This window comes from Dendropsophus ebraccatus, chromosome 2 (assembly GCF_027789765.1).
Source record: "Dendropsophus ebraccatus isolate aDenEbr1 chromosome 2, aDenEbr1.pat, whole genome shotgun sequence".
Taxonomy (NCBI): domain Eukaryota; kingdom Metazoa; phylum Chordata; class Amphibia; order Anura; family Hylidae; genus Dendropsophus; species Dendropsophus ebraccatus.
The window spans coordinates 195,335,218-195,407,306 of NC_091455.1; the positions used below are offsets into that span (position 1 = coordinate 195,335,218).

General features: G+C 44.2%; 1 protein-coding gene across 1 annotated transcript; it reads left to right on the forward strand.

The window, feature by feature from the left end:
* Positions 1–11,145: 11,145 nt before the first annotated feature.
* Positions 11,146–38,005, forward strand: MAP3K8 (mitogen-activated protein kinase kinase kinase 8). Its single transcript, XM_069960520.1, has 8 exons — positions 11,146–11,475; positions 21,641–22,002; positions 26,124–26,291; positions 27,918–28,179; positions 29,223–29,329; positions 31,434–31,586; positions 33,278–33,521; positions 35,566–38,005. Exons 1-8 carry the CDS (start codon positions 11,451–11,453, stop codon positions 35,697–35,699), a joined length of 1,455 nt encoding a protein of 484 aa, XP_069816621.1. The 5' UTR covers positions 11,146–11,450; the 3' UTR covers positions 35,700–38,005.
* Positions 38,006–72,089: the final 34,084 nt, after the last annotated feature.

Sequence of the window (72,089 nt, forward strand, 5' to 3'; positions counted from 1 at the left end):
CAGTCACCCCCAGCTGCCTCCCTTCCCCAGTCCCCCCCCAGCTGCCTTCCTTCCTCAGCCCCCCCAGCTGCCTCCCTTCCCCAGTCACCCCCAGCTGCCTCCCTTCCTCAGCCCCCCCCAGCTGCCTCCCTTCCTCAGCCCCCCCCAGCTGCCTCCCTTCCCCTGTCACCCCCAGCTGCCTCCCTTCCTCAGCCCCCCCAGCTGCCTCCCTTCCTCAGCCCCCCCCCCCAGCTGCCTCCCTTCCTCAGCCCCCCCCCAGCTGCCTCCCTTCCCCAGCCCCCCTCAGCTGCCTCCCTTCCCCAGTCACCCCCAGCTGCCTCCCTTTCCCAGTCACCCCCAGCTGCCTCCCTTCCTCAGCCCCCCCAGCTGCCTCCCTTCCCCAGTCACCCCCAGCTGCCTCCCTTCCCCAGTCACCCCCAGCTGCCTCCCTTCCCCAGTCACCCCCAGCTGCCTCCCTTCCCCAGTCACCCCCAGCTGCCTCCCTTACCCAGTCACCCCCAGCTGCCTCCCTTCCACAGTCACCCCCAGCTGCCTCCCTTCCCCAGTCACCCCCAGCTGCCTCCCTTCCCCTGTCACCCCCAGCTGCCTCCCTTCCCCAGTCCCCCCCAGCTGCCTCCCTTCCCCTGTCACCCCCAGCTGCCTCCCTTCCCCAGTCACCCCCAGCTGCCTCCCTTCCCCAGTCACCCCCAGCTGCCTCCCTTCCCCAGTCCCCCCCAGCTGCCTCCCTTCCCCAGTCACCCCCAGCTGCCTCCCTTCCCCAGTCACCCCCAGCTGCCTCCCTTCCCCAGTCACCCCAGCTGCCTCCCTTCCCCAGTCACCCCCAGCTGCCCGCCTGCAGATGAGTTGTGGTCAGAGAAGTCTTCATGATGGTTGCGCCAGATGGAGAAGAAAGCAAAAAGTGAGCAACGGCAATGGGAGAAGACGTCACCTGTGAGTCATTAGTAACTGCACTGTAAACACTTCTATAGTGTGCAGAGCCTGTGTACCATTGGGGTCTAAATGGGTCAGTGAAAGGTTTGCGGTAGTGTACTGACACAGCCCCGCGTACACTACAGTACACTAGCACAAACTTTTAAACTAGAATCAAACTACAACAGCTGCAGGCACTACAACTCCCAGCATATGCTGAGGGCTGCAGACTGCTGGGAGTTGTAGTGCCTGCAGCTGTTGTAGTTGGGCCCTAGGTGGCATATAAGAATATATAGATCAGTGGGGGCTCAGTGCAGGGAAGTGACCCCAGAACATCACTAATAGGGGATAGGGGGAGATGTTTTTGTTCTATCCCCTATTAGTGATGTTCTGGGGTCACTTCCCTGCACTGAGCCCCCACTGATCTATATATTCTTATATGCCACCTAGGGCCCAACTACAACAGCTGTAGGCACTACAACTCCCAGCATGTACCGACAGTCTGCAGCCCTCAGCAAATGCTGGGAGTTGTAGTGCCTGCAGCTGTTGTAGTTGGGTCCTATACACTGGATGCTTTGTGGCATATAAGAATACATAGATCTGTGGGGGTTCAGTGCAGGGAAGTGACCCCAGAACATCACTAATAGGGGATAGAACAAAAACATCTCCCCCTACCATATTAGTGATATTCTGGGGTCACTTCCCTGCACTGAGCCCCCACAGATCTCTGTATTCTGATCTCCCACAAAGCATCCAGTGTATGATGCACCTAGGACCCAACTACAACAGCTACAGGAACTAGAACTCCCAGCATGTACTGACAGTCTGCAGCCCTCAGGATATGCTGGGAGTTGTAGTACAGCGTAGACAGATGTATTGCTGGACCTTCAGGGCTGATGGTTGTCACCCACAGATTGCAGCCTCCAGGAGTCTCAGCACACAGTGATTTATTACAGGGTTGTCCTCTCAGAGACTACAACTCCCAGCATAGCCGGAGAGCTGTATAAATGTAGGGATTTGTCACAAATACAGATGAATTCAGGAAAGGAGCGGGTCAGCATGTCGGGTCTCACTGGTTCTATATTGGTGGGCCCCAGGTGCCCCAGTCCCACACTGGATAGAAGCGGCCCCCGAACTAAGACGTCCCCGGCCTCCTTCCTTCCTCCATCACGTCTGTTTGATGAGAATAGCGGGCATCAAGCAGAGCGGCACCCAAGTGCCAGGGTATATACCATGCATGTAACCAGCCGGGGGGGGGGGGGGGGGGCGCCTCAGCACGCAAGGTGCCTAGGGCAGCATGAACTCTAAATACAGGCCTGCCCCCAATACTGCTCTACTACTACCCCCAATACTGCTCTACTACCATTGCTATTATTACCTCCACTCCTGATACTACTACTACTCCCAAAACTGCTACTCCCCTTATCTACTACTACACCCCTCATCTTATATGCTTCTACTATTGCTACACCCCTTATCCACTATGCCTATACTACTACACCCATCAAAAAATAAATTAAAAAAATCGAGAAAAGAAAAAACGAGATTTTATTTTTTGCCCACATCACCCCAGCCCTAGGAGATGCTATGTGCTGGGGCGGGGGGGGGGGGGGGCATTTAACTATCAGTGGAGATGCTATCTGCTGAGGGGGCAACTATCAGTGGAGATGCTATGTGCTGGGGGGGGGGGGGGGGCGGGAACAGGGGAGATGCTATGTGCTGGGGGGGGGTAACTATCAGGGGAGCTGCTATCTGCTGAGGGGGCAACTATCAGGGGGCTAGCTAACAGGTGTAAAACCTACAGTGAGATGCCTCCTATATTGGTGGATACTACATACTGGGTGGTGGAGGTAACTACCAGAAGAATTACCTACAGAGGGATACCGACTATATGTACTATGGAGGCACAGAGGGACCTATCTACTATATAGGGCACAGAGGGGTCTTATTTAAGGTCACAGAAGATCACCCCACCTCGAGCAGCGCGCCAACCGCTGACAAAAAAGTATCGGGACCTTAAATTGCTGCTACAATGTTTTAGCATTTGGGGCCCCACCTTCAACTTTGCCCAGGGCCACATTTTGTCTAAAACCGGCCCTGCTCTCCACCCCCCCCCCCCCCCCCCCCCCGGAAACTCACCCTGCATGCTCCGCACGTCCGACCGCTGCCGCTGTTCTCTGCACTGCACTCTGCCCGGACCTCAACCTCGCTGCCCCGACAGAGCAGGATCCAGGACAGGTGAGATTACCCCTTTAGGTCTACTACTCCCACCATGCTCTGCTGGCAGGCCATGATGGGAGTTGTAGTTCTGCAGCCTTTGGCCATCCAGGTTGCAGAAGTACAACTCCCATCATGGTTCTGCTGACAGGCCATGATGGGAGTTGTAGTTCTGCAGCCTTTGGCCATCCAGGTTGCAGAAGTACAACTCCCATCATGGTTCTGCTGACAGGCCATGATGGGAGTTGTAGTTCTGCAGCCTGTGGCCATCCAGGTTGCAGAAGTACAACTCCCATCATGGCTCTGCTGACAGGCCATGATGGGAGTTGTAGTTCTGCAGCCTGTGGCCATCCAGGTACACTAGGGGCTGTGTGGGTACCTGTGATTTATGTTGGCATACTAGACCATCTCATCAGGAAATCCTAAAGGTTTTTCCTGATGGTAAAAACGGATTACTGTCAGGAAATCCTGATACTTTCCTGATGACATTTGAGGTCTCCTGATCAGGATTTCCTGACAGTAAAACGGACGTGTGAACGGGGCCTAAGAGGTTACAGTCCCCCCCATCCGTGATCTGCCATGATCTCAAGAAGAGGGACCCTGAAATCCCCACAGCATGCACGTTACCCACCGCTCCATTTATTCTCTATGGAGATGGCTAAGATAGTTGGATGCAGCTTTAGGCTATGTTCACAGTACATAAAATAACGGCCGTTGTCCGCGCCGCAAAACTATGGCCGTTGTTTCCTATAATGACTAATGCAATGTAACTACGACCGTTGAATTCACACTACATATCAGATTAAGGCAGTTGTTTATAGGGCCCCGTGAAAAATTAACATGTCCATTATTTCCGGCCGTTAATACTGCAACAACGGCCGTGGATTTCAATGCAGCCGCGAACGTAAAACTTATATCTGCCGAATTAAACTTGATTTTGATGTAAAAAATTTTCTGAGTGGTTTCTCTTGCTGGGCGCAGTATTTAAAGTAAATGACCTGTTTCATCCCGTTTATAAACATGCTAGGAATCAAAATTAAACAACGGCCGTAGTTTCACGACTAGCCCATACGTTCGTAATTCTACGGCCGTTGTTTTTGCCTCAAAACAACGGCCATTAAAAATAAAAGCCGTTATTTTACGTAGTTTGAACATAGCCTTAGACTTTTTTTCGGTGGCTCCATATCCAATAAATGGGGAAGTGGCGCACATGTAGCCCGCTGCTCGGATTTCAGGGTCCCTGTTCTCCAGATTGCAGGGGGGACCAGCATTCAGATCCCTTTCAAGTGATTCCCCATCCAGTGGATACTGTGGATAAACATAACCAGTCAATTTGGGAAAATCCCTTTAAGAAGATGGATGTAGGATAAACAATTCCTGAGGCCGTTAGTTATCTAATCCTCTCTTGTCTGTAATTATGTAATCCCTGTACACAGTCCAAACACCATGTAACCTATGGGATATTTTTACGCGGTATGATTCATGATGCAGTGTGTAGCACTATGAAGAATGCGCAGCTTTATCTCCTTCATCACCGTGGTGACCTTAAAGGGTTTACTCCATTTTGAGTCACTTTGTGTTTACAGCTTTATCGGTAGCCGCCCCACCTTTCTTCATAAAACTCTACACTTCTGCTTTTTCAGGATTTTTCAGCCGTGACTTCGGCGTTATAACAATGTCTAATCATGTGTCACCGCTTCATTTGCATTATTTTACACTTTTATCAATAACATCATCATTACCACAGAAACCCAATGCGGTGTTATTGTTAGTTGTTTTTTTAACTCTTTGTCCTCTTACTTCTGCCAGGTCTTGGTCTCGATGGCATCTATAGAAGTGATGAGGCAAAATCATGGGATCCCACACTGACCGTGATTTGTTTCATTGGTCAGTGAAATCCTTACATCATCTGTTTGTATAGCTTGTATTCCATTTAATTATTTAAGCCAAATCAACTGGCTTCAGAAAGTTATAGAGATTTGTAATTTGCTTCTATTTAAAAATCTCCAGTCTTCCAGTACTTATCAGCTGCTGTATGTCCTGCAGGAAGTGGTGTATTCTTTCCAGTCTGACACAGTGCTCTCTGCTGCCATCTCTGTCCATGTCAGGAAGTGTCCAGAGCAGTAGCAAATCCCCATAGAAAGCCTCTCCTGCTCTGGACAGTTCCTGACAGGGACAGAGGTGACAGCAGAGAGCACTGTGTCAGACTGGAAACACCCACCACTTTCTACAGGACATACAGCAGCTGATAAGTACTGGAAGACTGCAGATTTTAAAATGGAAGCAAATTACAAATCTATATAATGTTCTGAAACCAGTTGATTTGAAAGAAAGTTTTTTTTGCTGAAGTTTTGAGGTTAAAATTACATTATACTATATGGAAGGGACAGGGAACCTTTGGTCCACCAGCTGTTGCAAAACTACAATTCCCATCATGCCTGAACAGCCGAAGCTAAAGGAGGGCTGAGGGTTCCCCAACCCTGAATGGGACTTGAATGGGACAACACTGCAGTACCTTTATCATTACAAATAGTAATATCTTAAGAAGAGGCTATTGACTTTATGAGGCTGGATAATCCCTTTAAGGGTGGGTTCACACTGAGGAATTCTCGAGAATAAACTCTGCGTAAACTCGCCTGTATGTGCGCACGGCCGCGACGCGTCAATTCTTTCGTTGGAATGCGGAATCAGACGGCCCATAGAATGGTGTCTATGGAGCCGGCGGAAAGGCGCGGCTGTGAGCGTGTTCTAGCGGCGTGGTTTTTGCTACAGAAAGTAATTTGTCACAGAAATACCATAAAGGTCCCCATATATCTTATACTTGCACTGCATAGGGTTCGGACGTCAGCGTAAGGTGTATGGGGGTTTCCTGGATGTCCACTGAGAGATTATGTCAGTGGAGGTAAGGGTTGGGCATTATTACCCGACCACTTATTTTCTGGAAGAGATAAGCCGCAGCCAGAGCTGTATGGCTGTTTTCTTAACCCTTCCCATAGAGAACACATTCCCGCATGCAAGGAGGATGGGAAGGGAGACCAGAGATAACTAAAACCCCTATTACACAGGGCGACACAGAGGAACAAACGAGCACTGTCATCGTTCGTTTGCTCCTCTTTGCCCTCTCACTGTCGCCGCTATTCCAATCGGTGGCAGCGAGCGGATGTATACGGGGGGAAGGGGGGCGGGGAGGCTGCCCAGGTGATCACTTGATCGTCCGGGCAGCCCATAGCAGATGGCAGCAGTTTGCTGCCGGCACTCCTATTCCACTGAGTGGCGGCAGCAGATCACTGCTATCATAGTCGTTTGTCTTTCAACATGTTGAAAGACAAACGACAGCAACGATCAGCCGACATCGTTCATGTTGGCTGATCATTGCCTTCTATTATGCTGCGTTTACACGAAAGGATCATCGTGCGAATTTGCGCGATAACGGTCAAATTCGAACGATAATCGTACGTATAAACGCTGCGAACGATCGATAAATCGGCTGATTCATTACAGCGCGGCGCTTATGAATACAGTCTACCCCGCTCCCAGCATCGGGCGCGGGGGGACTCCGGTACATGCATTTCACGTCCGTGATCCGTCAGGATCATGGAACGTGGGAATGCAGCCTTAGGGTGGTATTACACGGGCCAATGGGGGCCCGATAATACCTGTAAACGAGCGCCGATCTGTTAGATCGGCGCTCGTTTACTGGGCCTATTACACGGCCCGATAATCGTTTAACAAGGGCTGCATGGACATCGTTACCGATGTCCTTGCAGCCTTTGTTTAAACTGTATACATACCTATCCATGGTCCAGGGCTCCTCTTCCTCTGAGCTTCTCCCTGGGTCCGCGCGCTCCAGCTTCACAGCGGCTTGTCTCAGCTCGGCCAATTGTTGTTGTTTTTTTTTTTTTGGAGTATCCCTTTATCACTTTGGACTATTTTACTTATAAACAACTTGACAACTCCTTTCGTACAGTCAATTCCGTCTTTTAGTGATCAACTAAGTGGGTGATCACTGATTTCCTATGAAATCCTGGGAAATGATTTACGTGGCACCCGTACTGCTTGTCTTTACTCTGCAGGATTTCCAGGTAGGAATCCCCTCCTTCTCTATTCATTTCAGCAGCTTTATTTATAATACTCTTTGGCCGCCCTTTCCACATACAACGAAATCAGATTGTCAGCAGTCGCCTCCATGTAAACAAATCCGCCATATATAACCATATACCAGTGGATTCTAAACTGAGTGACCGGAAATGCTGGGAATTGTAGTGTATAGAAATGTCTGTGAACCACAAGTGTCCCTCCAAAAAGTTGGGAGGTACAGAGGAAGGGCTGACTGCAAAGCATTATGGGGAAGCTTGATGTCATGTGTTTTCAGTCATCATTATCATAAGATTTTACAGCAATGGAGCTTTATCAACCTGCCAGAGACAAAACACAATCTGATTCGCCTAGAGCAACCAATCACAGATCACCTTTCATATATTAACAAGCTCTTATAAAATTAAAGCTGAGCTCTGATTAGTTGCTATGGGCAAGTCAGACTGTCCAAGTTGCGCATGGCAACCAATCACAGTTCAGCTTTTATTTTGCCAGAGTAATTTGAGAAATGAAAGCTGAGCTGTGATTGGTTGCTATGGGCCACATCAAACCATATTATTTACTGTTCTTAGTGCGGCCTAACCATAAGCTGTTTGCTTGATCACAAGTGTGTTTAGTGACCTCTGCAGTAAAGCACATCGCCAGTCATTAATGGGTTAAAGCTTCAGATGTGTTTACCTGCAGTAACCATGGCAACCGTGCACTGTGATGACAAGCGCTTATGTCATAAAGAAGGTTCCATAAAGCAATGCACCGCGCCCTGATCAGTGCCATCTTGGATGTGCCAGAGGACCTTGAGCTTGACTTTACTGCCCCCTACCTGTGATGTAATTTGGAGGTTCTAGCAGGGAAAAAGGGGTTGTCTGCTTTAGACTACCCCTTCATCGAGTCTACACCTAGAAGAGATACCTCCGCCTGCCTAGCCATCAATAAGCCATCAATGACATATTTCAGCCAGATCTCTCTCAGATCCAGTATATTATATTTATAGTATGGTATTACCCTCTAAGCCCAGGGGAGGGGCAACTCTCCAGCCATGGCTCCTTCGAGGTTTCCCCCACAGGGGTTTTTTCCTCGCCTGAGTGCTGGAGGGTGACTCTTCGTGAGTTGGGGGTCTGCCATTTTCAGTGTCATGTGATTTTAAATAAAATTGGGACCCTTTGACATCTTATTACTATGTGTTGTGTCTTTATTTTGTGTTTTTTTGGTTGAACTTCTTATTCTTGGGAGTTGGGGATCCGTCACATATTGCAAAGTGATAGAGCTGGACACCTGCCTGCTACACGATCTATCACCTGCACAATAAGCGCAAGTAGTATGGAGCATGTATGTGCGTATCCCTGGATTAAAAGGGCAGTCAAATCTTGATGAAAAAACATGCATCGCATTGATTGGCTGAGCGGGACGTGAAGACACCAGGAGCCCTGAAGCAAGCCAGAGCGGGGACCAGGTGACGTATACGCTCCATACCCTTAAGGAAAGTAGGTCTGTCTGTTTTTCTAATTCAGGATAACTCCTTTATTGAAGGAGATTTTTTAGGATTAGAAAACATTGTATAGCGACACCCTTGTCTTTAGTTTGTTTGTGGTATTGCAGCCCAGTTTAATACAGCCAGACTGTAATGCCTCAGACCTGTAGACAGGATGTATACAGAATGAAGCAGCCATGTTTTTCTTATCCTGGATAACTCCTTTAAACTTCTTACATGTAACTCAATGTACCTATACCCTGATGCAAAATGGGAAATTTATAGTAGTATCATTATATGGCAGAGCCTTAAAGGGATATTCCACTCAAATATAACTTTTGATATGTTGCTGCCCATAGTGAGACTGACAATTCATCCCATACTTGTTTTTATCTATTCAGTCTCCTTCCCCCAGTTCTCAGCTGCTACTTACTGCTGGAAACACAAAAATCTCTGTGTGAGCTTTTCTCTCTGTCTCCCCCTCCTCCCCCCTCCCTTCTCAGACAGCTGATGTAAACAAGTCCTTGGCAGGCCTGATCTGCAACATTGTAGCTTCTTTGTAATGCTGGGAGGGTTATTCTGAGGTTAAGTTGCTTATGAACTCCATCACTACAAAGAAGCTACAATGTTGCAGATACAGCCTCCCAGGGACTTAGCCGTCTCAGAAGGGAGGAGAGGGAGACAGAGAGAAAAGCTCACACACAGATTTGTATGTTTTCATCAGAAAGCAGCATGGACGGACTTGTTAGACCCACCATGGGCAGCAACATATCAAAAGTTCTGTTTGAGGGGAATACCCCTTTAACCCCTTAACGACGCATGATGAGTATATTCTCTGCAGCGTGCAGCACCCGGCTGTTATGTACAGCCATGGACCACACACAATTAGGCGATTGCTGCGGCCGGCTAATTAACTAATTAGATGCAGCTGTCAAAGCTGACAGCTGCATCTAAATAGAGTTACAGCCCCATCCCTGGTGTCTAGTGGGGGAGATCCCTTCTGCTAACCGGGTCGGTCCTCAGCGTCTGTATGATGCTGATCCCAGCTCGGCAATAGATTGCTTCTGGCTGCAGCAGCCCTTAGCAATCTATCACTGATCTTATTGATCAGTTTATTGTAAGTACACTGCAGTGATCTGTGAAAAGTTAAAGTTAAAAAAATGTAAAAAAGTTTTTTTCATCAACAAAAAAATCCCCTCCCCTAATAAAAGTGAATCGCCCCCCTTTTCCTATTTTATAAAAATAAGTAAATGAATAAACAGACATGTTTGGTATCCCCGCGTGCCTTATTGCCCGAACTATTAAATTATCACATTCCTGATCTCCCACAGTAAATGGCGTAAGCGCAAAAAACCTGTCAAAGTGCAATATTGATGATTTTTGTCAACATCAAATCCACAAGAATTGTAATAAAAAACGATCAAAAAGTCCCATATATACAATCAAGGTACCGATAGAAAGTACTAATCATGGCGCAAAAAATGACACCTCACACAGCCCCATAGAACAAAAACTAAAAGTGTTATAAGCCTGGGATTAGAGCGATTTGAAGAACTTTTTTTTTTTTTTTAAGATTTAAATTTTTTTAAAAGCCATCAAATAAAACAAAAGTCGTACAAGTTACATATCGTTGTAATCGTACCGATTTAAGGAACATAAATAACATGTTAGTTTTACCAGGGGGCGAACGGTGTCGACACAAAACAAAAAATTGTCCTTTTTTTTTTAATTTCACTGCACAAACATTTTTTTTTCAGGTTGTGCAGAAAATTTTATGGAAAAATGAAGTCGGTCAATGCAAAGTACAATTAGTTTCACAAAAATTAAGGGCTCATGTGGGTCTGTAGGTGAAATAATGGTTTTTTAAACACAAGGAGGAGAAAATGAGAGCGCAAAAGCGAAAATTGGCCCCGTCCTTAAAGGGTTAAACACCATGGCCCAGGGGTGACTGCAACCGTTGCACCCTATACAGCACAAGTGTCATACCACAAACAACCTGAGCACAGGAGTGGCGCTGTTTATGGAAGAAAGCAGATATGTTTTTGTTTTTTTTCTAAACCTTTAACTTCCTTACATGCCCCCCCCCCCCCCTCCGTCCCCTTCGCTGTTTTGCAGTTTTCATTATGAAATACCTAAAAATCCTGGAAATGACGCAAGAGCCCGTTATCTCCCGTAAACTGCGTTAACCATTCGTCGACTCGATTCAAGATAAAAGTTGAAATATTATACAACTACATTATGTTACATTACATAAAAAAAAATTGGGTCAGGTCGACTAATGCCAGGTCACGGCTCCGTTACACATATATGATATCACGCGCTCATTGGAAACGAAAAAAAAATATTTTCCTCTGAAAGAAGTTTCCTTTCATCATGGCATTCCTCATATGCAAATGCAGCAGTGTGAGTGCTCCTCCCCCCCAGGGTGTCTGTCTAGATGGGGATTTCCTCTGGGTGGCCCCAATGCCTGAGATCACTTTGTACTCTGCCACCGCTCAGTGAAGAGCTCTGTGTGTGTGTCTCCTCTAGGTCTGTACACTCAAGGTGCTGTAAGGGTTAAAATCTTCTTCTGTTTCGCTCTCATCATTTCCTGAAAGGGCTCTGCCTGCTTCTTGTGAAAAACTTCCTGCCTGGACTTTCCAGCATTGAGCTGCAGCTTAGGCGAAGGGAGAAACATTTACTATATGCCGAACATGGGAACCATCAGCCTGGTCAGTCCTGGACTAATGGACAGCTAGGGACTTCTTCTTGTCCTATAGCCATGCTGGCACATATGGAGTGTAAAGGTAAGCGGAGGTGATTAGGTGGAGTATATACTGTATACTATGTACACTTTGTATCTATATGTACATTGCAATTAATTAGAATGTAAGCTCTGTGGGTCAAGGATCCACTGGTTGTCAATTATTGTCTATTTAACGCATTGTTCCCCAACCTGGGGCTCTCCAGCTGTTGCAGAACTACAACTCCCAGTGTGCCCAGACAGCCGAAGGCTGTCTGGGCACACTGGGAGTTGTAGTTTTGCAACAGCTGCAGGTTGGGGAACACTAGTTTATTGCTTCCCATATAAGACTGGGGATAGTATACGTATACCACTGTAGTAGCACAGTTCTGTTGCATTAGGTTATTGGAGCTTGCTGAGAGTTGTAGTTCTGCAACAGCTGCAGGTTAGGGAACACTTGTCTATTGCTTTCTATAAGGCTGGGGATAGTAAACCACTCTAGTATCATAATGCAATTGCATTCATCTATCAGAGCACACTGGGAGTTGTAGTTCTGCAACAGCTGCAGACTGGAGAGCACTAGTCTATTGCTTTCAATATAAGACTGAGGATAGTCAAACGTCATAGCAGCACAATTCAGTTGCATTAGGTTATTGGAGGAGGCTGAGAGTTGTAGTTCTGCAACAGTTGCAAACTGGGGAACACTAGTCTATTGCTTCCTATAAGGCTGGGGATGGTCAACCGTTCTAGTAGGACAATACAATTGCATTCATCTCTCAGAGCACACTGGGAGTTGTAGTTCTGCAACAGCTGCAGGTTGGAGAGCACTACCTTGTTGGAGCACACTGGGAGTTATAGTTCTGCAACAGCTGCAGACAGGAGAACACTAGTTTATTGCTTTCTATATAAAGATGGGGATAGTCGACCGTTCTAGTAGGACAATGCAATTGAATTCATCTATCTTAGCACGCTGGGAGTTGTAGTTTTGCAACAGCCGCAGGCTGGGGAACACAAGTGTATTGCTTCCTATGTAATGCTGGGGTTCAGTAACCCATTGTATTTATCTGGGAGTCTATTGCTTCCTATATAGTCAGTCACTCCAGTAACTTTTATTAGATTGGATACAATTGCATTTTGTTTGCTATAGTTGCAGAACTTGCTCTTCTGTTTTTCCCCCAGTTGCATTTAGTCTCCCAGTGTGAATAGTGCATAAGGTTGCCATATGACCGCCATGTATGCAGCTGCACAGCCTGCACCAGCCTTTGTCTGGTGCTGCACAGAAATACATAAGAAATATATACAATATAATAGTTTTTTTTTTCTATGTGATCCATATGGCATCCTATAAAACATGGACGGGGAACCTTCGGCCCTCCAGCTGTTGTACAACTACAATTCTCATCATGCCTGGACAGCCACCACTTTAGCATGATGGGAATTGTAGTTTTGCAACAGCTGGAGGGCCAAAGTTTCCCCATACCTGCTATAAAAAAAAACAACTTCTTATAAGATCTTAGGTAAGTATTGCAAAGTAGATGTGTTACATGTCAGTGTGCATATTATATTACATTCACATGCATCTGACTGTGTGTATATGAGATCTACTTGCATCTGTATTATGCCCAGGGCTGATAGCTGTCAGTTCAGGTCATCAGACAGGTGGTTGTACCCATGTGAACCTGGCCTTATCCATGTAACCCAGGCTAGGAGCCTTGTACAATACACTACTGCTACTGTATACAAATATAGGAGGTCACTAGTAAGTGTGTACAAAGGTGACGGCAGGCATCTGTGGGTGCGGATGACATCACGAGTGCAGCTACTTAGAGGGGTTTTCCATGACTTTTATACTGATGGTCTATCCTTAAAACAAGCCAGCAATATCAGATGGTTAGGGGTCTGACTCCCACACCCAAACAGATTAATATACCCCCACTAATCTGATATCGGTAGCTTGTTCTAGGAATAGGCCGTCAATATGAAAGTTCCGGAAACCCCATTATCTTAGATTCACATGTGATTCATGAGTGGCATTCATCTCATTTTTTTTTTTTTTTTTGGTTGTATAGCAGCTCAAATTTCTGCATTTTTGTGCATTTTTTTTTCTTTCAATTTTTTATGAGAAATCCTTGAATCACGTGATCAGTAAGTCATGGGAGGAAAAATAAAGCGAAACAAAACACAATGAAAGGAAAGGGCAACAAATGCTGTGGAGATGATAAGCATCCCTCAAATTCGAGTGCGTGCTGAGCCTTGTAGTTCCACAATCTAGAATCACTATATATATATATATTTATTTTAACCATGAAAAAGCTATTCTTACCATAGACATTCTGTAAATTGTCCTCAAAATGTAGCAGAGCTAACTGTGTATAGCTATACCATAACAGTAGCAAAGTTAAAAAGATTGTGGTTGGCCAGGTGCATAATATAACTCTAAGGCTACATTCACACATCCCTTTTTTTTTTTTTTTTTTGCGGACGGTATATGACGTCCGCAATTTTTAGACCACAATCCGCAAAAATGCATCTATAATGCATCCGTATCCGTATGTAATATTTGCAGATCCAAAAATGTGGGAAAAAAGGAGGAATGGTAAAAATGACGTCACTTGCCAGAATTATGAATCTGTATTTTGCGGACTTTACGTACATTACCTCCATAACGTCCGCAACTTACGGACAATCCCATAGACTTCTATTGGTGAGTCTGTGCCAAATCACGGTTCTGCAATTAGAATACAGATGTGCGAATGAGGCCTAGGGGTTGCAGAGGTTGCTTTAACAGCAGGGCCCTAGTGCTGGAAGGGGCCCTAAGGCAACTCTGCCCCATAAGAAGACACCAGTAATTCTAAGGACCCTATTACATGGAGCAACAATTGGCCGATTATCGCTCCATGTAATAGAGACAATGATCAGCCGATGACCCTAAGGGTACAAACACACACACCGTATACGCAGCAGATACGCAGCAAATATGCAGAAGATACGTAGCAGATTTGATGGTGCAGATTTGATGCCGTGTTCAGTTATTTAGATCTAATCTGCTGCGTATCGCAGCAGTAAATATGCTGGTATACGGTGTGTGTGTTTATACCCTAAGGGTACAAACACACACGGCATATACGCTTGCGTATTTACTGCTGCGATACGCAGCAGATTAGATCTAAATAACTAAACACAGTATCAAATCTGCTGTGTATCTGCTGCGTATCTGCTGCATATCTGCTGTGTGTGTTTGTACCCTAAGGGGGGCAAATGCCCCCGCAGCTCTGGCGCTACGGAGATTTATGTAGAGGCGGACTGCCTCTACATAAATCCCGTGCGCGCTGGTGCGCACCGCCGAAAACCTACGCCAGCTGAGGACTGGAGTAGGTTTTCGGCATATATTTGAGTGGAACGGATGGTAAATCGCGCGGACTCTGAGTCCGCGCCCTCCGTTCCGCCCACTACACGCCCCCTTTCTGCCCCCCTGGCGTACTCGGCGGAAAGTGCCGATTTGCGAATATTTTATTCGCAGATCGGCCATTTGCGTATAAAAAAATACGCAAATCGGCACTTTCCACCGAAAATCATCCGTTCGCAGGATGATACATGTGGCCCTAAGGGTATAAACCCACACACCATATACGCAGCGTATTTACTGCTGCGATACGCAGCAAATACGCAGCAAATATGCAGCAGATTAGATCTAAATAACTGAACACAGCATCAAATCTGCACCATCAAATCTGCTGCGTATTTGTTGCATATCTGCTGCGTACACGGTGTGTTGGTTTGTACCATTAGGGTATAAACACACACACCGTATACGCAGCGTATTTACTGCTGCGATATGCAGCAAATACGCAACAAATACGCAGCAGATTAGATCTAAATAACTGAACACAGCATGAAATCTGCACCATCAAATCTGCTGCAGATCTGCTGCGTATACGGTGTGTGTGTCAGATGGTAGACATGGGGCCCTGTCCTAGATTTTTCATTGGTTGTAGTAGTGCAGAACGTGAGATGATCATTGGTCTCTGAACTTCTTCATGGCGCTATTTTACCATTCACAGCAAAGAGCATAAAAACGCAATGAAAAAGCATAAACTACCCGCTCGCTACAACAGCTCCAGCGGTTTACTTTGTATCTGACATGAGACAACAAGCAATCATTGAGAAATAAACTGCAACATGGTCGCAAGCCGCAGTCTGTAATAGTGAGCATCCATATGTGTGGAGAGGTTAATGCTCAGTCTCTAGTGATCTCCCGCAGACTCCAGAGAGGCCGGTTCCTAGGAAACCTCACAACCTCCCCTGGCACTGGAGCTCAGCGCTCTATTTCGGGCACAGTGGCAATATTCTGCTGTTGTTGGTAGCTCAGATCCCAGGTCTCTAATCACTTAGGCCTTGAAGTCTAATCCCATAGCTGGGGAGGGAGACATCCCCCATTCAGGGACTATATATGGACTCCTGCAGCATTTCTGGGATTACTGGCTGGAGTTCAGGGTGAGGTATGGATGAATCATAGGAAATATACCCCGCTGCTGTGTTGGTCAATAGTAACAGCGGAACAAATGCCACACATACCAATGATGTGGGATCACACCGACCATTCATGTTCTCATGCAGGGAGGGAGGTGGCCGAGACAAGTGCAGTCAGTTACTGTTTGCATGTTAGAAATGTAGAATTATATAAGGCCTCCTGTTTTTCTTGGAAGAAAAAAAAACTGTGAATGTAACGCCTTTGTCATTGCCTTCTTTTATTTTGCATTCTGGTTATATTACGTATATTACATAAAAAGGAAAAAAATAAGACAGAAAAACACCATGCAAAGAGCAGGCTGTAAAAAAATAATCAACACACCAAAATAAATAAAATAAAATAATTTTTTGCAGCCCATATAACTTTCTGGAGCGTATTTTGAGTCTTTTATTTGTTTTACACTTTTTTTTTGTTTCCTCCCCATTTAAAGGGCTACTCCGGAGGGAAAAAAAAAATTAAAATCAAAGGAAGAAAGTTATATAGATTTGTAAATGACTTTTATTTAAAAATCTCCAGTACTTATCAGCTGCTGTATGTCCTGCAGGAAGTGGTGTATTCTTTTCAGTCTGACACAGTGCTCTCTGCTGCCACCTCTGTCTATGTCAGGAACTGTCCAGAGCAGGAGAGGTTTTCTATGAGGATTTGCTACTGCTGTGGACAGTTCCTGTCATGGACAGATGTGGCAACAGAGAGCATAGTGTCAGACTGGAAAGAATACACAACTTCCTGCAGGATATACAGCAGCTGATAAGTACTGGAAGACTTGACATTTTTAAATGGAAGTTTTTAACTTTCTGAAACAAGTTAATTTTAATATAAACACCTTCAAGAGCCACAAAATATACACTGTGTGAACACAGCCTTAGAAACATTGTGCACAAGAATCTAATCACTTATAAGTAGCCAAATGCCCGGTGGGGGAAATAACCAGCCTTGTTTTTCCCTCCAGAATGGGACTTTCCCTCTCGGCCTTGTGATGAGTAATGTGGTCTTTCAGTAGTTGGAACATGGGCACAGTTTTGAATGTGAGACCATATCTGTTGTCGTCAGATAAAACTAATAGCGGACAGTTTAAGCCCAGGTTCACACACAGCATTTAGGTGTGGTTTTTAGGGGAAGGTTTTTTTTTAAAGCCAACATGACTGGAGCCGGATGTATGAGGTTAGTCTATAGCAGATGCGGTTTGTCTGTAGCCGTAATCTCCAATCTGCGGCTCTGCAGCTGTTGTGAAACTAGTGTGGCATGCTGGGAGTTGTAGTTTCATAACAGCTGGAGAGCTGATGTATAGCAACACACAGTCAGTGTCGAGAACGAGCTACGTGTGATGTTTTCATGGTATTTTTTGCTCCATTTTTAAAGTAGAATAATTTGCCTTTCAGCAATTGCAAAACTACACATCCCATCATGCCTGGACAGCCGTTGGCTGTCCAGGCATGATGGGAATTGTAGTTTTGCAACCTTAGGCCGTCCAGGCAGCAGCTGAAAGGCCGCAGGTTGTGCACCACTGTAGTAAAGCAATGTTATCCAACCTGTGCCCTTCCAGCAGTTGCAATAGGTCACCCACCCATTATGACCTGGGGGCATGCTGGAAGTTGTAGTTTTGCAACAGATGGAAAGCCACAGGTTGGGTTGCAGTTGCATTGCGGTTTGTGACTGCATCATGTCAGTTTCCAATAGTATATATGGAAGTGGTGTTAAAGAAAAAAAATCTTTTGAATTGTGCCAGAAATTTGTAATTTATTTCTATTTTAAAATCTCCAGTCTTCCAGTACTTATCATCTGCTGTATGTCCTGCAGGATGTGGTGTATTCTTTCCAGTCTGACACAGTACTCTCTGCTGCCACCTCTGTCTGTGTCCAGAACTGTCCAGAGCAGGAGAAGTTTTCTATGGGAATTTGCTGCTGCTCTGGACAGTTCCTGACATGGACAGAGGTGGCAGCAGACAGCACTGTGTCACAGTGTAAAGAATACACCACTTCCTGCAGGACGTGAAGCAGCTGATAAGTACTGGAAGACTAAAGACTTTTTAATAGACGTAAACTACAAATCTCTGGCACCTTCTTTTGCATTTTTTGTGGTAATCTGTAGTGATGAGCGAATAGTGAGATATATGGGATATTCATACGAATATCCCGCGAATATTCGATCGAATATTCGATCCCATTAAAGTCTATGGGAACAGGTATTCGATTAGTGAAAAACATCTATTTGACCATTTGGAGGGTAAAACCGGAAGCTGGGGGATTTGCACGCGTATCGAATATATATCGAATATTCGAATATCTCACTATTCAATCGAATATCTATTCGATCGAACAGTATTCGCTCATCACTAGTAATCTGCCCCTTAAAACTTGCAGCCACCAAGTTGTTTCAAAACTACATTTCCCATCATGCCTGGAAGGCCAAAGCTGTGTATATCTCTGTAAGTTTATACTATAGACCCTTCTCGCGTCACGCTGGTTTTACGTTTCTGCAATAAACATGTTTACTTAGAAAGTGGTTAGAGGAATGGATGGAGGAACTGATGACTGCGATTACGGGTAGGCCTCCAGTGACTCAGCCACAGACCACCGACTGACCTAGATTCCTCTGTCAATCATCCTCAGATGGGGACTTTTAAGTAGATATTAGAATAAACTACAAAACTATTGTCAAAAAATTATATTCACGCTTTATATTCTATAGCGGTGGGTAGCTGTTCTTCTGTCAAAAACTATAACTCCCATCATGATTGTAGGGGGTGCATGTAGGGGCCATTTCATAGGAAGGCAATATATTATAATGGGTGCAGAACATGCCACGGTAATGTAAGGGGATACAGGATGACAATGTGGGTAGTAGATGTTTAAAGGGACTCTCAGCTGTAATTCACAGTATAAACTACTGACACTGTTAGATCCTAAGCATCTGATCTGCTATATACTGAAACATCTCCTCTCTCCCCCTCCTTGCTTGATGGACACCTGGAAGCTAAGTCCCAAGGAGGTTCAGGAATAGGAGGGAGGAGGCATTATAGCTTGCTGCATAGGCGGCTTATAATGAGGGCAATCTGGGCTATTATAACGCCACATACCTCCCAACTGTCCTGCCTCAGCAGTGATACTATGCCCCCCATCCCTCTCACCTTGTGAAGGCAGGAGGAGAAGAGAGGATCAAGGGAGAGTAATGGATCAGAGCCCCGTACCTCTGTATAATGAGGAGCAGAGGGACACAGCAGCCAAATCCAAGACCTGACCAGAAGAGACCAGAGCAGGAGCCTGGAGAGGTGAGATTACCCCCTAGAACTACAACCCCCACCATGTCCTGCTAACAGTTCATGGTGGGAGTTGTAGTTCTGCAACAGACTACACCAGAGGATGAAACCGTACTCTAGCGGCCATGTAGGTACATGTGTAAATATAGGGTACATATAGACTCCCCTTATCTACTATAATGCTGCCTACTACTACTAGAGGGGGTGTAGTTAGCAATGGGCTCACAATGTTTAAAGAGCTTGGGGCCCATGGTACCTTTAATCCGCCCCTGGCTTGCTACACTTCAGGAGCTCAGGAAAGCCTCTGGTCCCATGGAGAACAGTATTGCAAGAAGGGATCAGCGATACAGGACCTGCCTATGTCAGCCCATGTCTCCAGTCTTTTGGCACAGGATTAGTAGGGAAATTCTGACTATACGGTAATACTAATACAAGTGTCTTATGATAGCAGGAGGATTTTTCCACTCTCAGAGCTGAATGCTGGGAAGCATCTTTCCGCATTGGAGTGTTACAGGACTTCAGTTTTCCCATCTCCCGCTCTGAGTTTTCTTTGCCTTATTTGGGAAATAATATTTTTCTTCTGAAGTCACATTATATTGTTTGCCCAGAATTTGCCTTCTCGTCTCCTTTGAGGTCATCCTGCTATTCTCAGATTTCAAGGGTGACTTAAAGGAATTCATGTTCCCGTAGTATTGTCATATCTAATGGTCTGTACATCCTGTGGTTTTTCTGAGTATTGTGAAACTACAAATCCCAGCGTCTCAGATAGGCCGTACCTCTCGAGAGTCGGCGTGTCAGACAACACAATGGCACGAACCTGCATTGTCGTCCGTAGGTAACACAATGCTCTCATTGTATGTTGCATCAAGAAATGCAAATTGTAGGAAGCAGAATACAAGGAACATGCAGCTATGTTGCCTTCTTTCTAATCTCCCAATGGTTATTGTTTCCAATCTGTGATACACAGCCCATAACTGGAAGCTGGTTTTACATAAGGCTATTGGATAGGGCTGGTCGGAAATGACACATGGGTCCAAGGCCTGAGGTGCCCTTAGGTGCCTTGTATCATCTGAACTCTGACAGGTTATAGAAGATATGTAGATTATTACATAATGCACTAATACAATGTGAAGCCTGAAGATATTTATATAGAATGTGTTTATGTGGTTATTAGGAAGCCACAAAGTAAGGAGAATAATTGATCGTAATCTGAATAGTATTTATGGGGAGTAGCTATAAGGGGTACGAAGACAGTTACACCCTGGTCCTGGTGCCATAAATGGTTCATGGTGGATGGAGGGATCTGGTTGCCCAAACACCTTTGGTAATGCTTAAGTATTGACATATTTTAAAGGAAATCCATTAGCTCGATATCATGCTCAGAGCAGCAGACAAAGAAATATAGCAGATAGTTGCCTTGGCTGTTTGCAAAGTTATAAAATCATGTTTTCCTTCCAAGCTCAAGTGTCATAAAGATTGTGCTTCCCTATCCCTCCCTATTCCAGCACTGAGCCTTATACATTAATGTTGCAGGAAAGGTGGGGAGGGAGGAGGCATGCATGCTGCTGCAGCTCAGGACCACCTTCATGACACTTGAGCTGGGTAGAAAAACATGATTTCATAACTTTGCAGAGTCATTAGTTAAGATACAGATATAATTAGTTTTATCGCTTCATCAGCTATCTCTCCACGTCTGCAGCCCGGAGAATGATACAGGGCTGAGAGACTCCCTTCAGGGTGACTGTAGATACGACCATTTTGATGTCAGATTAAAAATCAATATATATAATATATTTTACAATGTGAGCACAGATAGTTGTATTTTTATTTTATTTTACTGTGTGTGTGAACATAGCCTTATACTCACAAAACCGAATATTGGCTATGACTGAGGTTATACTGTATAGCTGAGGCCAAGAAAGACATTTAAGGCATAACCATAGTAATTTCAGGTGACTTTGTAGGACAAGGGAGTCTAGCAGAGACGGGGCAGAGGGAGGTGAGATGTTTTCTTTGACAGGAAAAGGAAGCATTTTTTGTCTAATAAGATATATTACAAAGTGTCTAATATTAGCTTGTACTATTGATTAATGCAAAGTCAAAAGTGAGTTGAATCTCGAGTTATCCCAACATTAAAGGGTTACTCCGGACGGAAGCCTTTTTTAACATATGCCCAGCGAAAGGTCGTTTAAAAATAATGAAGTTCACTGAACTTGAGTGAACTTGATTATTTCCTAATGACCTATCCCTGGGCATATATTAAAGAGGCTCCTGCCCGGAGTCCCCCTTTAGGCTATGTTCACACACAGTATTTCCCACAGCATATAGAGATCACTCAGGGTCCTACCACTAGGACCCCCACTGTTTACAAGATTGTAATTGTTCTCAAGTATGCATAGTATAAGGTGACCCTTACTCATGCTAGTCGTTTTCGTTTTGCAGGTGGTGCTTTGGAAAGCAGTGCCATAATGGATTTCATGAGCACCACCAGTGACCAGAAAGAGGAAGCTGAGCTGCTTCTCACTTATCTGAATGTTACCGACTTGGTAACTATAATGGAAAACCTTTACCGAGATGGGGAAGTGTCTGCAGGAGGAAAGAACGCGGTCACACATGGTCAGGAGGAATGTAACAACGAGGAGCGGACGGATTCCCTGTTTCTCAGTGGACAGGAAACTTCCCTTCTATCAGCGGTCAAATACGGAACGACCAAAGAATTACTCAGCTTTGCAAATCAAGTATCGGATGCGACTAAACATTTACATAAATGTCTACAACAGGAATGTGGGATTATACTGAACAAGGTAAGACGCACACTACTGCTGTATTGTAGTGCCAAATGGACCTGAACTATATCCTATAAGGATCTTAGGTTTAGCAGCCCACCAGTGTAACCTTATGACGTGTAAATGACATATCAAAATGCCTAAAATTAGGGCGACATACGTACTGGGATTCATAGCAACCACCAGTCTCACTTCTACATGAAGACGACCTTAAAGGAAAGCTGGGGCTTCCTTAAAAAAACGTCAGCTGTCGTATTCCATGATGTTACTGTGCAGATTCTTTTTCCTCCTTGGACCCTTGTTCACAATCCATCTGTGCCATCAGTTCCCACACCCAATATACTAAGTGGGTCAGTTAGGGTCCTATTCCACGGACAGATATTTGTTTAGCGAGGGCTGCAGGGACATTGTTACCGATGTCCTTGCAGCCCTTGTTTAAACCACATACTTTACCTAACCATGCTGCAGTGCTTCTCCTGCGCTCCTTCTCTCCCGGTCCTGCGCGCAGCAGCAGCTTCAGAGCAGTTTGTCTGAGCTGACAGACCGATCAGCCAATCACTGGCCGCGGCGGTCCCAGCCAGTGATTGTCTGAGCAGTCTGCCAGCTAAGACAAGCCACCCCGAAGCTGCTGCCGTGCGCAGGACCGGGAGAGAAGGAGCGCAGGAGAAGCCCTGCAGCATGGTTAGGTAAAGTATGCGGTTTGTGAAATCGTCGGTCGCCCGCAACACATTGCTATTCCACGTAGCGATGCACGGTCAGTGCCCGATTTTAGGTTTGCACCTAAATAAACGATCAGCCAATGACACGATCATCGGATGATCGTTGTCTCTATTCCATGGAGCCATAATTGGCTGAATCGGCCCGATTCAGACGATTATCGCTCCGTGGAATAGGCCCCTTAGGTGGTCAACTTTGCTAGGACACTCTTTGGAGCTGCTCTTCCGTTTTTTTAACCTTTTAAAGTGATAGTTCAGAAAAAAAAAATCTTTAAAATCGACCGGTGCCAGAGAGATTAGTATTTTACTTCTATTTAAAAAAATCTCCAGTCTTCCTGTACTTATCAGCTGCTGTGTGTCCTGCCGGAAGTGGTGTTTTCTTTCCAGTCTGACACAGCACTCTCTGCTGCCACCTCTGTCCATGTCAGGAACTTTCCAGAGCAGTAGCAAATCCTGCTCTGAACAGTTCCTGACATGAACAGAGGTGGCAGCAAAGAGCACTGTGTAAGACTGGAAAGAATACAACACGTCATGCAGGACATACAGCAGCTGATAAGTACTGGAAGATTTTTTAAATAAATGTAAATGACATGATTACAATCACAATGATTTCAAAGATTTTTTTTTTCTTTGCTGAAAGTAGTATAAAGTGGACCCCTATATTTCAGCTGTGATGGTAGCAGAATAATGTTATCCAGAATGATCCCAATATTGCTTGCTGAGCCGTCATTTTCTATACAGTTCATGATGTAATGGTTCTCTCTAGTATAGTCCCTGATGTTAATAAGAACGTCATGTGCACAGAGCAGTTTCCGTTCGTCATGTATCTCATTACCTCTCCGGATGACATGACTGTACAAGTGCGATAACAGCCACAGACTATTATGTCATGTTACTATGAGGTAGCTCCCCAATGAAAGGCTGACTACATCTCCATTCTCTATCTGCGCTTACTACCAGAAGTTGTTGTGTTGCCAATGACTAAATCTTATTTGTCAGCCACACCTGACTGCGGCGTTCCTGTCCTTTGGGTCACAGAGTTTATTTTTCCCTCCATAGTTTTGAGTACTTTATTGCGTAAATGGCATAAACACATAAAGGAAGAAAAGCTTGTTTGCCCTGATGTTACGTGCTGATGAGACGACTAGATTATTTTTCTTAGCTAATAATATACATATACATAATATATATACATACACAGAGGGTGGCCAGTATGTATAATAGGGTTATGAATTGGGGGAGATTTATCAAACATGGTGTAAAGTGAAACTGGCTCAGTTGCCCCTAGCAACCAATCAGATTCCACCTTTCCTTCCTCAAAGCCTCTTTGGAAAATGAAAGGAGGAATCTGATTGGTTGCTAGGGGCAACTGAGCCAGTTTTACTTTACACCATGTTTGATAAATTCCCCCCCCCCCCCATTCATAACCCTATTATACATACTGTCCACCTACTTTTAGAACACCCTGTATATATATATATTGGGATATTGACTGTCCTTAATATGTTTTTCGTAACACCCATGGACTCATTTTACAGGCTTTGATATTTCATATGTATTGATCGCAGGTGGTTTTGGTGCTGAAACCCCCACAAATAAAAAGCTTTGAACTCGGTGCTATACCCCATTGTATTTGCACAGCTCTCCTTCACTTTACTCTTTTAAAGGGGTCCTTCGGGATTACAAAAAAAAAATTATATATATATATATATATATATATATATATATATATATATTTTTTTTTTTTTTAACCCCTTTAAGTCAACTTGCCATGAATCTTTCTGCTGAATGTAACCTCTGGCTGCCACCTCACCTAGTAGAGTAGGCTTTAGGTGGTACCTCTACCATACCCTATAGTTCAGTTGGGCATTTATATATGGCTAATACTTAAATATTTTAATTCATTGTCACAGCCCATTTATAGCAGGACAAATATTATGTCCTCAATGTGATGATAAATAATAAGAATAACAGATCCATCAACAGCAGCCTGTTTACGGTCTCCGTGCGGCAAGTTGTTATTTAACTGGAAATAAAATAAATGCAAAAACAACATAATAAAGTGAAAATGAAAACAGTAAAATACAACCAAAAGACATAACAAAGGTGCTATGTAATACATGTGCTGTCTACAGAGCCCAAACCACACTGATAGGGTGACTACTAATATACAGCATTTACAGACGTACTCAGCCTTACACCTCTCATACTAATGTTTCCTTACACATTAATAGATAGATCTAAATTTAGAAGCTTGCGGCTTTCCTGTTACTACAGAGCAATGCATTGTGGGAGCTCACGTTACATGTAGCAAAGAGTTTAGATCTTACGTCTGATATCGGGTCAGAGACAAACTGTTATCTTGTTGTAGCGTCAACCACCAGGGTCTGACTGGTCCACCTGGGCGGTTCTTCCTGTTAGGCCTATAAATGTCCCCCCTCCCCCGAGGGTCCAGTGGAAAACTATTATCGTGTGTTCAAAGTTACTTAAAGGGGTTGTTTCACAATTACTAGTTTTACAGGGTAGGGACTAACTATCTGATTGAGGGGGTGGTTTGACCCCCTGGTCCCCCGTGTTCTTGAAAATGGGTGCAGTGCCAGAATGGTGTAGTGGGATATACATGCTGTACCTGTACTTGACAGCTCCCCTAGACCAGTGGTAGGGAACCTTGTCTCTCCATCTGTTGCAAAACAACAACTCCCATCATGCCTGGACAGTCAAAGCAAAGCCTTGGCTGTCCAGGCATGATGGGGTTTGTAGTTTTGCAACAGCTGGAGAGCCAAGGTTCCCTACCCCTGCCCTAGATCATGAATGGAGCGACGCTCATGTGTGTCCCACTGCTCCATTCTAATTGGGGAGGGTTTCTTGAGATCACAGGGTCCAGCAGTCAATCAGATAGTTACCTCCTACCCTGAGGATAGTGGATAACTTGTAAATATTGACCAAGCCCATTAAAGGGTTCATATTATTTTTTATATATTTCTTCATGAAAAAATACCCACTCAGTGGGTGACCACAGTCATGTCATTTTAGGACAGAGGGCAGCAAGCGCTGAGAGGGGACCACCACTGTCCGAACAGCGTCAGCAGAGGGCTGGACATTTCTGACATGTCATGTTAGGACAGAGAACAGGCAGCACTGAGAGGGGGGACCGGCACTGTCTGAACAGCGTCAGTACTGGACATTTCTGACATGTCATGTTAGGACTGCAAACAGCGGGTGCTATAATTTTAGGTTCTTCTCCTGAACTGTTTTAGATATAGATTTTTTTTTTTTACTAAGAACCCTTTAACTTTATATGCAATGAACTTAATTGGAGATCTTAATTGTTGATAGAAACTGCTCAGTGAGATACTGTATGATGGCGTTATCTAATAAAGTTTTCTATTGTGGTTTACGTTTCCTTGTAACTTCTCTTTCCAGATGCTCACGATACGAAACGGGCGATATCAGACAGACACGGATGTGCTGTTGTTTCCGTGGAAGATGACCTACAAGAGCATCGGTTCAGAATTCATTCCAAGGGGCGCCTTTGGTAAAGTTCATCTGGCACAAGATATTGAGTCGAGGAAGAGAATGGCGTGTAAACTGGTATGTTATACACAGGGGATTTTTTTTTTTTTTAAATTAAAGGGGTTCTCCACTTTGAAAAATTATTTTTAAGGTTCTTTAACAGGTTGATCACAAAGTGATAGGACCATCAGTGATCTTCTGTAATCCTCAGTAAACCTGCCATTAAGTGTTTGGTTTCCCTGCAGCGCCTCTACAGGTGAAACAAAGCATTACACAGTGCCCATTCAAACCAATGAGCAAAGGATACAACCTCTTCACATTTCATTCACCTTTCAAACCCGACTCAAACCACAAACACGATTCTCCAATTTTGCAGTGCTTTGTGTGTGGGTCCGCCAGTGCACCAGCCTAGAGCTAGAAAACATTGCATTCTATATAAGTCTTAGAATTCAGGCCAGTCTGCAATGCAAGAAGTTTTTGGATTTCTTCCATCATGCATAGGTTCTATGCAAAGGTTACAGAGAGAGAATTTTTCTTTTTCCCAAGAAAACCTAACACCCACGCTGTAGAAATGTCATCAATCCCTATTGTTGTTTTTGTTATATTTTTAGACCTATCGGTTACTAAAATTATACTATTGGATTGTTCAACTCTGAAATATGTTTGTGAAATACGATCTCTTGAGATGATATCAGCTTCTCCATGGAGACCGCACACGTAGCTTTGTGTGAATAAGATAAACAGTTTTCCTGTTGCTTTGTGTACAAGGAAGTTTATATGTTACCAAATGTTCCATGACATGATCAAATCTTAAAGCGACTCTGTACCCACAATCTGACCCCCCCAAACCCACCGTTTAGATAGCTGCTTTTAATCCAAGATCTGTCTTGGGGTCCGTTCGGCAGCTGATGCAGTTATTGTCCTAACGTAGCCTAGACTGTGTATGCATTAGACTTGCACCATCCCTCCGTCCCTCCTCCCCGCCCTCTTCATCATTAGGAATGCCCCTAGAACATTTTCTTCTGTCTGAACATTGCACAGGTGCCTTAATAATCCAGCCCATGTGCCGTGCTAACACAGCTGATGAATAGTAGAAAATCTGCCTGGAGCATTCCTAATGATGAGGAGGGCAGGGAGGAGGGACAGAGAGGGTGTGTCAGCCTAATGCACAGACACTCTAGGCCACGCCCGTTGGGCACAGGGCTGCAAGTTTAAATGTTGTTTTTTAGGACAATAACTGCATCACCTGCCGAACGGACCCCAGGACAGATCTTGGTGGTTTGGGGGGTCAGATTGTGGGTACAGAGTCGCTTTAACATTGCATAGAGGACACTAATCTTATGTAAGGCTGTTACCCATATAGCTCCCACATATTCTGAGGCACTGTAAAGAAAGGATCCACACTCACTTCAATTTTCTCATTTCTCATCTTGTTGGACAACATACAGTAGACATATATCACAGGTGGAAGCCACATATAGTATTCTGACAAATGGGGAGGAGAGGGTTAACACTCCAACAACAGTTCTTTGCTCCTCACAGCTAAACCTGTAGGACACCTCTGCTCCTGTCAGTGCTGCTGCACAGCATTCCACATTATGCTGAACACTGAAGCTGCATTTTAACGGCTCAGGTGGTTGCAACTGTGACCCTATAGGTATAGGTAATTTTCCAATGTAGTCAAGTCTCTTTTCTCCACAACAGATTCCGGTGGAGCAGTTCAAACCAGCAGATGTGGAGTTTCAGGTCCAGTTCCAGCATGAGAATATTGCAGAGTTATATGGGGCCATCTTATCTGAGAATATGGTCCACCTATACATGGAGGCTGGAGAAGGAGGATCGGTGCTGGAAAAACTGGAGAGCTGCGGACCCCTGCGGGAATTCGAAATTATCTGGGTCGCCAAACATATCCTGAAGGGTCTCGATTTCCTTCACTCCAAAAATGTCATCCACCACGACATAAAACGTAGGTCAATACTTTTAAAAATATTTTTTATTTTATTATAATTTCTATTTTTTTTTTTTTTGCTTGTATTTTTTGTATTGCTTGTATTTCATTTATTACACCCAGCATTGCTTTATGCATGGACGCAATTAGCATTTATATATTATATAAGTAAATGAAAGTGTTAGTCCAATAACAACTTATCACCTATACAAAAAATAGGTCAGAGCCCAACCAATAATGTGAATAGAGGTCCCTGTGTGAATGGAGGGATAGTTGCCCTTTCATTGTATATGGCAGACAGAAAAATATAGAGATCAGTCAGTTCCATAGACATTGAATAAAGCGGTGATCAAGCAAGTGCATTATTTCTCCATTTACACAGGGGACATTCATACTCATGATCGGTGGTCAGACAGAGCCAATTCTAAATTTTCTGCTGCCTGATGGCAAACTGATATGATGCCCCTGCCCCACTGAATACATAGAAAATCTGCAGTGTATAACTGTAACAGCAAAGTGTACTGTATACCTCTATATAATAGTCATACAGCCATTAAGTAATGACTGCATACTCAGTTCTCACCGCCTTGTAACCTACATATGAGACCATCATTTGCAGGTCATGAGGTCTGTGGCGCTAACCATACAGAACAAGAATGGTGTGTAGCAGAAGATGCCCCTCAGAAACTCTGCACTCTGCTGCCTGAGGCAAGATCCTCATCTCGCCTCATGGCAGTTTCAGCCCTAAATACCAAAAATCATTATCACCCTTCTTTGCTGACTGGAATACCCCATTACCAGTTATAGCTGACTGTAAATTCACACAACGTGATCTGAACTTCCACGTGCTTGTAAAACAGTTGTGTATATCCGGCCATTATGTTATTACTCATTAACCTCTGAATACAGTAACGTTTAATGCTCTAATTGTATAGTATATGACCTGACACCGGGAAGTGCTTCCTAATAACCTATTCCCGGCTCGGCTGACAGCCAGGGTGCTTGTTTTGTTTGCCTTGTCTGATATCTCCATTATAATGTAAACCTTTCTTCTCTTCCAGCCAGTAACATTGTATTCATGTCCACTAAAGCCGTCCTGGTGGATTTTGGCCTCAGCATTCAGATGACTGGTGATCTGTATTACCCGAAAGACTTGAGGGGAACTGAGGTAATTTGCTCAGGCCGGCGGCTTAGAACACACAGGCTATTCACATATGTTGGCTGGGGCACAGCTATAATCCTGTAAATCATATTATGTAAAGTAGGAAGGAACGCTAGGTACTTCTGACTGTTCCGTGTCCCGTTTTTTCCTCCTTCCCCTTTTCTGCTCCGTCTGGTTTAAGACAAACAAGTGCTTGTAAATGAAACTTATCAAACAATGACCTCGAGATTTAAGAGTTGATCTGGTACGGGTGTAACCATGCACAGAGGCCTGTTTACCTGAAAGCTCCCAGCATATACAGCAAACATATACACTGAATCAATGGAGTCTGCCATATTGGCCTCTGTTTGGGTGGTATATAGCTGGGTTGGCTTCTGTTTGGTTGGTATACAGCTGGGTTGGCTTCTGTTTGGGGGGTATACAGCTGGGTTGACTTCTGTTTGCGTGGTATACAGCTGGGTTGGCTTCTGTTTGGGGGGTATACAGCTGGGTTGACTTCTGTTTGGGGGGTATACAGCTGGGTTGGCTTCTGTTTGGGTGGTATACAGCTGGGTTGGAATCGCACAGTGATCAGTTACCACCTAATTGCTGTCTCTAATGCTGCGTTTACACACCATAACACACCAACAGGCCAAGTACGGCCTATAATCTATAAGTGTAATAGGGTCTTTAGGGTCCCAATAGACGGAGCGATTTTTTTCATTTTTCTCCAATAAACGATTGTAATCGAGAGCTTTTGTGAACGACTGGAAATAATTCACCATAATACATAATAATAATGATAGTCATTAGTTACGATTACAACCGTAATTACAATCGTTCATATTCATCGTAATAACGAACAAACAATGAGCACATACATCGAAAGATTTGTGAGCGATCAGTGAGCGATTAACTATGATTTTATGATCAACTCAAAAGATGCGATCAACGATTGAATTTTCGTAAGTCGTTTGATGGTTGCCTGCATACACATGAAAAGATTATCGCTTGAATTCAAACGATATAACAATTTTTTGCAGGATAATCTTTAGGGCCCTTAGTATGGCACTCACTAAAGCGGTCACACCCGTCCTTTGTTCATTTATATAAACTATAAAGCTAGTTGATAAACCTGCTCACACACTTCTGCATATCGCAGGCCAAAATTGTAAACTCCCTGAAGATCTGGCTGCACTTTGCAATAGAGAATCTTTAAAAGGGTTATCCAGGATTAGAAAAAGCACAGCTACTTTCTTGCAAAAACAGCGCCACCCCTGCCCTCAGGTTGTGTGAGGTATTACAATTCATCTCCATTCACTTCAATGGAACTGAGCTGCAAAATTATACCTAAACTGAAGACAAGAGTGGTGCTGTTTTTTTAAAGCCTGGAGAACCCCTTTAAAGGAGAAGTCCGGCCAGGGGGAAAAATTTTCTAACGTTAGGGGCAGGGGGAACATAACAAACTATACCATATCACCTCTCCCCGTGCCTCTCCAGTGCTGGATCACCGCTCTGGGACCCCCGCCGGGCTTCGGGATCTTCACCAAAGCCGACGTCACAACCCAACTGATGGACTGGCTGCTCAGCCAGTCAGTGACTGAGGCGCGACGCTGCTCCAGTCACTGATTGGCTAAGCAGGCTGTCCATCAGCCGGGACTGGCATTTTCCCCCTAGTCGTGACCATTCATGCCGCTTATGGCGGGCACAGGGATTTTTCCCCCTGCCACCTGTCAGATTTTTGACCAGGTCGGACTTCTCCCTTATTCACTACGTACAGTATAATGTATTATAACAATGTTGTATAATAAACTGCACTAGCATAGTATAGGGGGCCTCTCAACTTTCCCCAACAGCAGATAGCAGGGTAGAGGGGGATTGGGCATGGTAGACTGCCTGACCATTTTGTTCTCAGAGGGATAAGCCACTGTCATGATATCTCTTTCTTCCTATTTAGAATGCATGTATACTCAGCTGAGCCAAGTATGCATATGTATAGGGGGATCGGGAGAGACAGGTGTTTAGTCCTATTTCCTGTAGCTTTAAAAGATATAGATGGAGCGCTGTATCTGAAAAACAATTTATATTAGGAACTTAATTAGAGAATAACATTTTAATTATTTTCTTGCAGATTTACATGAGCCCAGAAGTTGTCCTCTGCAGGGGGCATTCGACCAAAGCCGATATCTATAGTATGGGTGCCACCATGATTCACATGCAGACAGGAAACCCACCCTGGGTGAAGCGATACCCCCGCTCAGCGTACCCCTCTTACCTGTATATTGTAAGTTGCTTTTTACTACATTTAGTTTATAATTTTTTTTTTTAATACCCCTTTCTGTGTATTAGTATATTTTAGGATTGCTCCCGTGCAAAAGTCACAGTTCATCATCATGAGCGGCTATCTGTCATCACGCTTTAATATTGTATAATTTTAAGAAAAGGCAGTTACTTTTGGACTTAAAGGGGTTATTCAGAATTAAAAAACATAGCTGCTTTCTTGCAGAAACAGCTTCACACCTGTCCTCAGGTTCCATGTGGTATTCCAACTTGGTTTTATTTACTTTAATGGAATTGAGCTGCAGTACCACACAGAAACTGAGAAAAGGGGTGGCGCTGTTTCTGTAAAAAAAAAAAAAAAAAAAAAAAAGGATTCTCTTTCAACTTTTCTGAAAATTAGATGTCCAACATATAAAAAATATCAGTATCATTCACTCTGAACTGTAAAACCATGATAACTACAGTCCCCATAGGCCGCATAAGCTCTTCCTTAAAGCGACTCTTTACCCACAATCTGAACCCCCAAACCGCTTGTACCGTTGGATAGCTGCTTTTAATCCAAGATCTGTCCTGGTGGCCGTTCGGCAGGTGATGCAGTTATTGTACTAAAAAAAACCTTTTAAACTTGCAGCCCTGTGTCAAATTGGCGTGGCCTAGAGTATCCATGCCCTAGGATTGGGACACCCCTCCGTCCCTCCTCCCCGCCCTTCTTATCATTAGGAATGCTCCTGGAACATTTTCACCTATTCATCACCTGTGTGAACACTGCACATTAGCTGGATACTTAAGGCACCTGTGCAGTGTTCAGACAGGTGAGGAATAGGAAAAATTGTGAAGAGGGCGGGGAGGAGGGACGGAGGGGCGCAGCAATCCTAGGACATGGGTGCTCTAGGCCACGACAGTGTGACACAGGGCTGCAAGTTTAAAAGTTGTTTTTTAGGACAATAACTGCATCCCCTTCCCGAACGGACCCCAGGACAGATCTTGGATTAAAAGCAGCTATCCGAAGGTACAAATGGTTGGGGGGGGGGGGGGGGGGGGTCAGATTGGGGGTACAGAGTCGCTTTAAAATAAAAAGCCTTGATTCATCAATTTCTTTAGGGTCAGTACAGAAAAGTCCCCAATTTTAACCCAGTTTGCAGGATCTTACGGATAGTTGGTTACCCTAGGGAGATACTCGGGTCTATTCTTGCAAAGTCTGAATAGTAGTGTTCCAGAAGTAATAGGGGGAGATTTATCAAAGGGTGTACAATATACACTGATATAAACTACCCACGGCAACCAATTACAGCTCAGCTTTCAGCTCTGGTAAAATGAAAGCTGAGCTGTGATTGGCTGCGGTGGGCAGTTTACACCAGTGTATATTTTACACCCTTTGATAAATTTGATGTTACTCTCTGGTGCGGCCTATTAGATGTAGTTGCTTATACTTCCAGTAGGTGGCAGCAGAGAACAAGCTCTCTTCAAACTTTGCATATTTTTTTCCCATGGAGCATTGCTTATAAGACTCCTCCTGGTGCTCTCCTCAAGGAGACACATTTCCCTCAAAGTGAGATATCTTCACTCTAGGTAGCAATAATTTTTTTTTTATCAGCTTAGTTTAGAAGGTCACGTGACTTAAGTAGACACATAAAATCTTCTAAAAAAACCTAAAATTCCGTAATGTAATTTCTGATCTTTGATATTTTCCCAAAGATACACAAACAAGCGCCTCCCTTAGAGGATATCGCCGAGGACTGCAGTCCCGTCATGCGAGACTTTTTGGTTTCAGTCTTGGATAAGAATCCAAATCAGCGACCGACCGCGGCAGTGCTCCTGAAACACGAGGCGCTGAACCCACCTCCGGAGGAGCAGCCTCGCTGCCAGAGCCTGGACACAGCTTTGCTTGAAAGGAAAAGAATGGCTAAAAAGGAGCTGGAGTTGCCCGAAAATATTACAGGTACAGATGGTTACTATTGTTCTCTTCATTTTATTCCATATATTAAAGTGCTGCTTTAAAGGGGTTAAACAGTGAAAATCTTTTTCTCTTAAATCAACTGGTTCAGAACGCTATATAGATTTGTAATATATTTTTATTTCAAAATCTCAAATTTTCCCATATTTATCAGCTGCTGTATGTCCTGCGGGAAATGCTTTCTTTTCAGTCCGACACAGTGCTCTCTACTGACATCTCTGGCCGAGACAGGAACTGTCCAGAGCAGGAGAGGTTTTCTATGGAGATTTGCTGCTGTTTTGTTCTAGGACAGAGGTGGCAGCAGAGAGCACTGTGTCAAACTGAAAAGAAAACATTTTCTGCAGGACATACAGCAGCTGGTAAGCACTGGAAGGTTTCAGATTTTTTTTTTTTACATAGAATTAAATTACAAATCTGTATAACTTTCTGAAACCAGTTGATTTGAAAGAATTTTTTTCCGCTGGATAACTCCTTTAAGCGTAAGGTTCATTCAGCAGACACCACGTGTTATAGTGGTGTGACATATCTTTGCACTCTGGAGACTCCCGTTCCACCAGAGACAAGATTTTCCACTTTAGAATCAAGTCTGTGTAGCAAAAAAAGCAGAACTTCTACCCGGGGCGGATTTTGTTAAGACTAAAAAAAAGGAACCTGCCAGCAGAACTTCCTCTCTCTATTATTATCATCACGTTCATATCTTCTATAACATTTATAAGTATTGAAAACACTTCAAAAGGCAAAGAATAGTTGTATCAGGTTTATAGGAAGAATTTATCTTTTATTTTCAGTCTGACACAGTGCTCTCTGCTGCCATCTCTGGCCGAGACAGGAACTGTCCAGAGCAGGAGAGGTTTTCTATGGGGATTCATATAAAACCGTGACAGAATTCCTGTCTCGGCCAGAGATGTCAGCAGAGAGCACTGTGTCAGACTGAAAATAGCACAACATTTCCTGCATGACATACAGCAGCTAATAAGTATGGGAATACTTGAGATTTTTTAATAGAAGTAAATTACTCATCTATATAACTTTCTGCTATCAGTTGATTTGAAAGAAAAAGATTTTAGCTGGACAACCCCTTTAACTCTTGTATCTCAGCTCATGTCTCTACCATGGCATTAAAGGAATTTTGGGTGTGGGGCGCTGTTTGGCAAAATATTTACAGTACATCGGAGACCTCATGGTCTTTGGTGGTCACAGATGATGTTACCTTGGGAAACCCATGGTTCTGTAAGATTTAAAGGGATAATCCGGCTTAAAAATTCTTTTAACTAATTGGTCAGAAAGTTAGGGTCACTTCACACTACGAAATTAGGGCGGAGTTTCAAGCGGGCCCGCACCATGGACACCAATGGAAGTTCCGCCTGTTTCATTGATTGAATAGGATCCCCTATTCAATCAATGGGACAGATGGAACTTCAAGCGGTGTCCATGGTGCAGGCCACGCTTGAAACTCTACCCTAATTCCGGAGTGTGAATGGGCCCTTATACTGACTTCTAAAATTACTTCTATTTAAAAGTCTCAAGTCCTCCAGTACTTATCCTGCATAAATTGGTATATTCTTTCCAGTCTGCTCTCTGCTGCCACCTCTGTCCACGTCAGGAACTGTCCAGAGTAGTAGCAAATGCCCATAGAAAATTTCTCCTGCTCTGTACAGTTCTTGACATAGGCAGAGGTGGCAGCACAGAGCACTGTGTCAGACTGGAAAGAATACACCACTTCCTGCAGGACATACAGCAGCTGATAAGTACTGGAAGACTTCAGAATTATAAATAGAAGTAAAATACCAATTTATATAACTTTGACAACAGTTGATATGAAAGAATTTTTTTTCATCAGAATACCCCTTTAAGGGTAGCGTTTCTAAGTCAATCCCCCCCATATGGTCTGTTATATATATGGCCCTATATATATTCGGCCATCCACCATAGGGCATCTCACCGACTTCCTTTGATCATATTACTGTGTAAGGAGCTGGTTTTGTTTGTCGCTGACACGGTTCACTCACTTTCACACTTGTTCTTGTAGATTCTTCTTTATACACGAGCGAGGAGTCCGAGCTTCTAAGAAGACAGCGCTCTCTATCCATCGACCTGGGCGCCCTCGCTGGATATTTTAACCTTGTGCGTGGACCTCCTACCGTGGAATATGAATGTCAGTAAATGGAGACGGACAGAAAGGACTGACCTCTCATCTGAAGGAACATCTGGCAAACTCTACATTTATATTGTTATATAAAAAGGCTGCTTTGTATGGAAAGTGCTAGACGGGTGAATATTGGGGTAGAACGTGTGATGTAAAGTCTATAGCTAACACTTTACTACCTTTTGTACAATTTTACTCTTTTAGGAGCGGCTCCGCTCACATCTATATGTTTCTAATGAATCGGTTTTAACAAACGAAACATAATGGTTTCCACAATTTCCACATATTGCAAACAGATTTTTTTTCCTACTGGTAATGTAATACACTGCAGATTTTCCATAGCAAGTCTACCCCATGTGAACATACCCTTAAAGGAGTTGTCCAGCAAAAATCTTTTTCTTTCAAATCAACTGATATCAGAAAGTTACATAGATGTGTAATTTACTTCTATTAAAAAATCTCAAGTCTTCCCATACTTATTAGCTGCTGTATGTCATGCAGGAAATGTTTTATTTTCAGTCTGACACAGTGCTCTCTGCTGACATCTCTGGTCGAGACAGGAACTCTTTCTCGGTTTTCTATGAATCCCCATAGAAAACCTCTCCGTCTATGGAGAGTTCCTGTCTCGGCCAGAGGTGTCAGCAGAGATCACTGTGTCAGACTGAAATTAAAACACCATTTCCTGCATGACATACAGCAGCTAATAAGTATGGGAAAACTTGAGATTTTTTAATAGAAGTAAATTACAAATCTATATAACTATATCTACATCTATATATAACTGTATCTATATCTATATATAACTTTCTGATATCAGTTGATGTGAAAGAAAAAGATTTTCACTGGACAACCCCTTTAAGATTCTTACATGTTTTATACTTTAAAGGGAACTTGTCACCAAGACAATGCTATCTAATCTCTCACCATCATGTTATAGAGCAGGAAGAAATGAGCAAATCGATATATAACTTTGTGGGAAAAGATTCATTATCATTTAAAACATGCTGATTGAAATCCCTGCTCATTCTGGGATAAGGAGTCCAGTGGGCGGGGTCTCTCAATGCACTGGACTCTTTAGCATGGTAACATCAGAGTTTTCTATTAGTAAATTACTAGTTATACTGAATCTTTTTTTTTATAAAAATATATAGCAATCCGCTCAGGTTCTTCCTGTTTTATAACATGATGCTGATAGCTTAGGTAGAATTTTCATGGTGACAGGTTCCCTTTAAAAAACCTGATTCCTCTAAAATAAATACAAATACTATAAGTAAAAATGGTAAAAGAAGAAAAAAAATTATAATAATAATAGCATAAAAAGGCCAGTTAACTACCATGAGCTCAAAATGAGAATCTAAGGCCAAACATTTGTGCAGTATTAAGGGACTAATGGGTGAGCAGAGTTTTTTTTTAGTTTTTTTTTTTAACTGGATAGACAGTAATAGCAGTAGACCTCTCATCCTTTCCTTTCTGGGACCTAACCAGCCAGAAAATGGAGAGGCCCCCGGATGAGCCTTAGGCTGGGTTCACACTGCTTTTTTGCAGTCTGTTTAACCTATCCGTTTAAGAAAAAAAAAAGGAAAAAATGCATCCATTTTCATCTTCCTTTTTTTTTCTTTTATAATGGAAGTCAATAGAAAAATGGACATAATGCACACAATTGCATCCGTTTTTGCATCCGTCTTTTTTTTTCTTTAAATATATACCTTAAACGGACTGCAAGAACACAGTGTGAACCCAGCCTTACTGCGACTCTGCTATTCTGCCTGCCAAAAACAATGAAAAAGTGTCAAAATGGAGCTAACCAAAGCCAAAAAAAAAAGTTATTGTCAATGGGATCCATTCTGGGTGAACATCAGTGTGAACAGAGCCTAAGCTATCATCTCTCCTAAGATTTATGTATATAGATCACACATATAATCATCAGCACTGTACTGTATCATAATGTAGGTTTATTTTTGTTTGATGTAAATATATATATATAAAAAACCTATAGTTGTACAATAGGAGCAGGTTCCTTATTGTACATGGTTACGTGTGAAATGTGAATTATTATATTTTAACATGCACCTAGTACATCCTGACGGATGATCGAGAACGACAATGCCGCGAGCTGCGTTGATCGCGTTTCTGGCATTTATATGGTTAGTTTTGCTTAGTGAATGTGGGAAAGTAGAAAGACGACAATTAGTCGCTGTGGAAACGGTAAATCATACTGTGTATGACGAATATGGAAAGCGTCGGTATGAAGCATTCGTTCTAGAGTGTAATCTGTAAAATAATCTGTGGATAACGGATTGTAAAAAATAATAAATACGTCTGAAAAGGCATTACATGGCTGGTCTGTTTTATTACATTACTCTTTATACATAAAAAACTAACTTCATGTTGAAACTTTTTGTCTTTCTTCATGCACACAGCTGTATTACGCAAGTGAAGATAGTGAAGATACGTTTTCATTAAGTATGCCCTGGCTGGCCCACCCCTCCTAATGGATATTCTTCCGGCGCTCTGCAGGGTTGATCAGAAGATTGACATCACTGCAGATCGCTGCCTCGATATTCATTAGGAGAGGCGGACTGGCCGGGGTGGATCGGTGCAGTAGCCCCACCCCCAGTGCTCAGGGACCTCCATTCTCCACTATATCCCACCAATCTGCTAGTAATCCCCCATCCTGTTGACTTTCACACTTAATTTGTATTGCCAATGTATATGCACCCTAAGGCTATGTTCACATGTTCTATGAGACCGTCCGTTCTGTGACCCGGTTGGGTCACGAAACGGCTGGTGTCATTAAAGATCATCCCAGCCGGTACTGCAGTACCGGCCGGATGATCTTTAGTGCAGCAGAGTTCTGATGCGGGCACATCCGAACTCCCCACTGTACACTATGGAGTGTGTGGCCGGAGCCACTCGCCCCACAGTGTGTACTGACACGGTTTTCTGCGGCCTCTATTCAATAAATAGCAGCCGCAGAAAACTGACATGTCAGTTTTCTACGGCGCCGCTAGGGATCCCGGCCGGAGTGTATACCCTGTGTATACACTCTGGCCGGGATTCCCTCGGCCTGCAGCACAACGTAGGAAACTTACGTTGTGTGAACATGGCCTAAAAAAGTACCAAAAGACTGCAACCAATGATGGAAAAATGTATGGGTTTCAGAATACAATTTTATTTAAAGAAATTTTTTTATTAAAACAATATAAATTTTGCATTGCTGACTCACAAAATAAAGGTGCTATTGAAACTAAACTCAAAAAACTACTTTAAAACTTCAGTTTTTTGACTCTTTCCAACCAACAAAAATCTTCACTTTTTTATGCATTATATGGCACATTAAATGATGCCATAAAAATACAACTTGTCAGCAATATCAGCAGAAAATAAAAGTTATGGAAGACAGGGATAAAAAAAAAATACAAAAAAAAATAATATATATATATATATATATATATATATGTGTGTAAAAAAAAAAAAATATCTTCACCAAAACCTTAGTTTTTAAAAAAAATTTTTTAACCTGAAGCTGGAGTACTCCTTTATGTTATAGTAACAGGGGACATTTATTAAGCCCGAAGTTTTTTACGCCGGACTTAAAAATGTCCCCGCATCTATGGCGCTACGGAGATTTATGTAGAGACTGACTGCCTCTACATAAATCCTGTGCACTCCGGTGCGCACGGCCGAAAAGCTATGCCAGCTAAGGACTGGAGTAGGTTTTCGATTTATCTTTTAGAGAAAATAATAGTGAATCGCGCGGACTATCAGTCCGCCCCCCCCCCCCCGTTCCGCCCCAACCACACCCCCTCCCGCCCCCCCGGCGTACCCGGCGTAAAGAGCCGCTTTGCAAATAAAATATTCGCAAATCGGCTCTTTACGCCTGAAAACATATGATATGATAAGATGTTTTATTGGCTTCCAAAAAAGGATTGACAAAAAAACAAAACAAAACAAAAAAACATGAAGGCCGAAGCAGAACTAGCCCTTCGGGAGGATTAGATATTAGAACGTGATGAAGTATATGGGTGGTGATAAGTGAATGTGTTTCGGGAAGGGCTGGAAGATCAGTTATTACACAATACGGCAGCCCGAGAGCTGCCAGCTGAAGGAAATGCAGAGGTGGATGTGCGGTATCAGTCATCTGCACACAGTTCAGTAGTTCATCGCGATTTCACTATATATTACACAAGCAGACATGGCCGATCTAATAAACTACGTGAAAGTTTGGAGGAAAGCACAAGGGGGTAAATTTATCAAACTTTGGTCAAAGGAAAATCTTGTTGCTTGCTATGGGCAACTGCTCCTCTGGCTTGATAAATATCCCGTAATAATTGCAGTAGGTGGGTGAACGTTATGGCGGATATTTTACAGGCCTCCTACACACATCCATGTTTACCTCTTTACTGCATGGTCCATGACATAAAGATTGACAACAAATAGATGACACCTAGAGATGAGCGCCTCTTGTGCTTGCTCAAGTCCATCCGAGCCTGGACGTTCAGCGTTTGATTATCGATGGCTGAAGAAGTTGGATGCAGCCCTAGGGCTGCCAGAAAAACATGGACACATCCTAAGGCCTATGGCTGTTTCCATGTTTTCCAGGACTCCCTAGGGCTGCATCCAACTTCTTCAGCCACCCATAATGAAATGCTGAACGCTCAGGCTCGGATGGATGTGACCAAGCACAAGATGCGCTCATCTCTAATGACACCCATGAGCTTGTGGAGAGAAAAAAAGGTCTTTAGAGCCCCGACTGGGCTCTGAGCAAATGTAGAGATCATGGCATCCACAATTGTGTGGGCTGGCCCATAGACTTTAACAGGTTCTATACTATCCTCAATTGTGACAAACGTGTAAGAGGCCTAAAGTTATCTTTGTACAACAGAAAGTGACCATTGTAACAATTTTTTAATGCTAACCTACCCAAGGTGGACTTAGGTCTTATATTCATGGGCACATTAAAGCTATATCATGCTGTGAAATCATAAAGCTGCAAAGGATAGGGCCTAAAAGGGAAACTAACATCAGGTTAGACACATCTAACCTGCTGATGTGTCCTCATAGCGCACGGGGCGCTGGGAATGAAGGTAAATTCCCTACCTTGATCCTTATTGTTGTTTTTGGGAAATTCCAAGTTATTTTGAATTCTAAATGAGATGGTCTGGTGTAATTGGGGGCGGAACTACCACCCTCAGTGCATTGATCTCCCCCAGCCGGCTCGCTCCTCCTAATAAATGTAGAGACAATGCTATGAAGTGACGTCAATCCAATGTTCATCACTGCGGAGCGCTTGTTAAATATTCATTAGGGGGGCTGGCTGGCCAGGGTGCATTGGTGCACTGAGGGTTGTAGTCCCTCATTTACATAACAAACAAACTACAGATTATCTGAAAACAGTGCTGAGGATCAAGGTAAGGGAATTACCTTCATCCTTACCGCCCCGTGCCCTATAGGGACATATCAGCAGGTTAGATGCTTCTATGCTGCTGTTGGTTTCCCTTTAATGCACATTTATAAGCCCCATTTTAGATGCATTCAGGCGCTAGTAATCAGTGTTGTTTCTTCCCGTATATTGCCGGGCAGTCAGTGTATTCTGTAAGGGAAGTGGGGATAAAGGAAACAAAGGCGGGAGGATGAATAGATTGTAAAGGCATAAGCACTTCCCCTCCAAAAATCTTTGCATCTTTTTAAGTTTCAATTGTTTTGCATATTTTGCAATGTCAATTTTTTTTAACTTTAATTCCACACCCCACACTACACTAAGAACGTGAACTGCTGCCTCAGCTCTATTCTTACAAGGCTCGGTAATCCAGGGGTAGAGAGCGCACACCTGTTAACTCAGCACTTGCTTCCTCCTCGTTCCCCGCTTGTGGCCTGTGCTATTACATGCAGAGATGGTGAGAAGGGAGGAGGGGCCGCCCGAATGATCCTTAGATCATTCTGGCTGCCCATTGAAGTCAGCAGCAGTCTGCTGCCACTGCTCCTATTACATGGAGCAAAGCGCTGCAGACCATCGCTGCACAAATCATTATCTTTCAACATGCGCTACTATACTAATTGATATTCGCCTGAATGGTTGGTAATCTGCCAAGTACGGTAATTATTTAGTGTAATAAGGCCTTTACTTTTGTGCGCGGTCGAGGAGTTGGGCATTGGTGCCCCACCAATAAACTGCTTTGTCCTGGACAACCGCTTTATATGTAATATTTCATAGAGAACCTGACTAAAGGCACACACATTTGACAATGCATTTTTTGGAGAGGAAAAAAAATCTTTAGGGTGTGTTCACACGTACACTATATGCAGCAGATCTGCAGCAGATTTGATGGTGCAGATTTGCTTTGAATCTAGTTTCCGCAATCAAATCTGCTGCAGATCTTCTGCAAATGATGTACATGTGAACGCACCCTAAAGAGGAACTAGAATCTAGAATTAGACTAATCTAACCTGCTGATAGCCCCTTATGCACACGGGGTGCTAAGAAGTAAAGGTATAAATAAAAAAAAATTGACCAGAAATTGAAGGTTATATAATATCAAAAATCCGAGAGCTGCCTATAAAAAACAGCCCTAAATACCCTAATTTTCCCAATAACCCTGAGGAATACTGATGATACCTTTATTAATTTAGTTAAAAAAAAAACAAACAAAGCTAAACTATGTAGAAATCACACACATTTAAAAACACAGCGACACTGCCATCTAGTGGCTATGAAGTACAACAGTAGAAGTTTCCCACTCAGCTGTAACTAATTGTAGCTATTGTTATATTAGTGTAAAGATCTGTAAAGATGACTCAGCTGCAGACAGCTATAGTCGGTATAGGATGGCCAGGTCAGTGCCATCTAAAACGTACAGCTTACCCCCCTCAACATGTTTCGGCACGCCTGGTGCCTTTGTCAAGGGGTGTCGGGCAGTCTGATAAAAACGCCAGATTTAGAACTGTATGACCTCTCATTGACAGCTCATCAGATCGCGCTGCCAATCAGGATTAGAGATGATCGAACATCAGAAAATCTTGTTTGACCCTTGTTGAACCTTCTGCATTTGATTCGCGATGCCTTCCTGGTCCGTTGGGAAGGAGGAGACAGCTCGGGTACCGCCTGGAATTCTGGGTTACAGCCTAGGTAATTCCAGGCGGTACTCGACCAGGAAGGCATCGGGAATCAAATGCGGAAGGTTCAACAAGGTCAGGATATATTTGTAACCAGTGGCGGATTAAATGTACCCTGGGCCCCGGGCTGTCCACCCAACCTGGGCCCCCCCCCCGGTCAATCCGCCCACATTATACTCCGCTACTGCCCCCCCCCCCCCCACGCTGTTGCCAATAAACACTGCCTGCCTCCCCTCCTGTCAGGAGAGGAGGGGGCTGATCTTATAGGGGAGGTCGCAGCATCCCAGCAGCACAGATGATGTCAGGAGAGGAGGGTGCTAATCCTATAGGAGATGGTCCCCCTCTTCCCCCCTTATAGATGGTCACCCTCTTCCCCCCATATAGATGGTCCCCCTCTTCCCCCTTATAGATGGTCCTACTCTTCCCCCCCCTTAAACCCTTATTGATGGTCCTCCTCTTCCCCCCCTCTTATAGATGGCCCCCCTCTTTCCCCCCCTCTTATAGATGGTCCCCCTCTTTTCCCCCTCTTATAAATGGTCCCCCTCTTCCCCCCCCTCTTATAGATGGTCCCCCTCCCCCCCCCCCCTCTTATAGATGGTCCCCCTCTTTCCCCCCCTCTTATAGATGGTCCCCCTCTTTCCCCCCTCTTATAGATGGTCCCCTCTCCCCCCTCTTATAGATGGTCCCCCTCCCCCCCCTCTTATAAATGGTCCCCCTCTTTCCCCCCTCTTATAGATGGTCCCCCTCTTCCCCCCTCTTATAGATGGTCCCCCTCTTCCCCCCCCCCCTCTTATAGATGGTCCCCCTCTCCCCCCTCTTATAGATGGTCCCCCTCTTCCCCCCCCTCTTATAGATGGTCCCCCTCTCCCCCCCCCCCTCTTATAGATGGTCCTCCTCTTCCCCCCTCTTATAGATGGTCCCCCTCTTTCCCTCCCTTATAGATGGTCCCCCTCTCCCCCCCCCTCTTATAGATGGTCCCCCTCTTCCCCCCCCTCTTATAGATGGTCCCCCTCTTTCCCCCCCTCTTATAGATGGTCCCCCTCTTCCCCCCCCCTTATAGATGGCCCCCCTCTTTCCCCCCCTCTTATAGATGGTCCCCCTCTTTCCCCCCCTCTTATAGATGGTCCCCCTCTTTCCCCCCCTTATAGATGGCCCCCCTCTTTTCCCCCTCTTATAGATGGTCCCCCTCTTTCCCCCCCTTATAGATGGTCCCCCCTCTCCCCCCCTCTTATAGATGGTCCCCCCTCTCCCCCCCCCTTATAGATGGTCCCCCTCTCCCCCCTCCCTTATAGATGGTCCCCCTCTTTTCCCCCCTCTTATAGATGGTCCCCCTCTTTTCCCCCCTCTTATAGATGGTCCCCCCTCTTCCCCCCCCCCTCTTATAGATGGCCCCCCTCTTTTCCCCCCCTCCGTGCAGGCAGATTTAAAAAAAAAAAAAAAAACCTTACAACCCGTTCCCCCGCCGATCCTCTCCTGTCCTGCAGGCTCCGTCTGTCCCCCGGCTGTTGCGCAGCTGCCGGAGGTCTCCCGTCCTATCCCCCGGCAGCGCACGCATCAGAGAGCTCCCTGTGCGCCAGAAGTCACAGCCACAAGCGCACGGGTAGCTGTCTGATGCGCGCGCTCCCGGGGACAGGACGGGACAACTCTGGCAGCCAGGGGACAGTAAGAGCAGGACTCTTGTGACCGCAAGCTAAACAATGCTTGCGGTCACAAGAGCCTGCAGTGGCGAGGGGGGGGCGGGCCGCAGCGGCATTATCATGTGGGCGGCGTGACATGGGCCCCCCGGAGCCTTGGGCCCGCCCACATTATAATCCGCCATTGCGGGTAACCATTAGACCAATCCCTAAAGTCCACAGGTATGACGAGAATGAAGCCTAGCAATGCTTCAACCAATCAATGAATAATAAGTGTTGGGAGTCAGGAAAGGCCGTGGGATGTCATGTGACCAGCCCGTCAGAGGACACTGTGCGGCCCTTAGGAACTCCCAGGATGTAGAAATAGTAATAACATAGTAATAACGTTGGCATTTGAGGTCCACCATGAACAGCTTAATTTTTTGGACCTAACTATCTCCTTGGAGCCTGATGGCAGCGTCCATACTAGGGTCTTCCGTAAACCCACGTCGACTAACAGCTTTTTGGAGAAGAAGGGGATACCAGTCAGTCAATATTTGAGGGCAAGCAGGAACTGTTCTTTTGATGAGGCATTTTTGCATGAATCCAACATCCTGTAATACAGGTTAGAGGCTAGAAGTTACCCTAAGAAGATCCCTGCATAGGGCACTCGCCAGGAGGAACTCCTCAGATCATCTCCCCCCCACAGAATCGAGCCAAAGAGAACTGATACGTTGTATTGGTACTTATGAACAATTTTTTTTCTTTAGTAAATTTTATTAGTTTATAATGATAAAGTAATTATCTACATAGAAACATCTTAATATCTTATCTTCACAGCCACAGAGTATACTAAGCCCACCCACCTAACAGAGAATAATTCTCTAATCCACCAACAACAGACCCTTGCAGTTAAAGCAGAATCCTGTATGATTTAACACGCAGGGCGCCATCCCGACCTTACACTAATCGTAGGAGGCGGGCTGAAACTTCACACATACAAGGGGCCCCCACCAAGTGCCCCACCCCCCAGTGCCGACAGGGCGAGGACGCACCCCCGCCAGAGCCGCTTCATCCAGGCCCCTTTAAAATAAACTAGGGGGGCGTCCCGCATGCACCCCACAGGTCATATGATCTTCAAACATCCTACTCTTTGGTAGTCAACCTACCAATGTTACCCTACTTATCTATCTGTTGATTATAATATCAACTAAACGTCTGTAACCTCCCTCCCCCTCTCAGCTGACAAAAAAAAAACACCCTCGCATAATTAACCTCTTTAGCCCAATAATCCTCCCATTTAGCAACCAATTCTTGTAAATTACTATCTTTACATTTCTTTATGTACTTGTTATGGCAGAGTTCATGTGCTAACATCGTACTCCCCACCTCGCTCCATTCTTTACACATTGGGTGAGATCCAATTCCTCAATACAGTCAATAGTATTGCAGAAGTTGGAATTGTATTACAGTTGTCTGGATGTGGTTAGTCTGGGCTGTCTGGTGTCCTGTGGGCACTGGGGGCTGGTGCCGCTGATGGGTGTCCAGGGAGTGTGGGTCGGCGGTCTGGTGCGGCCGGTGGGTTCCAGGGGGTGCAGCAGGCCTAGTGCGGCCAGCGGGTGTCCAGTGGGTGGGGGTGGGGTGGGGGGGGCTGTCCAAGGTGTAGGGTTGCTGGTGTGAGCCCTACCATGGAGGCAGATCACGCCTCCGGCCCTGTAGCAGCTGCATGTTCTGCCTCCATGGTAGCTACTCCAGTGATTTTAGTGTCAGCCATTTTATGCTGGCTAATACCAGGCCACGACTTAGTAATGGATGCCATCTATCAGATTTCCACTACAAAGCCTATAATAAAAAAAATTATAAATACACAACACAATTGAGAAAGGTACAAAAAAGAACAGCCCCAAACCACTCGTTGACCATATATATATATATATATATATATATATATATATATATATCAGAAGAATACCGCAGCACTCATGGGATAGAGTTCAACATAGAGTTCAATGGTTTGGGGAAATAAACACGCTGTGTTGAACTCTATCCCATGAGTGCTGCGGTATTCTTCTGATTTATATTACCTATACCGGGTATATACCGCCTGGCACCACATCTATTGCTACACGAGTGCTTCATTCATTCAGAATTTCACTTATATATAAATATTAAAAAAAAACACAACGCTGCTCATTGACATAGTCCATCGAAACCGACGCAAACCAATATCTGAAAGATAAAAGGGAAAATCACACAAAAAAGCCAGGAGCAGAACACCTATCATTTATAAAGGTGCTCTGCAGTTTACAGTGTGCAGCATCGCTTACAGTCTGCAACACAAGGGGTGAAGTGAGAATGCATGGTATCCACACTTGGCTGCCAGACTGAACAATGTGGCCCCCAGGGAGTTAAGTGAGGATGCTGTGACACCCGTGATAGTAAACTGCTCTGCAGTTTTCAGTGTGCAGCATCTTACCAGATGCTGCTTACAGTCGGCAACACAAGCGGTTAAGTGAGAATGCATTACATTCACACTTAACCCTTTGGGTGCCAGACTGAACAATGTGGCCCCCAGGGAGTTAAGTGAGGATGCTGTGACACCCATGATAGTAAACTGCTCTGCATTTTACAGTGTGCAGCATCTTACCAGATGCTGCTTACAGTCTGCAACACAAGCAGTTAAGTGAGAATGCATGGCATCCACACTTAACCCTTTGGGTGCCAGACTGAACAATGTGGCCCCCAGGGAGTTAAGTGAGGATGCTGTGACACCCATGATAGTACAGTGCTTGTCTGGGGTGTGTAGATAACTGCAGCATAAAGGAACTTTGCATACACTGATCTATTACTTTAAACTTAGTTTTTATGTGTAATTCTCCATTTCCTTATTTAGTCCTACATTTAACATGCAGAAGATAGATATTCTATGACCTCAGCGGATTAAATAGATTTGTCTAAATTACATTGGGCTTTTGAACAAGAATAAACTTCTGTAATTCTAAGAAATGTTATGTTAAAGTGTAATGATACAATGTGCCACTAGGCATGCTAGTCAGCAGTTTTCTTATGTCTAGTGAATGAAAACTGGAACTCCTATATACATATATACTGAGACCAATATTATGTATTAAATATTATGAAATATTATCACCATACATATTACTGCTATACTGTTACTGACTAAATCCTGTATACTGAGACCAATATTACCAATAATACCAGTATACAAGAGGAAAATGTTACTGCCACACCACAACCATCGCTACCATATTGTTACTGACCAAATCCAGTATACTAAAACTAATTCAACCCAGTACCGGATAACTAGTAACAAATATTACCACCACATACTGACTAACACCACTGCTGCTACTGAATAACATCCACTGTACAAAGATTAATATCACTTCATACAGTCATATAGAGGTAGACCCAGCTCTACCTCTTCATATACTGTACTCCATATAAACCTTATAGATGGCCCCTTTGTTGTCCCCCTTATATATCGTCCCCTCTGTGTATTCCCTATAGTATACGGCTCCCCCTCTGTTTAGTCCCCCTTTCAGATGGCCCCTCTGTGTATTCCCCGTTACAGATGGCCCCCTGTGTTGCCCCCCTCTGCCCCCTTATAGATGGCCCCCTGTGTTGCCCCCCTTATAGATGGCCCCCTTATGTTGATCCCCCTTATAGATGGCCCCCTTATGTTGCCCCCCCTTATAGATGGTCCTCTTATGTTGCCCCCCCCTTGTAGATGGTCCTCTTATGTTGCCCCCCCCCCTTATAGATGCCCCCCTCTGTGTTGTTCCCTTTATGTTGCCCCCTTATGGATTCCCTTCCTGTGTTGTCCCCCTTATAGATGCCCCCCCGTGTGTCCTACTTTTAGATGGCCCCCCCTGTTGTCCCCTTATAAATGCCCCCTTATGTTGTCCCCCATATAGATACCCTCTTATGTTGCCCCCCCATATAATCCTGTATACTGAGACCAATATTACCAATAATACCAGGATACAGGAAGGGAATATTATCACCATACATATTACCGCCATACTGTTACTGACCAAATCCTGTATACTGAGACCAATGTTACCAATAACACCAGTATACAAGGTGGAAATATTACTGCCATACCACAACCACTACTGTCACCACGATATTGTTACTGACCAAATCCAGTATACTAAGACAATAAAACAAAGTACCAGATTAAAGGTAACAAATTATACCACCACATACTGACTAACACCACTACATACTGACTAATACCACCACATACTGACTAATACCACCACATACTGACTAATACCACCACTGCTACTGAATAAGATCCACTGTACAATGATCACTATCACCTCATACAGTCATATAGAGGCTGACCCAGCTCTACACAGGTTCTGTACTCCATATAAATTACAATTCAGTTATATCAAGTGACCAACAGGGGGACGTCTTCTGTGATAAAAGTGGTTTTTATCTTCTTCTTGATCTGCCCTGGGCCATTATGATAACTTCTCCCAGCCATGAATCCACAGAATGTGCCAGACAGACATATTAGGCTCCTCACTCTGTCAACATCCTCATCTCTTACACATCTGGACATTTGTATTGGCCCCTTTACACCCTCATTTAGTGGGTAGCCCTGACACTATGTGATCCCCCTTATAGTATATGCCCCACTCTGTGTAGCCACCTTATAGATGTTCCCTTGTTCAGTCTTCAGATCGTTCAGATAGCCCCCTGTGCATCTCCTAGAGAGCCCCCCTTTGTGTAGTCCCCCATAGTAGATGGCCCCTTCCGTGCATGCCCTATTGTATACACCCCGCTCGTGTTGTCCCCCTTAAAGATGCCCCCCTGTTTTGCCCTCCTTATAGATGGCCCCCCTGCGTTGCCCCTGCTTATAGATGGCCCCTGTGTTGTCACCCTTATACATGCCCCCTTATGTTGCCCCCTCACTTATAGATTGCCCCCCTGTTTGTCCCCCCTCATAGATGGCCCCTGTGTTGTCCCCTTATACATGCACCCCTTATGTTGTCCCCCATATAGACGCCCCCCTTATGTTGTCCCACGCTCAACAGATAAAAAGAAAGAAATAAAAAAAACACAACTCACCTAACACCTTGCTCCCCCGTCGCAGCTCCCTTCTCCCTTCTCCTGTCTTCTCCTGCAGTGTCAGTCTGGCCCCAGGCTAATGCGCGGCTCCCTGGAGGTGTCCCCAGGATTTCTGAGCTCAGTGCATGCTGGGGATGTTACTTCCAGCACAGGGAGCGTCCATAACACACGCTCCCTGTGCCGGAAGTAAAATCCCCAGCATGCACTGAGCTCCCTGGTGCGTGTGCTGCCCAGAAATCCCGGGGACACCTCCAGGGAGCCGCGCATTATCCTGGGGCCAGACTGACACTGACTGTTGTGGCTGCAAGAAAAGCACTGCTTGTGATCACAAGAGTGATTGATTGGTGGTACGTGAAGGGGAGGGGTTAGTGCTGTGGCAAGGGGGGTGCGGGCCCCACTCACTGGCCGGCCTGGTCGCAACGGCTGCTGCTGCGACCGCAGTAGCTACGCCACTGTATACACTAATATAACACTAGCTAAAATTAGTTATAACCGAGTGGGAACCTACTGCTGTTGATGTACTTCATAGCCACTAGATGGCAGTGTTGGTGTATTTTTAAATGTGTGTGATTTTTATATAGTCTAGCTTTAGTTTTTTCATTCTTTTGAAAAAGTGAAAGAGCTATTCCAGAGAAAAATCACTTTTCCCCTATCTACAGAATACTACTGAGTAGGAAGGTAAGAGACATACCTTCCTCCTCGACATCCCGTGCACATTAGGGGGCTATCAGCAGGTTAGATTAGTCTAACCTGTTGATAGTTCCCCTTTAAACTTGTCATCTAGTTGCATTTCCTTGAAAAAACAATACCTGGCTGAGACAGCAAGTATTTTACTGGAGCACTGTTGGCCGACTTGCAGACAGTCAATGGTGGTGGTGGAAATCCTTAGTGGAAGCCTGGAGAATGTGTTCGGACAAATCCGAATAAGCCAAATAATGGCTGATCAGCACCTTATTGATCAGTGATTGATGACTTATCCTGTAGATCATCAATCTGTTTTGCCTGAGAAACCCCTTTAAATATTTACATGTGGAGATTTTCTGCAACTTATCCCCTGCATATTTGCAACTGATTTTAAAAACAGCAGTGCCCAATGCATTGCTGCTTACTGCACAGCCCAAGGAGGTAAGCCGTGACCCCAACTCATGGAGTGTAAAACTCAAAGGATTACTGTCAGTTAAAAAAGTTTCAAAACACAGGATAGCCAGATGCCACGGGGTGCCTCCATGATGGGGAGAGCACCACACCACCCTGATAGGTAGCCCCTTAAAGGGGTGCTCCAGCGTGGGGGCACTTTTTTGGGGGGACCGGGGAGGAGGTGGCTGAAATAAAAGACGTCCACTTACCTCCCCGGTTCCAGCGACGGGTCCCGCATCACTGCGCTCCGTGACGTCTCAGGTCCGCTCAGCCACTCAGTGAAGGAGGTGGGATCTGTTTGAAGTCCGCTCGGATCCCGCCTCCTTCACTGAGTGGCTGAACGGCCCTGAGACGTAGTGTCTCGGGCGGCATCATGCGGGACCCGCCACTGAAACCGGGGAGGTAAGTGGACATCTTTTATTTCAGCCACCTCCTCCCCGGTCCCCCCAAAAAAGTGCCCCCACGCTGGAGCACCCCTTTAAGTCCCACTCAGTTGCGAGTATTGGAACATAAATAGGGAAACAACAGGGTGGCCTCTTTTTGTCAACGTCTAACTCAAGGTATTGCGATCATGACAAGGGCTTGCCAAGGCAGGCATCCATCCACAGACAGCCCCTCGTCAGTGTGGAGCAGGATTCTGGCTAGTTGGGGCAATAACAAATCAATTAAGGGGTTATTTATCAGGGTGGTGTGGTGCTCTCCCCATCATGGAGGCACACCGTGGCAACAGGCTAGGGATATCTGGCTATCCCGTGTTTTGAGACTCGCAACCGAGCGCTGTCAGCGCTCGTTTGCTCCTCGTTCGCCGCTCGCTGCCGCCGCTATTCAACGCGGCGTCAGCGAGCGGGTGAGTGTGGGAGGGGGCGGCGGGGACCTGCGGGGGGGCTGCCCGGGGGATCGCTAGATCGTCCGGGCAGCCCATAGGATACAGCAGTATCTGCTGCCGATGCTCCTATTCAACGGAGCGACGGCAGCAGATCGCTGCTATATCAGTCGCTTGTTTTTCAACATGTTGAAAAACAAGCGACTGCAACGATCAGCCGACATGAACGATGTCGGCTGATCGTTGCACTCTATTCCACGGAACGATTATCGTCTGTAGCGGTCGATATCGTCCGAAAACGAACGATAATCGTTCCGTGGAATAGGGCCTTAAGGCTATGTGGAAATCATGGATATAGTCATTGGCTGTATCCATGTTTTCCAGACAACCTTAGGGCTTAATCCAAGTTCTGCAGCCCCCGCTAATCAAATACCGAACGTTCGGGTTCGGATCGACTTGAACCTGAACGCTCATCTCTAGTGGAGACTCTTAATTGAGTACGTCATTGGAATTTTTTCACTGATCTCCTTGAGTTCAGTGATTACTGTGTTTTGTTGGTTGATTTGTCATTGCCTCAACTAGCCAGAATCCTGCTCCACACTGACAAGGGGCAAACACCCTGAAACAGCTGTTTGTGGATGGATGCCTGCCTTGGCAAGCCCATGTCATGATCGCAATACTCACACCTTGAGTTAGACGTTGACGAAAAGGGGCCACCCTGTTGTTTCCCTATTTATGTCCCAATACTCGCAACCGAGTGGGACTTAAGGGGCTATTTATCAGGGTGGTGTGGTGCTCTGCCTATCATGGAGGCACCCCGTAGCAACAGGCTAGAGATATCTGGCTATCCCGTGTTTTGAGACTCACAACCGAGGCTCCATGAACTATTGTTTTGCATATTTAAATTTTTGGGGGCATCAGTGGAGACTCTTGATTGAGTACTTCATTGGAATTTTTTCACTGATCTTCTTAAATTCAGTGATTACTGTGTTTCGTTACAATATGTGTGAAAATACCCTTCACACAGTCTAAAATCCGCAGCAAGGAACTAGGGAAGCATTGCCACAGGGGCACCAGCAGGGAGCATATAAACTCTCAATATGCTGATGCCCAGAAAGATATAATATAGTCTAACTTTATCAAATTAACTTCTCCTTTACACTCTGCCCATGTTCCACCAATTCTATGTCTTACCATGTCCTGTAGGAAATCATTGATGGCAGTATTCACGGTTTTAACACAATACTGACCTCTAGTGGCAGAAGTCATACATTACAGTGTCACCACCTTCTGGGAATAACTTTATTTGTGGTTATGCAGTAATAAAATGTTTCATAGGAAGACCTAGCGCATAAACCTTGTATATAAGAGATTTAGATCATCAGCATGTGTGGGCATCAATAGATACTGGTATTGGTACAGACAAGTATATTTGTTCAGGTCAAAATTGTAAAAACTGTTCTGTCTACCAGAGGTGCAAAATACACAGAAACCTCTGGAAGTGAAATAAATAAGAATAGGTTTATTTTATTTTTTAATTTTTTTTGCATGTGTGTTTTTATTTGACATAAATACAGTACAAGCCTATTTAGTACCAGGAGATGGCGGTAATGTGTAACATTTGATGAGAAAACTTTAAAGAAAATATCTGTAGATAGATGGACAATGTGTTTGGAAAGTCTTCAGACCATTCCACTTCTTTCCCATTTTGTTATGTTGTCCCCAGCATTCTGTACTCAGTACCCCGTAATGAAAATGGGAGAACAGAAGGTTAGAAATCTTTGATAATTTATTGAATAGGGAGAAATAAAAAATCTTGCATAGCCATAAGTGTTCAAAGCTGTTACCTAGCACTTAGGTGACGAACCTTTGTTAAAGGGGTTGGCCAATTTATAGTAAAATCGTTCAGTGTACAGTATTAGTAAGTGTACTCACTGTATATACTGACAGCAGCTCAGTTTATCTATTCAGTCTCCTTCCCCCAGTTCTGAGCTGCTGCTTTCTGCTAAAGACACAAAAATCTGCGTGTGAGCGTTTCTCTTTGTCTCCCCCTCCTCCCCCCTCCCTTCTGATATAAACAATAGTGATGAGCGAATACTGTTCGATCGAATAGATATTCCATCGAATAGTAAGGTACGATCTATCGAATATTATCGAATAGTTCGCCGAATATTCGGAAAATATTCGATAAGCGTTCAAATCCCCCAGCTTCCGGTTTTTACCTCCAAGTGGTCAAATAGATGTTTTTGCAATAATCGAATACTTGTTCCCATAGACTTTAATGGGATTGAATATTTGATCGAATATTCGGGAGATATTCGTACGAATATCGAATATTCAAATATTTCACTATTCGCTCATCACTAATAAACAAGTCCCTGGCTGGCTGTATTTGCAACATTGTAGCTTCCTTGTAATGGTGGGAGGTTTTTTCTGAGATCAAGTAGCTAATGAACTCACTGTAATTAATCCTCCCAACATTACAAATAAGCTACAATGTTGCAGATACAGCCTGCCAGGAACTTGTTTACATCAGCTGTCTCAGAAGGGAGGGGGAAGGAGGGGAAGACAGAGAGAGAGTCTCACACACAGATTTTTGTGTTCTAAGCAGAAAGCAGCAGCTGAGAACTGGGGGGAAAGGACTAAATAGATAATAGAGGTTTGGAAGGAATTGTTAGTCTCACCATGGACAGCAACATATCAAAAGTTATGTCTGAGTGGAATACCCCTTTAATGTAATGGTAGCCTGGTGTAGGATGGGAATACCCCATCAGTAAACAATGCTGTAAAAACCTACTGGAAAACGCCTGATTTTCTTCGGGTTGTTTTAGCCTTTAATTTGCTGTCGTACGAATCTTCCAAACTCTGAAACATGGATACAATGGGTGGTGTGGTCCTAATACACAATAACATTACAAAATAGTTCCAGATGCTGAATGAATAAAGGTAAGAAAACAACATTATCCACTCAATTGAAGCACACTGCCAAATATGACAAGACTTTGCACATTATTGTTGCAGGGTGACCTATGGCTGTGTGGGCTGGTATTAATTCAATACAAAAAATATAAAAAATGAAGGTCCTCATTGTGTAACTCTTGGCTCGTTTTGCCTGCACCAGGAGAAGGGAAAATATATAAACCATATACATTTAATTGTGGGGTCTGAGTGGGTGTTTCCCAACAGACTCATGATGATCGGAACTCCAACGCCATGTGTTTATGAGTAAGACCAACCTTAATATATTACATGTGCTTACGACATAGAATAAGCAAGAGAACCTATTAAACTGCAGATAATAGCGTAAAAGTCACTAAGATGGATACTTGGGAATTTGAAGACAGGATGTAGGAGGGACGTGCATCATGAGAAAACGTCCAAAGACAATTCTGTGTTGTTCTTTAATTAAGTTATGTTGGACGTATCCTTGGCTGACCAGGCGGCAGACTGGAAATTTAAGCGGTGATGGTCAGTGAAATGAATTTGTTCATGTTTGTGGTAATACTGTAGTTCAGGTCTAGAAACTTTTGTTTTTGGAATAAAAATTTTTAATTCTCAACGAACCTTAAGGGCCTTATCGTACGTGGTGGTTATTGGGCAAATACGGGCTGATATTGTCCTGTGTACTGAGCCTGGTGATTAGCCAATGATTGAAAGATGTCAAACCAGTAGCGGATTAAAATAGGTCCGTTTCGGGCGGCAGCCCGGGGCCCTGAGCTCCTGGGGGCCCATAGACCCCCAAACAGATTTATACTTTCGGTGGTGTATTATCTCCAGGCTACAGTTCGGCCATAATGTGCATAAAAATTGCTGCTTTTTAACACAATTTTGCACAAATCAGGGCAAAACTGCAGACAGTGGACAATGCAGTAACATTAGAGAACATACTGAAGGACCTTATCATGTGACAATGATGTCACCACAGGTCCTTTACATGCTGCATCATGGAAGAAAAAGACTAAAGCTAGTGCCACCATAGTTACAGTGGGTTCGGGGGACCCAAGCTTGGTGAACAGCCCGGGGCCCATGGTAAAGTTAATCCGCCCCTGATGTCTATAACTGTTGGTGGAACATCTCCCTATCTAGAAGAAAAAATTATGGATATAATCGACTGGTTATAATGTACACCAGCTTGGAGCTAGCATAGATCCATTTTTTTATTGACTCCCATAAAAAAAAAAAAAACGGATCAAAATGCATCCTTTTTTTTTTAAACATATACAAAAATAATATAACAAAGTAGAAAAAGTGCACCGGCACTACAGGTCGCAAATCACGCCACTGATATCAGGTGTGGGATACTCTCACCTTTTGGTGTATCGGTGGTGCTCTGTTCAGAACAGTAGTCCATGGAAATCTCATATAGAAGAAATAGGCGAATGGCCCATCACCTTAAAACGAATCCACCTTTATTGTTCTATAAGACAGTACAAAAGTCGGCACATCAGAGAGGACCTCACTCCTTGCCCACGCACGTTTCTCGCTTGTTAGCGCTTTCTCAAGGCATTCTTGAGAAAATGAGAGAATGCCTTGAGAAAGTGCTAACGCGAGAAACGTGCGTGGGCAAGGAGTGAGGTTCTCTCTGATGTGCCGACTTTTGTACTGTCTTATGGAACAATAAAGGTGGATTCGTTTTAAGGTGATGTGCCGTTCGCCTATTTCTTCTATATGAGATATACAAAAATAAGGTCAAGTATGTTTTTGTGTACAATAAAAAAATGATGTATCTTATATCATTCTGTTCAGCCGTTCTCCTGATATGCAGCAGAATAAATAGACTTTATGTTATATCACTCCCTCCAGATGTTGATTGATAGCTGTCTGCCTATATAGAGTATAGAAAAAGAACTGTCAATCAGCAGCCAGTGGGCAGAGTGTGCAGGTGCTCATAAATATCCAGCACCAATTGAGCACATGCACATAATGGAGAGGACTAGTTTGCCATGCACAGGGTTGTAGTTATTCAGAGTGGATATATCTAAATAAGCTGTACAGAACAAGGGAATTTGGGGAGGTTTGGACGATCATCTTTAAAGGTCCATTTACACAGAAAGATTATCTGACAGATTATCTGCCAAAGATTTGAAGCCAAAGACAGAAACATACTATAAACAGGGATCAGGTCATAAGGGAAAGCCTGAGATTTCTCCTCTTTTCAAATCCATTCCTGGCTTTAGCTTCAAATCTTTGGCAGATAATCTTTCTGTGTAAATGGTCCCTAAGGGTACTATTACATGGAACGATAATCGGCCGAATTGGCCCTATCCGTTCCGTGTAATAAAGACAACGATCAGCTGATGATTGTTGTCATCAGCTGATTGTTGATATAGGTTTTGACCTATAATTGTTGGGCGCCGACCGTGCATCGCTACGTGTAGTAGCTGTGCGTGGCCGGTGCTGACTATATGCAAAGAAAAATACATTACCTGTCCAGGCTGCAGGGCTCCTCTTGCTCTGTGCTTCTCCCCGACTCCCGCGCACTGCAGCTTCAGCACGGCCAGTGATTGGCTAAGTGGCCTGTCAGCTGAGACAGGCCTCTCTGAAGCTGGAGCGCGCGGGACCTGGGGAGAAGCAAAGCGCAAGAGGAGCCCTGCAGCCTGGATAGGTAATGTATGCAGTTTAAACAAGGGCTGCAAGGACATCGGTAACGATGTCCCTGCAGCCCTTGTTAAACGATTATTGGGCCGTGTAATAGGCCCAGTAAACGAACGCCGATCTAGCAGATCGGTGCTCGTTTACAGTTATTATCGGGGCCCCATCGGCCTGTGTAATACCACCCTAAATCGCTTAATTCGGTTTGTATGAAAATTTGAATTAATTCCCTATATATTTCTGAGAAAACAACAGAAGGACGTCTGCCTCAATCTCCCAAGAATGTCTCGTATAATAGAACAGTTATTTCCTCAATTACATAGACGGCCCGGGCGGCCTACAATCTGATGGTCTCCTGTCCCTCGCATCTTCCTGAGTCCTCAGACGAGCTGGCATTGGGCTTTAATGTGTTTCATAGGAGAGACACAGTCCGGTGTGTTTGTTGGTGCTGCTTTAATCCTCCCCAGTTTTCGGCAGCAGCTCGGGCAGAATGAGGCTTCTGTGCTCGAGTTTGTTTGATTAAGCAACGCGCGGCTCCAGCAATGGCTGAGACTTAGCCCAATCTGTTAAAAATGAAAAAACATTTTGACAAGAAACAGGAAGTCGGACTTCAAATGCTTCCCACTTTCTCGCTGCGTTTAAGTGCTTCTGCAAATAAAAGGTTTGGGATACTTGAAAGGGAGTATTTATGCGGAGCGGAGCCTCACAATAACAGACCAACAATGTCATGGTGGTGAGTTAAAAGCCAGTTCCAATAACCGAACAAAAATGAATGGAAGCTTTTAGCGGAATCTTCTACAAATATTAATCTGTGCTCGCCAGGACTCCACTTTTATGTGGAAATATGGCTATGGGGAGTTATAAAGGGAAGGCCGGGTGACTCCAAGTCTAAGGCTTGATGGGATGTTTAGCAGTTAGAATACTGACTTGACTTTAGGGGTGGTCTGCTGGGTATGGATTGGCTTGATATATAGTAGATGGATCATCTGTTGTAGAGAGAAATGCTATGTCGTATTAATGTGTACATGTACGGTATATTGAAACAATACATCTTTTACGTTATCTGTACTGATAATTCCTGAACTTATAAGTGTTAGGCCCCCTTCACACGGCAGGAAAATCTGTCCGGTTTCTTATCACTAAATCCAGACAGATTTCCTGACCCGTAATGTTGTATTGGGCACTGACACCCAGTGTCGGACTGGAGTATCTGAGGTCCACCAGAGGAAATGATCCTGGGGGCCCACCAATAAACTGTGAGAAACGACATGCCAGTCAGTGTTAATGCAGGTTCTAAAGCTGGGGGCCCACCAGAGTCCTCGGGTGGACCAGTCCAACACTGCTGATGTGGTGTCCCACCACAGGCGTTGCTACTGGTTACACCCCTTGCAAAAGCCTGTACTTTTGTATGTAAGTGGTGATGTGGTAGTGTTAAAGTTTCGCCACAAGATGTCGCTATTGTAAGTACAGTATATGCACTTAGTTATTGCACAGCTGCAGAACTGAAAGGGTTATTGTTTGTTTGTATGTCACGTGGATCTTTACACCAATGAGCGTGTTTTCTTCTTCTGTCCTATCATTTCTCTCTTTACTCTTTGCATATACACTCTTCACCCATTCACAGCACACCTTATAGGGGCTGTAGATAGGAAGTCACATGGGTAGAGGAAGTGTAGAGGTCTTTTGTCACTAGACTCTGTAGAGGAAGGTCACAAGCTAGAACGCTCTCTACAGTGGTCCAGTTGGTCCAGGTCCCCAGACTCAATGTGCAGTCTAGAAGCACACTCAGGCACATGAAGCTAACCTTTTCTTCTTCAGTAACTCCACTCAGCACTATGCAGTGTTAAACCCTTCTTTAGAGAGGACAAGTCAGAGACCATCTCAACCCACGTTGTGGACACAGGCAGAGTCACAGAGCAGGACAGTATCCACAAAGCCAGGCTAGGAACTGATTTAGGTAGAGTAAAGTTGCTAGAAGCCTATGAACTCTATCTCGCAGCGCGGGTGTTAGCAGGGAACCCTCAGCCATGCGCTCATCCCAATTAACAAGGTCTGGGGCTTGTGTCACCCACTAGGATGGGTCCCCCGACACTGGTAGGGCAAGAGGTGGTGCAAAGACCCAGAGGTCAAAACATGAGCACAAGTTTTCTCTCTTTCTTCTCAAGTATTCTTCTACCTCATCCTCCAACATCCCGGCAGAGCACAGTACTAATTGGGTTGGGACTCTCATGACATCCTCCTCTTCATTCTTCTAATTCTCTACTCTCAGCACGCAGTCAACGCGACTGTATGTCTTCCTATCCGCTCACTACAGATTTGGATCCTAACTTATCAAGTGTCTTATTAAGTGTGAAGTATCCTACAAGTAAAGCAGATTTTATTAATCATAAAGAGACTCTGTGATTCCTCACCCCACACCAACACAGCAGATGAACATTCCTTGGGTAATCTTTGCTTTCTGTGGGTGGCAGTGGCAATAGTCCACTCCGGACCACCGTGACAACAGCCCGGCAGGTCACTGACCACAGGGGAACAAGGTATAATTGGCCCTTTAAACTAAAAGCAGGTGTGCCATCATATCTGTGTGCCCAACCAGCACTGGCGTCACAACTCAACATCATCTGGCCCGGCTATATCTAAGCCAACCAGCATAGGACTGGTGTTACACCTTACCATCTGGCATGTGACCAGCCGTACCTCCTCCATACCACCGCAGGAGGTCACCACACTGACACCCTTCAGGATTTTTCCTGAAGGGTGTCCATTAAGGAAAACAGATAAGGAAATTATAGGATATGTCCAATTTTCCTCCAGATTCCCTAAACAGATGCCCCTATAGAATTCTATGGGAGAATCCGGAACTTAGTTTTAGACCCGCTTTACACCTCCGTTTTTACAGTCAGAAGACACCCATAAGGAGGGGGGGGGGGGGCTACGGTCTAGCAGGCAGAGCATACAGAATTCTGGACAGTTTCTGGATGCTCCCATAGGGTTTTATGGGTTAACCGTGCAGTAATTCCAGATGACTAAAGGACACCCTATGGGTTTTCCTAAAGTCTAAAGGGGGCCTTAGGTAGATCAAAAGTTACTGATTGCAGCGGGTCTCACTCCTGAGACCCACTGTGATCCTGAGTTACATCCCAGGGGAGTGCCCGACAGTATGCTTCATTGTATGGCTATGTTCACACAGCGTTTTTTTTAGCGCCGTTTAAAATTACGTCTGTCATTTTAAGGCTAAAATAACGGTAGTCATTTAGCAGCCTAGCCTCCCCTTAGTGCAATGACAGCTGTTGGTACATTATTCTAGTTTGGGATGACTTATTAGCCTGTGGATGCGGCTTAATTAAAAAGTCAATCGAATTTAATAGTAAAAATGGAGAAAGAACGGTGGAAAAAGAAAAACTGCGTGTGAACAACTAATAAAAAACGCAAACGCTGTTTGCAAAAAACATCCAAAAATAATGATCACGTTTATTATTTTGACGTCCGCGGCCAAAAACGTCCACTATTGAATACATTGTGTGCGTTCGACATCTGTATTCCCATTGACTTTAATGCATTACCATTGCAGTCTGTTAAATCGCTGCAAAAACGGATGTTATTTTAAATATCAAAATCGGCCGCCTTTTCTCTAATTTTTGACGTTGTGTGAACATAGCCTTAAGTGCAAAAGAATGTTCAAAAAAGGAAATACAGCTGCATGCTTTGCAGTTACCATCCTCTAGGTTCTAGCATTAACTGTGCAATCACAGGTGTAAGCATCATGGTAGTGGCGCCCCCTTCAGTAGTTAAGAGTGAAGTGCTAATGTACTATTGGAGCCAATAGGCCCATTCAGGTATCATGTATAAGAGCAGCTGCTACCTTTGCCCCCCTATTATAGGACCCTGTTCAGATGTGTATATGAATGGAATGTCATGAATACTATGTTCAAATAACCTTTTATCCGTGTAACTACATTAATTCTTCCCCTGTTCTTTGTACCATTGAAACGTTATTGGCGCCTCCTTCTGCTTTGGATGAAACGACCACAGGAATGTGATTAAGATTTTCCTTTTTACTCTTTTCTGATGTTCTCGGTTAAAATAATATGGTATTTGTCATAGGAAGTCCTGTAGAATAACTGACCGCAGCGAACTCCTGAACTTTTGATGCCTTCAGGTAGTTAACATTGCCCTGAGTTTAGAAAAATAAAATTCTACAACAACTCAGTGACTGGCTGGATGTGCCGGGCGGGATACAAGCACCCACGCCTTTCCCTCTCTGTTTTAATGCTCTGATTGATTACTCATAAATTGCTTCCACTGTGAGTCTTGTAACGTTACACTACAGTACCAGCCTTGTTTCTTCCCAAGAGTTTCTTTTTCTAATTAAAAAGATACTTCATTCACAGTGTCACAGAACAACGTCCATACACTCAACCATCCGTGAGGACAGGAGGGCACATGCCCCAGGTGGTACCCATCCTGGACTAAATGGGGTGGCAGATATACTGAATGTATGTGAAATAAATAGACATGAGGGAAGCGAATCAGGCAAATCAAAATTTGCTGCAAATCGGCCATCAATTTGCTTTGTTCTGCAAAGTGAATTCCTGCCAATTTGTTAATGTGCAAAAAAACAAAATGGCCGCCGCGCATGCTGTCTGGAGCGCCACTGAGCTGGAGAAAGGGATTAACCATAATACCAAGTGCCCGTCCAATCAGCTGCAGGTCCCTCTGTGATGTCAGCACCTCCCCCTCTATATAAAGAGGTTCGTAATGGAGGCGGCCAGTCGGCTGTGTGTGGAGGAGAGAGCAGGATGGCAGCAGGCAGTTACAGCAGAGCAGGGAGAGACTAACAGTGATATAGGGACAGAGAGGATAGGAGGGCTGATTGGGAGTGATTGTTTGTTGTAGCTGCCAACCAAGTGTCTAGTTTACCAAGTAACTGAATGCTATAGAAATTCACTTGGACCAGTGAAGACAAAGTCCATATTATTCACTCACTGGGCACTGGAGAGTTTTTCTATTGAGTTATACTAATTTACTGGGATAAGTGAATGGAACGTGCGTCTTATATAATCAGTGCTCACACTCCACTCCTGCGGTGTTATACAAGTTGGGTTTCATTAGATTGGATGATTGACTTTTTTTAAATTGTGATTTTCCATTTTTTTTTTTTACACTTTTACAAGAACATGCTATAACAAATTCCCCCTTCTGTAATAGTCCCAGTATTGTAGCTACTATAGTTTTGGCTGTTTTATTGAAATTTGTTAAGATTCGATTTGACTTTTTAGCAATGTGGGATTGGACCGGACGGGCTTGTCTTCACCCACTATGTACTGTACATTAATGAACCTTTGGAGCCCATAACCCTGGGGTTGGTTAGCAGTGTTACAGAACCTCATTTCTCCTCCTGCTGAACATGTTACTGTGTAGGGTGGCAATTTACTAACATTTTATTGAAGGACTCTTGGGGATTCTGTGTATGTGTATGGTGTCTCACTGTATTTCTATGCCTCACACTGTTTTCTATTCATTGACATGTAGCATACAGTATGATGAAGAACTTTGCTGTGCCATTCTGCCACTTGCTTGTAAAGATGGCATGTCTAGGTCAACTCCCACTTCTGGGCTTGCCAAAAGTCTCCTTGTTCCTTTGAGCCAATGGGTTCTAGTCAGTCTTGTTCCAGTATTCCTGTGCAAAGCTATAGCTGTATCCAAAAACAGTCCTCTTTCAAGGGCCTGCCTGGGGACCACTGCCTATCCTGATCCTGAGCTGCTGTACTGCTTTGTTCCTAAGTTCCATAGTTATGCTGTGCTGAACACCTGAGGTGTGTCTACTACTGATATTCTGACAGTCCAAACTACGAGGTCCATCAAGTCTCAAGGGGTTTGGAGAAGTTGCGTATTGCCGAAGTGTCCCCCTGCTCTGCTGTGTCTGTTTTCCAGTTCCTGGCAAGGGACAACTCCTGCTGACTTCTATTGTCGGTGCCTGTACTCCTGCATGCACCTCATGGGTATCATGTCCCAAGCAAAAGAAGACTGTAAAGGGCTTTGTCAGCAGAATCTAATCCTAACTGGACTGAGCATCCTTAAGTAGTTGCCCATATCTAGGCTCATGTCTCACCAAGTCAAAGTAACCTAAAAGACTCTCACTAGCCCTAAGTCAAGCATTGCTTACCCTTTCAGGTCTCCTAAAGTCAAATTATCCTGTTTGACTCAGCAGATGTACTCTAATGTAAAGAACATTGTACTGTGCTGCACTTTAAAAAGTTTTCAGTAAAGTTTAAGGTTATTCCAAGGAACTGTGTGATTGCCAATACATTGCATGATGGGGATACCTGATTTTCGTCACAGTGTTTGTGGTTCTAGACAGTGTCAGACTGGCCCACCAAAGGACTGGAGGATCCTCCGGTGGACCCCCAGCTTTAGAACACTCCACAAGATCAGCCACTTTGAATATCTTCCGAACTGTACTGTCAGTGCAGTAGCTCGAAGATTTAAAGTTTTGAAACTCTGAATAATGATGCCGGGAGGTTCAGACTCCATTCTGTATCACATCCTCCATATTTACGGACCGTGCATGGAATGTGGGAATAAGGCCTTACTCTGGGGCTGGAACTATTACATATGTGTTCTACCTGAGAGAGAGCGCAGATGGTGCTGTAAGGAAAGAAGCCAGTGAGATGGCTGGGACATGTAGTCCTCGGCCTGTCACAGTTGATATAATAGTGGTCACAAGGGCTTGAGCTCTTACACAGGAACTTCTCAAACTTCCTCTCATTGACTTTTTTCTTAGTTACATAATCCACACCAATATCCACTCAATTTAGTGTGGACTTCCCACTGTGGATATACCTACACAAATACTGAAAACTTCCTGCTGCCTAAAACCTTTGGCGTCTCTGTAGCGTGTGGACGTACTCTAAACCTTTAACCCAAATGGCTGGGCTACCGTGCATGGAAGCAGACTATAAATCACCCCTGTGATATTTCATCTAAAATTCCTCGAAACTTTTATTTAATGCTGTCTCCAGCCCGGAGTCTGATGCTGCGGAGAATGTAGGGTCATGAGAGAATAGTAACTTTTAACAATTTCAAGTGTGAGCTATTTTAATACTTATGCTCAAATTCCATTAATAATGACTCACATGATAAGCGCCTTTCATAATGTAACATGCGGGCAGAATGCCAGGGGCACCCATATAGTTTTACTATTCAGTTGTGCTGGAGGGTTAAACAGAGTTTACAGGTGACGCACTTCATAGTAAAGTATTGAGAAACTTCTTCCAGGCCATCTATCTCCTATCTATCTATCTATCTATCTATCTATCTATCTATCTATCTATCTATCTATCTCCCATCTATCTATCTATCTATCTATCTTCTATCTATCTATCTATCTATCTATCTATCTATCTATCTATCTCCTATCTATCTATCTATCTATCTATCTATCTATCTATCTATCTATCAATCAATCACCTATCTATCTTTCTCCAATCTATCTATCTATCTATCTATCTATCTATCTATCTATCTATCTATCTATGGGATTTATCACCCAACATTGACACCCCCCTTCCCGGACAGCCCATCTGCCCCCCCCCCATTACTCATATACTCACCTTGCCCATCGAATCCCAGACCACAGTTGTCACTTCATTTTCCTGGCTCCTCGACACATGAGCAAATGACGTCACTTGTGCGCCAGGGACCCGTGAAAACGAACTTTAGGGCGGGTTCAAGTGAGCAAAGAGCATTTGTATGCCGCTTTGGGGGGGGGGGGGGGGGAAGGGCTGTGGTCCAGTGCGAGCCAGTGGCTGTCAAGGAATGGGGCCATGTGCTGACAGAGGCTGTCTAATAGAAGGGGTTGGGTGTGGGTGTGATGCTATCTGGGACTCTCGACTGTCTGGGGAGTCAGTGGAGATTCTGGTGTAAGCTGTACCATAGAGGCAGACCACGCGTTACTGGGGCGGGGCCTGCATGGGCCCCATAGCAGCTGCATGGTCTGCCTCCATGGTAGCCACGCCAGTGAATTAATCGAAACCATGCTGTGTGCTTCTCCCCATTACATCTAGTGATTGGTGGGGGTCTCAGCATCAACTTTTGCTGAGGAACATGAATGGATGTAACCAATCAGGAAAGTACCTAAAAAACCACAGTCATTTAAACTCTGGAGTCGAACATTAAGTACATCAGTTGATATATATTGCATTATAAACAGATCATTATATCTGTAGGTGGATATATAAAAGCATTTTTATACAAAACACATTTTTCACTGCTATACATTTCAGAAGTGATTACATGTAAAGCAACAAACCATGGGCACACTGTAGAAGAAAACAGTTGGGTTGCATTAGAGTTTATTTGAATTAGTGTACAAAATAGGAACATGCAATACACATCCCTGTCCAGGAGATGGCGACATTATCTGCTGTCATTAACATAGATACATAGTAATAAAGTAGACGTATCCCAAAACTCATGTCTGAGAAATTGTTAAATATAAAGTTTAACACACCAGAAGAGGAAATACCTGTGCACTCAGAATTTTCTGTTCTAGCTTCATAAATAAGGCTTCGTGCACACAGAACAAAACTGGCAGAATTCCGTGGTAGACATGTCCATTCTTCAGCGAGTAGAGACGTGGAGAGAGGAGGTACCTGAGCCTCCCATAGACTGTCATTATGACAGTACAGTATCAGGATGGGGAAACAGGTGGCTTGGTTTGCCAAATCTTGGCTGTTTACCAAGACACAGTTTTTATTTAAATTATTAGCTTGTCTTTCTTGCAAAATGCTCTCAAACCAAGTTAGGCTAGGTTCACACTGCGTTTTTGCAATCCGTTTTTTTCATCAGTTTTTTTTTTTTTTTTTGCAAAAAACGGATGAAAAACAGATGCATTTTGGTGCATCCGTTTTGATCCGTTTTTTTTTCACAATGAAAGTCAAAACGGATTCGGGTTTTTTAACAGACACAAAAGTAGTGTCAGTGTCAGGAACTTACCTTGCCCGGCTCCAGCGGCGTCTCCTTCCAGCTCGGCTCCGGCGGTCGGCTCGGGAGCACGCCGTTGCTCCGCCCGCCGGAGCCGAGTGAGGTCACGGAGACCCGACGGCGTCCCTAGCAACCGGGGACGCCGTGGTGTCACGTGACTGTCAGCCGGCCGGCCGGCACGCAGCTGCTGTGTTTTGCACTCAGGCTGAGTGACAGGTCGCCCGGCCACTCAGCCTGCAGTGCACCAGCTGCAGTGAGACTGGACTCAGGAGGCCGGACCAATCAGCCTCTTGTCCGGGCTCCTGGTCCAGTATAAAGTTTCAGTATTGCCAGCAGGTTATCGCTGGCTATTAGTTCTACTAGTCCCAGCTCCCCTGCTCCTTCCCAGCGTTCCCTGTCCTAATTCCCTTCTGCCTGTTTTCTCGACCCTTCTTGACCCTCCGCCTGACCTGTGACTATTCTTTGCTTGCCGATTCTGTACTGCGTTGCCCGTGTGGTTTGACCTGGCTTTGTTCACTACTCTCTATTGTGTTTTGTCCGTCAGTCGTGTTTTGTGTCCCACGTATTCAGTACAGGGAACGTCTTCGTGGTTGTCCGCGAACCGCCTAGGGTCGACTGAGGCAATTAGGCAGGGACAGTGGGTGGATTCAGATTAGGGCCCACTGTCTGGTCATGTTTGTCTACGCTGACAGTCAGCTACATTTTTGTGTCCGTCAAAAAAACGGATGTTTTTTTTACAATGGAAGTCAATGGAAAAACGGATCAAAACAGATGCACACAAAGGCATCCGTTCTATTCATCCGTTTTTTGCAAAAAACGGATGAAAAAAACGGATTGCAAAAACGCAGTGTGAATATATATATATATAAATTACATTTTTTCACATTGTCAGGCTGGAGCAATAGATCAGTCATGGCAGCCACAGAAACCCCACCGATCATGTTGGAGGAAGCTGATCTATCCCGGTATACCCCTACAAATGCACATTCAGGCTATGTTCACACATTGGGATCATTATTCGCAGTCATCATTCGCAGTCATCATTAACAAAAGACGGACTACTTTTTGACAGCCATCTGGAAAGATGGCCGGGAAATCCCAATGTGTAAGCATAGTCTTACAGGGTATAAATGTTGCTGTCAGCGTTTACAGAGTCATTTATACAGTAAATAGCCAGCACGGAGTAATCACTCCATGCAGGCTATAAGAGGAGGGTGCCTGCTGCTGAATACAACAGTGATCTGGCAGGTATGGAGCAGGCCTGGCACCCACGTCATACACCTTAAATGCATGAGTGAATCAAGCCTGTCTATTGCCTGATGCGAACTATAAAAAGGTGCCCCCCATATCTACCTATCTATCTATCTATCTATCTACAAAAATAGAGTCGACGCAGCACTCCAGCAATCTCAATTCAAACTGATCATCTCTTGTAAAAGGGGGAGGTTCCCAGAAACGTTGCGACTAGAGATGAGCGAACCTTGAGAATGCTCGAGTCGATCCAAACCCGAACGATCGGCATTTGATTAGCGGTGGCTGCTGAAGTTGGATAAAGCCCTAAGGCTATGTGGAAATCATGGATATAGTCATTGGCTATATCCATGTTTTCCAGACAACCTTAGAGCTTTATCCAAGTTCAGCAGCCTCCGATAATCAAATGCCGATCGTTCGGGTTTGGATCGACTCGGGCATGCTCAAGGTTCGCTCATCTCTAATTATAAACTACTGACACTGTTAGATCCTAAGCATCTGATTTGCTATATACTGAAACATCTCCTCTCTCCCCCTCTCTGCTTGATTGACACTTGGAAGCTAAGCCCCCAGCTAATCAAATACCGATCGTTCGGGTTCGGATGGACTTCAGCATGCTCCAGGTTCGCTCATCTCTAGTTGCGACGTAACACGTCTCAGTCTAGTCCCCTGAGAGTGAGAGTCTCCTATGGACAAGGGGAACTGAGGAGCGCCGCTATCCTGGCGAGAAGACTGGATTCCCATTGTCGTGGGCACTGTGGTGATGTTATTTTTTATTCATTGTAACTTATATTCAACAAAGAAATAATCAGCAAAGAGAACTGTTTTGTCCGGAGTCTTCATTATTGTAAAGGGCTAGACACAGCACCTGGCATTCCAACCCAGGATTTATTGTGCGGTCAATGGCAGGTCCTGGGCTGGGATTTTTTTTCCACCTTATTTGCCGCCCCCTTCTGACAGAAGGTAAAGGTATGTGGTGATGGGGGTTAAAGAATTAAAGGAGAAGTCTGGCAATTTGAAAAATCTTGCATTCAGCAGCGGAGAACATAATAAATAATCATTCCTCTTCCTGTGGCCGCAAAGCATCAGTTTACAGGCTTCGGGACCCCCGCTGGAAGGCATTTTCCTCCAAATTCAGATTGGAGGAAAATGCCTATCCCAGCTGAGGGATTGCACGTTCATCCAATCGGTGACTGCAGAGGTGTTCCACCCCAGTCACTGACTGGCTGAGCAGGCAGTCCATCAAGTGTGTGTGTGTGTGGGGTGATGTTGGTCAACAGTTATTGGAGGTATATAGGCACTTTTAGTTGCATAAAAAAATACTGGTACACACCTACAGGCCGTATTACATGTAGCGACTATCGTGTAAAGATCGTATAGGGCAAGACACACAACATCGGCGAACAACTTATTACACAAACAGATATGCAAACAATCGGCAAACTACCAATCATAATTTTTCAACATGTTGAAACAAGTTTTCATTCGTCGTTTGATCGTTGGGTGTTGTTACACGAACAGAAAATCGCTAATTTTCACAAATTCTAAAATGATAATCACTCCGTAATAGGGCCTTTTATAGTTTAGGCCTCAAACTTTTATATGTGCCCTTAGGCAATACTTAAATTACCGGAAGTATAATCATTGATACTCACCTTTACCTGATTACATCACTTCTTTTCTTATATTGGCTTTACACAACATTCAATTAAAGAAAAACAAAAAAAATTTTTGCTTCTAGAATCAGGTGTGCGTCACACAACCAGGTTTTGTTTACTGGTTATACACAATACTATAATAAGCATGTACGGAAACAAAGAACACCGGGCGCGCATTTGTTTTGTGGACTCACTCTGCAATCAGAAAGCGGTGCCTTCCCGAGTCAAAACATCACTCAGCCACTGATAGAAATCTCTTGGCCGCATCAATTGTACTTAAGATTTGTGGCAATCTGGACTTTATCTGAAGAATACCACATGCTGTTACCTCTTGCCAACAGAAACACTATGCTGTAGAACTTAGCTTTGTTCAACATTCTGTAGATTCTGTAGGCTGAAAGACGGATCGGTTTCCAGGATATAATAAATGTTTAAGGCTCGTGACAGCCGAGAAGAGGAGATCAGATAAGGTCGATATTTGAACTTTTTTTTTTTCTTTTTTATTACTGTACAAGCTTGAGCTCCGTGTTATTAAAATCACTTCGTATTTCGATTCATCAAATGGTACGTCCCGCCAGAGCGAAATATCATATTATAGATGAGTTCCCGATACGGCGCACTCACAAGAGCGTGAAGTAAATGAATAGCCTGAGCAATTAGAAGCATTTTCTATGGTGTAATTGTAACTATGTTTTTACCTGTTCTAGCCACCACATAGTACTTTTATATTATTTATAAAATTTTTTGCATTTTATATAGTAAAACGATACAAATAGTAATAAATTTTATATATATATATATATATATATATATATATATATATATATATATATATATATACCATTTATATATATTTGTTCACACATTTTTTCCCTCTCCATTTAAAATGACGGACTTATTTTGAGTTTAAAATGACGGACGTCATTTTGATGTTTAGCCGTCCGTCAGTGCAATGAGGTTGCTGGTACATTATTCTAATTTAGGTGCCATTAACTTTAACAGTAAAATAATAAAAATGGTGAAAAAAGAAAAACTGGGGGTAAACGATTTAAAAATAACGTCCGCTGTTTGCAAAAGATGCCTGAAAAAATAATTGACATAATCATTATTTTGACGTCCGTGCAGACAACGTCCGTCATTTTATACACTGTGCGCATTGGACATCCGTCTTTCCATTGCTTTCAATGCATTACATTGAAGTCAATTAAATCGCGGCAATAACAGACGTTTTTTCTCGTCTTTTTTTTTTTACATTGTGTGAACTTAGCCATATCATGTTCAATGGATATTACAAACACGTGTGCTTGTCTGTTTCTTTGGGACTTATTTTAGATGTGAAACATCCAAAAACCTGTTTTATGTCTCGAAAAACATTCAAAAAAAGGTCTTTTTTTCACATTCAATGGGAAAATGTCCGTCATATCAAAAGTAGTTTAATTTTATATCTGTAATTATTAAAAATATAAAATTTAGAAGCTTTTATAGTTGACAATAGGGATACGCAAATCGCCAGGCCCAGAGCTAGCTACCTCCTCCCCCCCCCCCCTTGATCTCATACTCATCCCCTAGTAAAGTAAAAGTAAAAATAACTTGGCTGGTTGTCCAGTCCAACAATTTTTTTTCTTATCTATGGGACATTGTTGGTTTAAAAATAAAAAAGAACTTCTCTTGCTTACCTAAACTTTAGCTGCTGCCATCCTAAGCCCGCCACCTGAGCAGCTCTTCCTGTTCTCATTTCAATTACCACAAACACCTGCTCATCCAGTCACTGTCGGAGGAAAGTAACCTCTATGGCCAATGATTGGCTGAGCAGGTGTTTCCTATTTGTGAAAATAAAAGCAGAATGTGAAGCTTAGCCGGGAGCGGGCACCATTGGGACTGCAGTGGCGCAGAATCGGGTAGGTAAGTCTAACTTATTTTTTATATTTAAGCCAGCTCAAACTCATAAGTAGATATATATTGTGGCCAAAAAAACCCTTTAAATAGAAATATCACTAAGATTAAAGTAAAATCCTCTTGTTCTATACTCTCACATATATTCCTAATCTTTCATCTGTCTCCTTAGCCCCATGAGAAAGTTTCCTTTCCCTTAATATTTGTCTTTATCACAGAAAAAATAATCCTGTTTTCAAGTTAATGACATCAAGATGCTCTCCCCTCCTAATCCCCGCAAGAACGCTACCACCTCATATTTTATCCCTTACCACAGATAAGGGCTGATCCTCCGCAGCTGCTGGTGCATTGGGCGATGATGTATTTTTACATTATATGTTTTGTTTCTTATCCAAACGTAAATGTTTCTATAATCCTAACATCAGACACTTTTCTTATTTATTATTTTTGTCACAACCCCCATCCAATCCACAGTTTGGCCTAATTTTTGTAATACGTATATTTTTATATTCTATGCTATATAAAAGCCATGGAATATAATCCTAGTAATGCATCATCACTTTTGATCATGGCGATCTGACTATAAGGACCTCCTATGATCACAGTGATTAAAGGGTCTCTGTCTTCACAGATCTAGTGGTGGATTAAGGTCACCATAGGCTTGGCTCTCCCACCTCACTGTAATTACTGTATATCAGTACTAAACTGACTGTTAGGGCTATGGCCCTACTCCGGGCCACCGCCGCCCCTGCTCTCCCCGCTAGCTGTCTGCTTCAGGCACCAGAGCCCATGCTTAGGGGCCTGGCACTGCCATTGTTTCGGCCCCTCCAGACACCTCACCCATCCATGCTCCTGGTTCGTTCTGCTCTGGCCAGCACACGCATACCTGCCTCCTAGGGCGCGCATGCCAGCTCTTGCAGATTTAAATGGACAGTATGTCCCTAATTGGCTGATGCACCCGAACAGTCCCCTATAAATGTCTGCACCTCCCCGACCCTCTGTTGAAGCCTCTGCATTCTTCCCATAAGTGTGAGGTTCCTGCCCATGGTTCCAACCTTTCCGTGTTCCAGCTATCTGTGGTTCCTGCCTGTGACTGTTATCCTGGTTCCAGCCATGAGTTCCAGCCTGCCTACCAGTCTCCAGCTGCACCTCACCTGCTGCTACTAGCAAGCCATGCCAGGGATAGCGACCGGGGGGGGTCACCTGCCGCAGCAAGTCTATCCGTCCTTGCAGTGG

Excerpts from the sequence above, each read along its gene's own strand:
- MAP3K8 (XM_069960520.1), top strand. The coding sequence starts at position 11,451 with ATGCTGGCACATATGGAGTGTAAAG. Across the intron at positions 28,180-29,222 it reads CATCCACCACGACATAAAAC|CCAGTAACATTGTATTCATG; the intron begins GTAGGTCAATAC and ends CTTCTCTTCCAG. Across the intron at positions 31,587-33,277 it reads ACCCCTCTTACCTGTATATT|ATACACAAACAAGCGCCTCC; the intron begins GTAAGTTGCTTT and ends ATTTTCCCAAAG.